Consider the following 72,089-nt stretch of genomic DNA (forward strand, 5'->3'; position numbering starts at 1 on the left):
TCTAATGTATGGACAAAATAGGGAAGATACTTGAAGGTGATCCTAAGAGACAAGCCAATCTAAATATGTCAAGAGATAGCAAAGAATGGCCAAAAAACATGTGCAAGGAGACTTACTAGATGCAGTTGATAGATCTTGCAAAAGAAGTATGGTTAATCTCTCAATAGATGTTGAAAAAGATCAAGTACAATTGCCAAGTGATGCTTGGATCTATTTATATACTGTCAATAGTAGTTTACACAAACATTTGATGTGATTAACCATTTTGACAAAGATATCATCTCCTAGGAAGCAACCATAGTTTTCAATGTCAAGTATCTTTCAAGTAATATTCTTGAATGCAATCAATAGTCATGTATTGCCCATCTCCCATGATCTACTTTCTCGTATAAATGATGGCCGACTCATTTAATTATAACATACTTTTTGCTATATCTACATTTGGATCATGAATGCAATGCAAGCACAACAACTAGAATCTCTGCAAATGAAGTGCCATGACTTGATTATTAGAAGTAGAACTTCTTCCATGTATCCATATTAAAGAGTGAATGCAACATTATTGATTGGGAACTAAATTTTCACACATGATGGCTTTACAACCCGATGATTGTTTTTGTCTTGTTCCACCACATGGAAACACTTTTTCCACTTCTTGCATTGCCTCTTTCTAATTGAGAAAGTGTCACATCTCTTGTTTGATAAAGCGCCTCTATTTGTCTTCCCTACCTTGTCATTGCTACCTACATCTACTCTAATTGGGAAATGTTTTTTAGCAAGAATCTTTTGGTGAGCATGCCCAAAAATGGTGAGCACATTCTCTCTCTTCTCTCTTCTCTGTTTGAATGTCTCTAATCGCTCATGTACTCTCTCTTCTTCTCAACTCCCCTCTATCTTCCCCCTTTCACCCCCCCCCCCCTCTCTCTCTCTCTCTCTCTCTCTCTCTCTCTCTTCCTCCTCCCCTCCCTCCCTCTCTCCCTCTCCCCCTCCCCCTCTACCTCTCCCTCTCCCTCTCCCTCTCCCTCCCTCGAGGAATAGTTTAAATAGGACTCTTCCTCCCTCCCTCTTCCTCACTCGAGGAATAGTTTCAATAGGATGGGAAAATTCAAATAATGTATTTCTTTATGTGACTAGTGTGGTACACCTGCGATACAATACATGCTTCAAAGTACGTTAACTCTTGGTCGACTAACTATTGGGCAACTTGTGCACCCAAGAGGTTTGGTTGGTGAATGAGCATATCTTTGGTCTTATGTAGCCCTAGGTATGCTTTTTTTTTCCAAATCCGTTTTCTAGAAATCAAGGTAGCTACATGTCAGCTTAGTGCTAATCTACACATCATAGGTGTAGGTGCCTCCATGATTGTTAGCAATTTGAAGCACATAGTCCTCATGAGCAATATAGTTGCACCCATTTCCTCCACATTTGTAATTCTATTGGCTGCCTCTGTTGAAATTCCCTATCTCCATTTAGTAGATCTGGTGGCATTCATCTAGGCACTACTATGATCCTATTCTCCAAGAACCTTTAAGGCTAGCATAGTGAATGCTATGTATTTGGTACACTTGAGGCAAGGAATGCATCCCATGATGATTTAACATTCTGTAGCTTGAAGCCATCTCTTTGCAAATGATGTATATCTAAAGAAGTGATATTGGTTCCCATATCAACCTTCCAATACTCTAGAAGCACTGGTTGGTACAAGACATTTCAATTGATATGCCAAGTATGCTCCTAACATTGGCATAGAACCACATCCATTGGGATTTTGCTACTCTTTGGCTAGAGTGATGCCGTTTTGAGGCACTTCATTTTGAAATGGAGTGCTATTCTTTGCATTGTCTACATCAAACGATTGATAGCCTCCTTTGTGTAATTAAGAGCAACCTCTATATTCTCCAAGACCTCTACCATTCCATTGTGTTGTGCTACTTGGGTTTGCCCATCTTCTTTGTGCACAACCTTTCCTTTTCTCTCATTTACAAATCTAACTTTGTGTAGTCTTCCTCTAGGCATTTTCTCCCATCCTGCATCACATACGTAGGCTTGTGGGAAATGTCATAATGGTGCAAGCCTTGATTTTCTTCTATTGGATAGTCTTCTTATCTCCATGAAGTACCCTTGCCTTTGGATGGACATTTCTACCACTACTTGGCATACAATTTGTGTAGCTTGAGGTGTTTGGGGGTTTCTCTATTGGTTCTCCTCTCTGCTACCAATTATCGAAGGCTTAATCCATCCTTGACATGCATGATGACCATGTATGCTTACTACTTTGCACTTTGCACTAAGGCATATGCCATGCCTTACACATAAGTATCATGCAAGACTATCTTTGACTTACATCCCTCTCCAGATAACCAACTATGATGCATACTCTCTATCAGATTTGTTCTTTGAGTTTGTGATAAGTACAATTGACTCTTGAGAACCTATTAAAACAAATCAATATATGTGAGATTTATGCAAAATGTGACCTTAAATTTCAAACTATGTCATTGTTTAGAAGGACAACAATCATGTAATAGACATTAGATTTCTGCAATGAGCAATGTACACTTCTCACCAACTAAGCCATATTTCCATAAATGGAATAACCCCTTCACTAACTACCCCATTGCACCACCATGTCCTTATGGCCTTGCTTCATTAAGCTGCCTCTCCTTTATTATGCTTAACTACCATCTCTCACACATCAATATATGCTCTATGCATTGTTGTTTCTTTAAAAACTTTTGCATGTGCTTCATCAAACTTTGTTTTCAGTGGAAAAGGTGGGTGCATTCCCATCCCACCATGACATTTTTTGGGCCCCATTTAACACATTCCTTAATATGTTCCAATTTTATTTGGCCTCATCCACTATGAATCCATGGAACTATGTCATCATTGCATTGAGCATCTCCCAAAGCAAAACTTGGCTTGCCATGTCTCATCTCACACGATGCAATTCCTAGAAATTGGAACGTGCTTAAAAACTATGTTATCTTGCTATATTGTGATGGCTAACTATATTGTGATGTCTCATCTCACACGATGCAATTCCTAGAAATTGGAATGTGCTTAAAAACTATGTTACCTTGCTATATTGTGATGTTATCTAACTATATTGTGATGGCTATATTGTGATTAGCTACTCCTAGTGTAGGGTTTTCACGCAGTTTCCAAATTCTTGAAGAAACATAGGATATGAGATTTTGCATTGGTAGGAAAAAAGTGACAAAGTAGCCCTCATGGTGTGGCTAGTCATTCTTGTATCAATTCCTATTGCAAAAATGTGGGATAAGATAAGACACAAATTCATGGAATGTTCTCCCTATAGACCTATGCATTGCCAGCAAGACCTCTCAAACTAGATGAACGGGAAATTCTTGCTGCCCCAAGTTCCTACCGGTTCTAAAAGTCAACCAAGTTCTGCAGAAGGAGAGTCGGAACCTCCCCAAGGTTCCCATCAATAAGTTAGGACAATACTTTGAAGTTGATGATTCTAATGCAGCTATCCCCATAACCTACCCGATTCAAAAGGGTGACACCATCTTGGATGGGGAAGCGCATGTGAGTGTCTGCACCAAGGAATGTTAGGAGAGGTGGGGGAAACCTTCCCTCAAACAAGCCCACCTTGTAATGAAGCTAGCCAATGGCAGAACTGCTAAACCCCTAGGAGTCCTCATGGGTATTAACATTAACGGATTCGGCTTCACGTACCCCATTAAATTTGTAGTCATGGACTTTACCTAGTAGCTTGGATATGTAGCCATCCTAGGCAAGCCCTTTTTGTGAATGTCCATACTTGTACATGATTGGTGCATTGACAGCATCTATTTACGACATGAGGAGCAAATCATGCAAGTGGACTTGCATACATACAAGGCCCACCCACTATCAGGACAACTCTTTGCCACCACAGAATTCGACACAACTGACAGGACTGCATCCTTGAAACTATTCAAAACTTGTGAGAGAGAAGATGATGAGCAGGAGGCAGATGAATTTTGGTATGCCCCTCTTCGCATGAGCTTAGAGTTCTCTCAAAATTAGATTCACATTTTGGCAAACATCAATGTTCTAGAAAGAATAGGATTTTAAACAACCACCCTTGAGTGTGAAGAGTTGAGTACGATGGTACCCCTCAAAATGTTTAACATGCTCGATCCTCGTGAGGTGAGCAGAGGGATAGTAAGGGTCAAATCAAACATCCACTGGCTAATATATGTGGGTGCCACTATTGCTCACCATGAGTGCTTCTCCAATTGGGGTGTTGGTTGAGTATAGTTACCTCTCTAGTTAGCTCCATAAGTGTCATGAAGGAGCCCCCCTCAAATCCAAAGCTCCCAAGTTCCAAAAGCCCAAAGGCTCTAGGGCCAAGAGGGACACCACCCCAAGAGGAGTGGATGAGGAGGATGAAGAAAAGGAGGACCTACAATAGGTACCTTCCCATTACAAGGCCTACATGATCGAGGATTGCAAGATCTTATGCCTGTAGGCCAAGAGAACCTAGGAAAGAAGGGTGCTTCCAAGGATATGATGGCCCAGCTAAACTTAAGGAAGTAAACTTGGTGCTAGAATGGGTGGACCCACAACCAATATTCATAGCAGATAACCTCACCCCTAATGAGGAGCGTGCTTTAATTGCCCTCGTTCAAGAATACATGGAGTGCATGGCCTGAAAGTACACAGACATGAAGGGTGTGCCTGTTGAAGTCATGTAGCACACGATACCCATGCTAGATGAAGTCAGGCTAGTATGCTAGCGCCCTTATCCTATGTATCCCAAATATGCACTCATAGTGAGGGAGGAGATCCAAAAACTCATAGATGCGGGATTCATTTATGAGATAGAGCATACAGACTGGATGTCACCCATTGTGATAGTACTGAATAAGAATTGAAAGATTCGAGTATGCATGGATGTGAAAAAGATCAATGTAGCTACAAGGGACGACCACGATCCCTTTCCTTTCAGGGAACATTTCTAAAAATCGACCAACTACTGCAAGAGGAGAGCCAGAACCTCCCCAAGGTTCCCATCACAAAGTTAGGACAATACTTCGGAGGTGATGATTCTAATGCAGCTATCCCCATAACCTACTAGAACCAAAAGGGTGACACCATCTTCGATGGGGAAGCTGGTGTGAGTGTCTGCACCAAGGAATGTTAGGAGAGGTGGGGGAAACCTTCCCTTAAGCAAGCCCACCTTGTAGTGAAGCTAGCTAATGGCAGAACTGCTAAACCCCTAGGAGTCCTCATGGGTATTAACATTAAGGTTTTCGGCTTCATGTACCCCATTAGATTTGTAGTCATGGACTTTACCTAGTAGCCTGGATATGAAGCCATCCTAGGTAGGCCCTTCCTGCAAATATCCAGACTTGTACATGATTGGTGCACAGACAGCATCTATTTACGACATGAGGAGCAAATCGTGCAAGTGGACTTGTGTACATAAAAGGCCCACCCATTGTCAGGACAACTATTTGCCACCGCAGAATTCGACACAACAGACAGGACTGCATCCTTGAAACTGTTCCAACTTGTGAGAGAGAAGGTGATGAGAAGGAGGTAGATGAATTTTGCTATGCCCCTCTCCCCACGATCTAGAGTTCTCTCAAAATTAGATGCACATTCTGGCAAACATCAATGTTCCAGAAACAATAGGATTTTAAACAACCACCCTTGAGTATGATGGTGCCCCTCAAAATGTTTAACATGCTCGATCCTCGCAAGGTGAGCAGAGGGATAGTAGGGGTCAAATCAAACAACCATTGGCTAATATATGTGGGTGCCACTATTGCTCACCATGAGTTCTCCTCCAATTGGGATGTTGGTTGAGTATAGTTACCTCTCTAGTCATAAGTGCCATGAAGGAACCCCCCTCAAGTCCAAAGCTCCCAAGTTCCAAAAGCCCAAAGGCTCCAGGGCCAAGAGGGACACCACCCCAAGAGGAGTGGATAAGGAGGATGAAGAAAAGGAGGACCTACAATAGGTACCTTCCCATTACAAGGCCTACATGATCGAGGATTGCAAGATCTTATACCCGTAGGCCAAGAGAACCTAGGAAAGAAGGGTGCTTCCAAGGATATGATGGCCCAGCTAAACTTAAGTAAACCTGGTGCCAGAAGGGGTGGACCCACAACCAATATTCATAGCAGATGACCTCACCCCTAATGGGCATGCTTTAATTGCCCTCCTTCAAGAATATAAGGACTGCATGTCCTGGAAGTACATAGACATGAAGGGTGTGCCCATTGAAGTCATGTAGCACATGATACCCATGCTAGATGAGGTCAGGCTAGTATGCCAGCTCCCTTATCCTATGTATCCCAAATATGCGCTCATAGTGAGGGAGGAGATCCAAAAACTCATAAATGCAGGATTCATCTATGAGATAGAGCATACAGACTGGGTGTCACCCATTGTGATAGTATAGAAGAAGGATTGGAAGATTCAAGTATGCGTGGATGTGAAAAAGATCAATGTAGCTACAAGGGATGACCACTATCCCTTGCCTTTCATAATACATGTTCTAGAAAGAGTAGCTAGGAAGGAAGCTTACACCTTCCTAGATGGATTCTCGAGATACAATCAGGTATCCATCGCCCAAGGGGATCAACATAAAACTGCCTTTGCAACCAAGTGGGGTGTGCATGTGGCCAAAGTAATGATATTTAAACTTAACAATGTGCCTGCCACATTTCAGCAGTTGATGATTTCTGTCTTCAAGGAGTACTAAGGGAATTTCTAGAAGTCTTCTTGAATGACGTGTGCATGAACTCAACATGGGATGACCACGTGAGATACCTAAAACTAGTCCTAGAGAGGCATAGGCTGTACCAAATATCCTTGAATCCCCTCAGGTGTCAATTATGGATCAAACATGCCATGGATTACAACAAGATCAAGCTCATTCTAGAGTTACCTCCCCACACAAATGCTAAGAAAGTGCAGCAGTTTATGGGCCATATGGGCTACTATCAAAGATTCATCCTATTTTATGTAGACATAGCCTCACCATTGTACAAGCTATTAACAGTCTTTGAGTGGACTGAGGAATGTCAAAAATCCTTTGACATCCTTAAGCTAGCTCTAGCCACAACACCAGTACTGTGGGCCCTTAACTGGAATGTAATATTTCACGTCCACATAGATGCCTCAAACTTTGCTATCAGATGTGTCTTAGCCCAACCAGAGGAGTACAACTTGGACTACTCAGTGTACTTTGGTAGTTGGAAATTAAATGATGCGGAGGTTAATTACATCACAAGAGAGAGGGAAGGTCTAGCCATGGTCTATGCAGTTAAGAAGTTCAGGCATTACTTGTTAGCCAACAAGTTCATCATTTTTTTAAATCATTGAGCATTACTGTATTTGGTTATCAAGCCCTGCATGATGGTCACATCACAAGGTGGATGCTAATCCTTTTGGAGTTTGACTTCAGAGTTGTAGTGCATAAAGAAAAGACCCACATCCTAGATGACCACCTCTCAAGGATTCCCAATGGAGAAGCTCCAACGGGAGTCAAGGATGACCTCCTAGATGCTCCCCTATTCCTTATTGACATAGTTCTGAAATGGGCAGCCAAAATAGGCCGCTACCTGGCAAACGAGTTACCTCTGGACAAAGCCCTCAAGAGGGATAGAGCCCATAAACTCATTAAGGACACAACACCATATCAGCTAATTGCAGGCCAATTAAACCGCATGGGCAAGGATGGCATCATGCAGAGATGCATGTGCAAACATGAATATATCGATGTGCTTGAAGAAGCCTATTCTAGGATAGCAAGTAGTCACTTCGCCACACTAACATTATGGCACATAAAGTGTTGCAGGCAGGCCTCTGGTGGCCAACTCTCTTTGGAGATGTAGCAAAGTTTATCAAGCGATGCGATCCCTACCCAAGAGTGCAAATCCCACATAAAGTGGACATGATACCCCTAATGAGAATATTAACTAATCAGCCCAAACTAATCAGCCCTTTGAGAAATGGGGCATAGATTTTATTGGCCCAATAAGCCCATTAGCTCTAAAGGAACAGGGGCTAGATACATTATTCTCACCACAGATTATTTCACCAAATAGGTGGAGGGGCGAGCCATAAGAAAAGACGATTGCATGATCCATAGCTAAGTTTTTACACAAACAAGTCATCACACGGTTTGGGTGCCCCTTAGAATTAGTCAGCAATCGAGGAACTCATTTCCTCAATGAAACTATAGCAATCCTAACTAGCAAATTCATGATCATGCATAAGAAGTCAATGCCATACTACCCCAAGGCAAATAGCTTGGTTGAGAGCTCAAACAAAACATGCTGCAAGATTATAAGTTGCACTGTTGAAGCTAGTCATACCGACTAGGAGCACAAGCTCATCAGAACATTGTGGGCCTATCGAATGTCTTACAAAGTGGCCATGAACTGCACCCCCTTCAGCCTAGCCTTTAAGGTGGAAGTAGTTATGCCAATGGAATATGTATTGCCTAGCCTTTGCATCATTGTCAAGGAAAGGCCTGCCAAAAATGCCTTGGTAGAGCGTTGAATCAATCTTGAACAACTAGATGAAACGAGACTGTGTGTAGCCTATTGCCTCCAAGTGGAGAAAGCAAGGCATAAAAAATGGTTTGACCATAACCTCAAAAACAAGGTCCTTAAGTAAGTATATCTTGTACTCCTCTATAGTGTCCGCAACACCAAATGTAAACTTAAATATAGGGGCATGGGTCCCTACCACATAGTGGAGATTACCCTGCAAAGTGCATGTCAAATAGCTACCCTGGATGGAGTGGAGATGGATGGCTACCTTAATGGTAGCAAATTGAAAAGATACTATGGCCCCAACACCCTGCATACCCTCCATACCATCCATAGGGAAAAGGAGCTCAAGACTGAGGTAGCTTGGATGAAACACTAGGCCATCGAAGAAGCCAAGGCATGTAATGCCAAAATCATACAATGTAAGCAAATGGTCTTGTTTAAGACAACACTCGAACATCCGAGAGCGACTGACTAATGAACTAATGGTAGATCCAGCTAGGTTGAATGTCCAATTGCAGGGCTTGAGCTTATGCATCCATGTGCTTCTGGATTTGAGAGCAAGCCATAACTTCATCTCCTGTGAAGTATGGGAAGTGCTACAGGTACCCCTAACCCTTATTGTGGCTTGAGTTTGTGCAATCAATAGTCAAATCTTAAGTACATTGGGGTATGTGGACTTGAAAATAATGGTTATTCGTTAAGAAGTAGAGATTTGTTTTTATGTTCTCCCCATAGAGGTAATCAACAAACAAATGATATTGGGAAGGACCTGGTGCTATGCCATGAACTGCCAAATTGGCTGGAGGGATAGAACAACAACTCTCACGAGGGAGAGCTACAGTAATCCCACTTTGTGAAGTTCATTCCACCTCCCCCACAGTACCACCACCCACAAAAGGTAAGGAAATTTTAAATGAAGGTAGTTCTAGGGGCCCAATAGCCTTTGGCACTCATGGCTCTGACCCTCAGAAGGAATTCTAAGTAGCACGAAGTTCTAATCTCAGTGATAGTAAGGCCATGCCACAATACTCTTCCACCCCTACCTCCCATGCCCAATGCTAGGTGCACCACCCAGAAATGGCGTGCACACCATTCTCAGTGCACAATGCCACTTCAACAAAAGTCAACGGCTCTAGAAGGCCAAAGCAGGGGAAGGGTCTCCGATCCCTTCTTGGCATGCACTAATATAGACCTCGATGCCACCAATCGCCTCAACTACAAGGGCCAATTTCTACACTCCATGCACAATGGCCTCACAAGCATTGGGTTGCGATGACAAAGCTCTTGGAAGCCCAAGGATTGACTAAAATAATAATGTCCAAAGCAACATATATCAGAAATATAGTTTTTGTAACATCCCTCTTGCTTGGATTGCAACTCACCTTAGTTGTGTGTTTGATTATAGGAACTAATAAGGTCTAGAAAAGTTTGAAAGAACCGCTCAGGCATCCATTGAGCATCATCTCTCAGATGATTCTTAAATTTGATCAAGTATTTAATATCTTTTTGGGTCGAGGTTTGTTGATGATCAATAATGCATTCAGGTTCTAGAATTTCTTCTTCATCAAACAATTAATGGAGCCTCTTCATAGATAGGATGAATAGCTAAAGGTCCTTTGAAGGGTTTTAAGAGGCTGATATGGAAAGCATTATGTATTTTCCAATTATCAGGTAATTCAAGCCTATAAGCTAGATCATTAATTTTTTGAATCACCTTGAATGGTCCATAAAAACGTGGGGACATCTTAATTACTAGCCATTTCTCAACACTCTTCAATCTTCTTTTCTCAATCCGAAGAAGTACATAATCACCTTCCTTAAAAAGCATGTGTTTTTGTTTCTTATTAGCTTGTTTTGTGTACTGCTCTTGAGCAATTGCAATGGCTTCTCGAACCTCTTTGAGAATATTTTGATAGTCATGGGTAAATGCATCTGCTGCCTCCACTCTATGGGTTAATCATGTGATAGGAATAGGTAAAACCTTCCCATAGATAATATCAAAGGGTGCTCTTCTAGTTACAGAATGAGGAGTATTATTATAAGCAAACTGTAAGAGATGAAGATATTTGTCCCAAGTATTTGGTTAACTTCCCACATAAGCTCTTATCATATCTAGAATAGTACTACTTTTAACTTCAGTTTGTCCATTCAATTATGGATGAAAAGTTGATGAGAAATCTAACTTAGTGCCTAGATTATGAAACAATGCAGTCCACAAAATTTCTGCAAAACTTCGAATCTCGATCAGACACTATAATATTTGGCAAGCCATGATGAACAAAGATATGCTTGATGAATAAATGTGCAGTTTGCTGAGCTATTAAAGTCTTCTTACATGGGATGAAATAAGCTTGCTCACTAAAGCAATCTACTATCGTCCAAATCATATCATTTTGATTCGCTGTAGTAGGAAAACCTATTATGAAATCCATAGATATTTGTTCCCAAGGTTGTGTAGGAATAGGTAGAGGCATTTGCAGTCCTAGGTCTTTCCTTTGTAACTCCTGTTCTTCTAGCAAATGATGCATTTGGCTACAAACTTAGCCACATCTTTTCTTATAATAGGCCAATGAAATTCTCTTGCTATCACTTGTAAAGTGGCAGTCACTCCCCTATGTCCCATATATGGTGGTTGGTGCATTTCCTCCATTACAATTTGTTTAAAGGGGTGATGCATAATTCCTTTTGATAAAAGAGGTATCCATTATTGCATGAATATTCCAACATAGGATTCCAATTATTATTCTCTAATTTGTTCCATATATCAAAAAAGTCTGGATCCCCTTGATAAGAATTCTTCATACCTTCGAAAGGCTGGGTCTCTATAGCAGTGATGTGATTAATACTTGTCTTTCTACTAAGAGCATCAACAACTACATTTTCTTTTCCCAGTTGATACTGAATCATGGGCTGAAAACTCTGTATAAATGATGCCCATTTGATGTGCCTATCGAATATTAATGGCCGAGTCAACAAATGCTTGATACTTTGCTGATCGATTTTGATAAGGAACTCAGATTTCATCAATTCGTAAGGCATGCACAACAACGGTTAATTCTTTATTATATGTACTATAATTGCATTCCACTAGTTTCAATTTTCGGCTCTCATATGCTATTGGATGTCTATCTTGCATAAGTACAGCTCCAATTCCATATCCACTAGCATCGGTTACAACTACAAAGAATGGTCTAGAGAAATCGGGTAGTTGCAACACATGAGCTTGTGTGAGAGCTTCTTTTAAAGCTGTAAAGAATTTATCTTGATGCTCAGTCCATAAGAAATGCTTAGCTTTTCTAAGAAGGTCTGTCAATGGACGTGCAATGTATGCGAAATTCTTGACAAACTTTCTGTAAAAGCTACACAATGCCAAGAATGATCTTAATTCATGTATATCTTGGGGTTTAGGCCATGTGACTATGCATTCAATCTTCTTTGATCTACTCGAATCCCATCGGCAAATACAATGTGACCCAAATACTCTATCTGATCTTGAAAGAAAAAGCTCTTTTCAGGATTTATGTACAATTGATTTTCTTTCAAGAGTGAAAAGACTAGCTTCAGATGTTCCTTATGCTCCTCAATGTTGCTAAACACCGAAATATCATCAAAAAATACTACCAGACAATCTTGGTGTTTAAGAAAGACTCGGTTCATCATTCTACTAAAAGTAGCTGGAGCATTAGTTAGTGCAAAAGGCATAACTAGGAACTTGTAATGTCCATTTGAGTTCTAAAGGCAGTCTTGTATATATCCTCTTCTACCATACGAACTTGATGATAGCCAAATTTGAGATCTATCTTACTAAAGACCTTGGCCCCTTTCAATGCATCCAAAAGATCATCAATCCTAGGGATTGGATATTTGTTCTTCACTGTGATTTTGTTTATTGCACGATAGTCTATGCACATTCGATAGGTTCCATTTTTATTTTTGACTAATAAGACAGGTGCTCCATAAGGAGAACTGCTGGGTCTTATCAATCATCCCTCTATCAGTTTCTCCACTTGCTTTTGAATTTCCTTTTGTTCTAGCTGATTGACTCTATAAGGAGCTTTGCAAGGTGGAGTATTGCCCGGTAAGATTTCTATCCTATGATCTTCAGGTCGAGAACATGGTAGTCTTGGCAGTAAATCCTTTAAGAAACAATCAAAAAATTGAGAAAGAAACTTTTAGTGTGTAGGCTTAGAGTTTGGCTAAGTAGCCATTACCATATTCACCAAAATTAGATTTGATCGGAAGTAGAAAGGACTAAAGTGGGAGATATGTGATCGATGATGTCGCTCGTAGTCATCTTTGTGCTCGACTGGTCTCCAATTAATTGCTCGGTGATTCATGGCTCCAATTGCCTTCTTGATTCAAGCATTCAGATTTGGCTATGGTCCTCGCCTTATTGAGCTCCGATCACCTTGTTGAGCCTCGTAGCTTGCTACATTTTCCTCTTCTTCTTTTTTCTTTTTCTTTTTTTTTTTAAATAATAAATTCTTTGGAGGGCCTTTGAACCTTTGGGGTCCTTTGCTTTGTTAAAAAAATAATAATCAAAAGGAACTTTCGCTTGAAACGCTAAAACGTTAGCATCACACGATGGCAAAGACAAAGGAGGTGGCCACTATGATGAGACTGCAGGGCTGTAGTGGTTGCTATCTTCGATGGCAGAGTTCTTCTAGGTCCGTGATTCGAAGATGCATGACTCCACGTGAGCAGTAGCTGCAGAAACTACAGAGATAATTGGCAGTGGCAGATTTTATTTCCAGACCTTTACAGAGGCCTCTTTCCCAAGGGCGACATTATGGAGACTACAGGATTGATGCACGTTGCTATCCATGATGATAGAGGCCCGTGGGCTAGAGGCTGCTCTGTTGTCATGACTGCAGATATACACAGTGCACTCGATGCACTAAGCCTTTTGATGGCTGGCTGCACAGTGCACTCGATGCACTAAGCCTTTTGATGCAAGGCTAAGGCAATGACGCAAGCTAGCATGAAATCTAGAGACTCGAAGGGTGAGCCGGGAGCAAAAACTTTTGTAAATGGGCAAGTGCAGACAAGGTAACTCTCGAGTCTAGAGGCGGCTTTGATCGCAGCTAATCGAGGAGCTATGCAAGCTGAGAGAAAGAAGAGCCGCAGACTCTGGAGGGCTTTAGGCTTCCCTTAGCTATTACAGACTGTAGGTCGCTGTCATGTGTGCACGTGGAGTTCATGGTCCAAGGCTTGGAGATTTAAAAAAAAAATTTCTTTGAAACGGTTACTGGTCCTGCAAACAAGGTTTTGCTTTGGCATACCATGAGGAATTAATAAAGACATGGACCGTGGGCAGGAGAGCTTAAGGGCTTTAGCCTTTGGAGCTTCCTTGGAGATTTTATTTTTTTTTTGAAACAAGGCATGGTAGATGAGGCTTTGTTGGCCTCCAAAACACAAGCATGGGTACGTCCCTTGATGCTCACTATCTCTCCCCCCTGAACTTTGTTTTGATAGTCATGTACATTGATAGCAAACTCTTATTGTGGGCCATGCGACTTACATTTTATAGCATGTGCATGTGGAATGGCTCTTTGAGAGGGTTGCTAGGCCCACATGAATGTTGGACTAGTGTTTGGTCCTTGATTCTCAATTTCAAATGCTTGATTCTCAATTTCAAATGCATGTCAAGGCCCTAGAGCATCATCACTCAAATCAATTGTGTCTCGTGGAGCACTCGATGCATATACAACTTGCCTAGTCACATCTCATCTTGGTTGTTCTGCATGAACAATTCTAGTTGCAAGCATGTTTGATTGTGTATTGTTTGATGCGACTTGTACTCTATTTCTACTCGCCATCTCATCTGCCCCTTGTAAGCAAACATACATAAACTTATAAACTTACATAAACAAACTCAACAACTTATAAACTTATTAGCAGACATACAAAGTTATAAACTTATAAACTCTACAAGGTTATAATTTCATAAAGTTATAAACTTATAAACTTCAAAACTCAACAACTTATAAAATTTTAAACTCAACAACTTATGAGTATATAAAAAGTTACAAACATTTAAAGTTATAAACGTATGAAGTTATTAACTTAAATAGTTATAAATTAACAAACTTATAAAGTTATATACTTACAAACGTGTAAAGCTATAAACTTACAAACGTAAAAACTTCAAAACTTATAACTCATAACTAAAATCTTAAAACTTATAACATAAAACATTAAAACTTACAACTTATAACTTAAAACATTAAAACTCATAACTTAAAACATAAAACTCATAGCTTAAAACTCGTTACTTATAACTTAGAACAAAAAAACTCATAACTTAAAACATAAAAACTCTTAAATTCATAACTTATAACTCATATCTCATAAACTCATAACTTATAACTTATAATTTATAACTCATATCTCATAAACTCATAAAGTCATAACTTATAACTCATATCTCATAAACTCGTAACTCATAACTCATAAATGCATAACTTGTAACTCATAAAACTCATAGAGAGGGACAAAGCAAAGGCCCTTCGACGACCTAACTCACAAATAGGGGAGGAGTTTGAGATATAAACCAATGTGTAAAAGTAAAATAATCCTTAGATATATATGATTAAATATATGTAACCAAATAATAATTAAAAATGTAACCAAATAATAAATATATATGATTAAATAAATGTAACCAAATAATAGTCAAAAGCCTTTCTAAATATAACACTAGATAAATCAAGAAAATGAGTTATCAAGGGTCGCCAACAACAAAGGGGCACCAAGAAAAGGAGCTGGGGCAAATCAAAAGAAGGAAGCTCCCAAAAGGCTGGCCGAAATCAAAAGACCCAGTCGACCATGCAAGTCTACTAAAATCACAAGCCTTGAAGAGGGTTGGCAAAGGAAAGCAAAGGCTTCACTCCTGATGCCTCGAGTTGGGAAAAGAAGCAACAGTGTAATGATGAAGGAGAAACTCTGCATAGTGAGGGTGTAGACCAAGAGGGAGGTGGTAGAAGCTTTGAAGCAAAAGAAGGGGAGAGCTTAAGCAAGAAGAGGGCCACAGTACATGATAGGTTTTAAATGAAGCTTGAAAGGAGAGAGGAGTAGAGAAAGTGACAAGTACTGCAGGCTACAAATAAACCAAAGCTTTGGAGCAGTGGCAATCACCATGATGTGAAAAAGGTGCCATTTTACATGTCCACTAGGAGAGGAAAAAAGGTGCCACTTTACATGATGTGAAAAAGGTGCCACTTTACATGTCAACTAGGAGAGGAGATACCAAAAAGCATAGAAGCTAAGCAGTGAGGCAAACTGACATTAGAGGCAAGGAGAACCACTACCAGCTCACTCTGACCTAGGAGTTGGAAGAAAATAAGAACAAGGAAGGGGATGCATTGGAAGCGACCCAGTTACAAGTTTACAAGGAGAGAATCACTGGGTAAGTAAGGTGGGGAGAAGAAACAAATAATAAGAGAACAATAGAAGAATTTGGAAGTAGAGACCTAAGAGGCTACCATGTTGCAAGCTTGCCACGAAGCTAAGGGCATTGTGGAGTGAAGCAAGCAATGTTACAAGCTTGCCATAGATCTCAAGGCAATTTGGAGCAAAGTGAGCAATAAGGACAGCATGAACATACACAATAACAATATGTCCTTAAGTAGTAGAACAAGATCGTGCATGGTGGTGTAATGTCTCTGGTGGTGAAAAATCACCTTGCTAGAGGGTTGGTTAGGTTATAGGGGAAAGAATCTAAGTGTATCAACCCTATTAGCACTATTGACTAGCACACTGTTAACACAGTTAACATCATTAATGAGCACACTATTAACTAGCGTACTTTTAACATAGTCATACAATGTTAACTAGCACATTGTTAACATGTTGCTAACTTGCATACAACTAGTCACTAGCATATTTTTTATATATTGATCACTATAGCATGTCATTAAGGAAACTATGCTAAGTAGGTAACTAATAAACAAGGCATCAAAAGTAGTAGTTTATGTTAGTGGTTTCATATCGAATCCTAAAGGGCATGCAATTATAGATTGCTTCATAACTTTTTCGAGTGATTGTGTACATTTGCCTTCTTTTTGGTGTCTGCTCCACGAGTATCTTGATGCATCGTACACAATTTGAAATTATGTGGACAAGGGGCTGGTTCTTATCTAGTTTGAAGGAGTAGGTATCATGTCACTTGAAATACATCAATCACATTCTTCCATTCATCAATGTACCCCTTTTCTACCTCTCCTTTACTGCAACATACTTGATAAGGTAAATATATGCATCCTCATCAATGGTTGTTGCATCTAGATTTACTATAAAAGTGGTGAAACATACAATACACTTCTTGAATGCATCATATTGGCCTTCAAAAGTGATATTTTCATTCATTCACCTCATTTGCAATGACTTCTACATCATCAAGTAGTAGTGGCATCATATTGTGATAAGCAGAGGGTTGCATGTGGGCCTTGTCAATACAATGTTTCCATGTGAATGCATGCATGCATCAAATAAGCATGCCAATGATCTCATTGCTAGGGCAATTGAATCCCTCAAGTTGTGACCATGAAATGCATACAAAGAGTGAGAATTTGAAATACGCTCATAATTTTACTTCACCTCCTTGTTCACATCTTCCAATTTAATCTTCACTAACACACATGCGCATTCCCTTTATTTCTCTACATCTGCTCTCAGAGAAGAAGTCTCATAGAAAACTAACCACATCCATTGTGCACTTCAAGATGTTACCATTAGGCTTGTGTCAATTCTTTTTACAAGTCCTCTAGGACTGTCATGCTCACCCTTGCCATGCCCTGATTCAAAGAAGAACTAGCTCATCTCCACCCTTGTCACTCTAGCATTTCTTGCACTAAAATAGAATGACCTGGCAGCCTTAAATTGTAAGGCCACACCATCTGACCAAGCTTATTTGTTGCAGCATATATCTAAATACCTTTACTATTAGAAGTTTGCATGGCTCGGTGTCTTGAAGCTCAAGGCAAGCGCTCTTGAACCTATCACTAACTCATCCCTCTCGAGATCTTTTTGCTAGACGTGACTATGGGATGGGGAGTGGGACCCCCGCACCCAGCTCATGCAGATCCCCATGCAAGAAAGTTGTCTTGATGTCCATCTGCACAAGCTCCATATCCTCTACAGCCACATCTTGAAGCATCCAAGCTCGATGGAACCACGGTGGAATGCTGCAGTACCGCCCATCTCCACTTTCTCATATCTATATCAATGCTTGTACCAACCTAGGGCACAAATGCTGCATTTGCAATTGCATCTCACTTCATGAAGCCGAAATGTATGGGACCACATGTGGTTCAACGTGTCCTTTAGAAAGGACATTTGGAAATGGTACTCACAATAGCATGTGTATTTGTCCTCCACGACTAGAGAAAAATGGCTTTAACATCTCAAACAATCTCTGACCAATGTTGCAATCTAGATGTCTTTTGTTGAACCTATCTGAAAAAATCAACTTGCAAAGTTTTAGCCTGTGCTAGTTATCAAGCCATGCTTACTATGTGACCATGATACTTATTAATTCGTGCCTATTATTAGGCCATGCTAGTTAGCATAAACTAGGTCCAAACCATGCTTGTTATAAGACCATGCTAGTTAGCATAATCTAAGTCCAACCATGTTGGCTATAAGACCATGCTAGCTAGCATAATCTAGGTCCAACCATCCTTGTTATCAGACCATGCTAGTTAGCATAAGATGGGTCAAATTGTACTTGTTATTAGACCATGCTTATTGTTGTGTGACCATGCTATTTATCAAACCCTGCCTGTTATTAAACCATGCTAGTAAGCACATATAGTTAATGGACCAAACCATGCTACTGAGCAACATCTACTTGGAAGCATCAAATGTTGGGTATCACACCCTGGTAGTTAGCATTATGTAGATCAAACCATGCTACTTAGCGACCTCTACTTAGAAGCTTTAGTTGCTAGTTATCAGAGAGTGCCTATCAGTTGATGATGTAACTTAGCATTATCTAACTATTGAGCCATGTTGGTTCTCAGATGTGATGCTAGATATCAGAATGTGTTGCGCTATTTATCATAGAAAGTTATAATTACGACCTAAAGGACTAAGTAGTATGAGTTACTTCTAGTAATTACCATAGAGTTCACAGCAGTACGAAAACATAAGCTAATAGTGATTTTAGTAGACAAAAGTGGGAATTACAAAAAAGTGAAGGAACGTTTATTGTGATAGAAGCATATGTGTGTGGTAGAACTGCGCTAACTCACAATGCATACTAGCTATCAGCATCACATGCAAGTTAAGTCAGTTTAGTGAGATTTATGTACCTAAGGCTCAACGAGCAAGCACATGGGGTGTTTTATGTAACTTTTGGGCCTTGTTTTCTTTTGGCAAACATCCTTAATGTGAGGGATTACCCACATCTCTCATCTTTCCAAAATGTGAATGCCAATTCTTTCATTTCGTTTGTGGATAGCCCGCATCATTTGTGCTTTTAGCAAGCAACCAATGAGATAGTTTATCAGCATCCAGTTCCACCCTTGATTTTGCCTTGTACAAGCAACAACGAAGGGGCTTCACGGATCCTTGATATTTTTGCAATAGGCATGTTTTCCTTTGAATTCAACATCATGGGCAGTGCTGAATTATTGAAGAACTATGCCTCTTTACAGCTTGGCTGCTTGACAAGAGCTAATGTATTTCAAACATAAGTTATGATAGGAATTCGAATAACAACCTCCTCTAGTGTAGATTATTCTTGGATTGCTTGCGGCATGACAGGGTGTTGATTAACTCAATTTCATATTTCACATCTCACTTCTGCAACAATGCCATCAGTCATGTCCTTGAAAAGTCTACAACCCCAAAGGAGATCTTTTACTTTTCTTCATCATTGAGAGACTGCACTCCACCATCACACTTCATATGTTTCTTCTTGTCCTCTTGTTTCCTCTTCCTTTCTCTCTCATATTGCCTAATGACAATAAGAGCATATGGGTCCTATGAGTTGGGATTCATCATTCATAATCAATGCCTTCTACAATCTTCTAGCGTTGATTGCAAACGTACATACGCTATGATAATTAGTCAAGGAAATAGCCAAGATATCAAAAATAACTTCATACAAATAGTGGGTAGATGTCTTTACCTCCATTGGATGCATTGCCTATGTTGCAATGACACATACCTAATCTAATGCCAATGCATGGTTCTCCAAAAATTTATGGAGAGGGAGAGAGTGGAAGAATAGGAAGAGGATTCAAAGGAAGAAAAGGCGGGCTGGTCTCAAATAATGCCACAATGCTAAGAGAGGTCAGGACAAGTGGGTGAAGGAGGAGAACAACAATGACGAGGAGGAAGAGGAGAAAGAAGAGAAGTTGCTCTGCAAGGTTGTGGAAGCTGGGTAGAATCAAAATGGATGATTGTTGATCAACAATGTTCATGGCTCCTCAAAAGCTTCATTTCATGCATTTGTAAGTAGGTCATAGAGACCTCTGTGTGTGCTCGTGCGCATGAGAGAGAGAGAGAGAGAGAGAGAGAGAGAGAGAGAGAGAGCTAATCTCATGTGTCCACATTGTTTGTAATGAAAGCCAATATTCAAAATTTGAAAGGGATGGACCAAAGACATTTGAATTTCAAAAGAAAAGTGTTGGACGTTTTAAAATACATCTAACAAGCATTGCTAGTTAACAACATCCATCAGGACCACATTTTTAGCGCACATAAATGTGCTTACACCCTTCTATATTAGGATTTCTAGACCCTTACCCCTTAAGTTGGTGATGGAGGATCATGTCTTCTTTTTAAGCCTTTGTAAACTTCAACGCATTGTTGAACCCTACAACCTCTTTTAACCCTAAAACCCCATGGAAGAGTTCTCTCTAACCCCCTTTTGTACTAAGACGCCTTGCAACTTGGCCTTTGGATTAGATTATATTTGATTTGATTGTGTGACATCATGGCACTAACATCATCAGTGAGGTTTGTGTAGTGTGTGGAAGATAAGAGCCTATAGAAGAGGTCTTGTACTTTGCTATGAGTAGGAATCCACTGACTACTTTGCCATTCACATAGAAGCTAATTTTGTTAGCACTGCCTTCCAAACAGCGCTCTAGGTATACTTTTATTAAAAAGTGTCCCACATACTTTGTTGCCACGTGGCCCTCTTTTTCTCTGTCACACACTCACTCACAAACACTTTCTTTTTTTAAGAACTCTCTCTCTCTCTCTCTCTCTCACACACACACACACAACCTCCCCTTGAAGCCACCCCACATGGAGTTATGCAAGGTGTTATAAATTAATCATTTATTCATCTTGACAATTGTTTTCCTTTGACAGAACCAATTTGAAGGCAACGCTCACGAGTACTTGTACTCACTTGTTATTCAAAGTGTTTTATCAATCGCACGACAGAAATTATGTTTGTTGGCACAATCCTTCTCTTCCATATCTGGAAACTAGTCAACACTAATGCAATAGCACAAGAAGGGGGGGGGGACATGTCTGGAAGCTAAAAATAAGATCTGGTTCTTCTGCTCACCAGTGCTTCTACTGTTCAAAGTTCTATTGCCCCAAATATCTGATGGTCGCCTTCTACATCATCTGAGAAGCCTTCTCTCCTTCTCCTGCTTATTCTTGATCCAGCTGCATCAGATCTGCTTTTGTTCTTGGAAACCCACAATACTTATGGGACTGCCCACAGCTAGATCTGCCGCATTTTCTTTTAGCAAGCTGTTCACTACTGTTTTTTTGCAAGTTACGACCAATTGTTGAATCGCCCATAAAATTGCTGTCATTCTACGACTCTCTTTTAAAGGAAGCCCTCCATCGTTGTCAATTTCTCCAGGTTTTGGCTGCGCTACCACCTGCTGCCTGTTCACATTGCCTTGAGCTGAACCTTCCGACACCTTCTATGAGGATCTGCTTGCGTTCGATTGGCACTGTTTTGAAAAGACCACGGTCTGTGAACATGATGAACGTTTCCGTGATTGGGATGCATCCACAGGAAAGGCAGTAGCTGCGAATGGCCATCATCCACATTTTTTCATCGATGGTCAGATTTTAGCGCTACATGAGGAGCATTCCTACTCCAACCATAACAGTTGTTCCGTCTTTGTTTTCTGTCCATCTGCAAATTTTGATAGCTGCAGCTTTCCATCAACAGTAAAAGTCTCCTTGATGTCTTTTTCCGTCTGGTGTCATCTCCTTGAGGCTTTATGTATTTATGCTAACAAATAGCAAGTCTTCCGCTGCATGCATGTGTGAATGTGGACCAGGTTTCCATGCTTGCTACATGCCAACAAAAATCCCTTTCAAATATGAGGAGCATCAGCCAAACACAAAAGTATCTTCTGGCACATCATCAGCCCATGTTAACATGCAAGTTCATGACACGTCCATATATCACATAGTCTCTAAACTCTCGTCTTGACGTGAACAAGACTCACAACCGAGTGCTCAAATAGTATTTATAATAGAAAAAGCAGCAAGTGTCCTTATCAAACAGCCAACTGAGTCCCACATAGATCCCACATAGACATTAAAAACCCTAGCTTCCACTGTACTCCCAAATGCCTGAATAGACGTGGGAGAATGAAGGGGACTAACAAATCATACAATGACTAGGAGTTGGCAGAAAGATTTACTGACTGCCAAAACATTCCTGCAAATCATCATAGACAACAAATGCTAGATTCCTGTGCTGCATACGCTTCCAAGAAGCCATTCAGGCATTTCTTACAGCAGAACCTGCAATTTGGCATAACTATGGATGCATGCAACAGTATAGTGAATCCGTTTTGGAATGGCTTCCATGCATTGGAAGAAACACCAAGCATAAATGCTGCAGCATTTGCTGTGTTCTACGCTTCACTTGCACCAGTCGAATGGTTTCCATTCTCGAAACAGGAGGGTAACACTAGTGTTTGAAAAGCATCTTAGCGTCATCAATTATTTTGCATCCCAAACTGAGGATCACAGTCCATTCTAGTCATCTCTGCCCAGAGCTCTATAACGTCATCCAATTAATAACCAGCCATTGAGTATACAATGCGTGGCCTTGTTTCACTGAATGCCCCTTCTTCCTAATTACAGTCAGCATCAGGAAGTATTTTGGATCGCATATACTGGATCACGGCTAATGTGAGTGATCTCTTCCCACAAGTCTTGGACTCCATTTGGTTGTCCTTCCTTATGGAACCAGTCACAGAGTATGCGATAAGTCGTCTTGTTTGGATAGCAACCATGTTTCATCATTATCTTTGCAGTAGAAAGAGCCATATCAGCTTTGCCAGCTGTGAAAAGACCACGAATAATTGTATTACAGACAATCGTGTCTGTTTCATATCCATTCTTTGTCATCTCTTCCAACAATGCCAAAGCGTCATCTATTTCACCCTCCTTGCACAAAAAGTCCAGCATTATAGTATAAGTAACCATGTCAGGATTACAACCCTTTTCTATCATCTCCCTGGCAAAAGAGAGGGCCATTCCGGCTCTGCCTGCTTTAAAAAGACCATACATTAAGGAATTATATGTGATAGTATCAGGATAACACCCCCTGCTTTCCATGTCTTGCGCCAACTTCAAAGCTTGGTCCACCTTGTTATCCTTGCAAAACCAATCAATTACTGCATTGTAAGTTGCTACATTGGGATGACATCCTTTCTCAATTAGACCTGTGAAAATGGAGAGCGCCATGGCAACTCTGCCTGCCTTGAAGAGACCGTGGATCAAAGCAGTATATGTATACATGTCAGGATCACAACCACGATTAACCATCTCCTGCAATAATTCCAGAGCTTCGTTTATCTTTCCCATCTTACACAGCCGATCGAGTAGCATGGTGTAAGTTATCGCATTAGGATTGCAACCGTCTTTGAGACTTTCTTCATAGATACTCAGCGCCCTGTCAACCTGGCCTTCCTTCAGAAAGGTGTTTATCAAAGTGTTGTATATCCGAATCTCAGGTGACAATTTCCACTTTATCATCTCATCCAAGAAGCTTGCTGCCTTTTCTGATTGACCACTGTAACAAAGGCGGGTGATGAGCGTGTTAAACGTGACGGCATCAGGCTTGCACCCAAGCTGGAGCATATTCGAATATGTAAAGAGGGCTTTCTCAGTTTTGCGCGCCATTAACAAAGCATTTAGAAGAGCATTGTATACGTAAACATTGGGTTTACAACGGAAGCCACGCATCGACTGAAATGTAATCTCGGCTTCTTTTACCATGCCAACCCGACCATAGGTAGCAATCAGAATGGCGAAAGGTATGGCCTTCACTTTGATTCCTGAGCTCCTCATACCTTCTATAAGAACCCAAATGGCCTGGAGCTCCTCTGCTTGACCGAGAACCTCAATAAGGGCGTAGTAGGTGTACTGATCGTGCATAAAATAGGGTTGCCGTTCAGCCCATTGGAAAATTTTCCAAGCCAATTTGGCATTGGTTTGCATCTTCAGGATCCTAGCAAGCATACGCGTTTTCAATTTCGGAGCAAGTGCTTCAAGCGCGGCTTCTAACCGGGGGCACCATTCGGCCTCCTCCCTGAGTATTCTGCAGACATCTCTGACTTCCTTGGACTCGGAAATGCGAGGAGCAGGGGAGACGGTAACCTTTCGGATCCTGGTGCCATAGATGCCGGAACTGGGGAGAAACCGAGAAGGCTCGCTAGCCACTAGAGAGGAGCTTAATCGTTCTTGGGTGGTTGATTCACAAGAGATATCTGCGACGGGACAAAGTGTAGGAAGGTGAAGCAGGAAGGCCATGGAAAAGGCGAAGGTGAAGGCTGAGGAAGGGGAATCAATGAGAACGAAAGAGCAGAAAGAGAGAGGGGGAGAGCTTTGCTTGATCTGTGCAGCGACTCTCGCGACAGCGCTCCATTGCCATTTTTTGATCTGAGATGCTGCAGTTGCTTTGCTTTGTTGAGTTCACCTCTCACAATTCTCTCCTCATCCCTTCCACTTTTGCAGTCCCCAACTCTTTTGCATTTTGGATCAAGCATATCTCTACTTGGGGAACTCATGCTTTTCATTGGTTCTAGATAAGCTCACCATGCCCCCCCCCCCCCCCTCCTGTTGCGGTTTCCGCACCCCTTGTCGACATGGATAGGCCTCAGCAGGGATCCCGAAGCCCGTTTTGCCACCCCACGTGTCACCACCCCGCACCATGTTGCATGCAAACCGGCTTTGCCTCATCTCAATCCTCAAGACACAAGTCATCACGATTTCATGACATGAATGCGGTTGCAGATTCGGAAACTGACCAACAAACAACTTCTTAGGGTGTTTACGAATACCCCCACAGTGGGTGTGCCCATGGATCATGGACATGCAAGATTGCCCACCCGCATCCATCCCACAGCCTAGGCAATGATGCCACAAGTCTATAAGCACCCTAAGAACTATAAAAGCCTGAGGTCTATGGAAATGAAATCTCCATCATTTAAATGAAATCTCCATCATTCAATTAACACAATTTCAAATCCAAAAGCTATTAGGATAGATGAATTAATAAACTGGCCTACCTTAAGGAAATGTAGACTGACAATAAAGGTTTTGCCTCAAGACTGGCTCAATATGTGTTGATTCAAATAATCACTGGGGTTGCTGATAAGTTCCAGCTTAAGTTGCCACCAGCATGGAGCATGCAAAGATTATTGCAAAGAAGTTTGATATAATCACGAAAGATCAAGCTCAACAAAATGGATAGGCCTCAGTGAGCACCGGAGTCCGTTTTGCTACCCCACGTGTCAACCAGGGGAGGTACCCATACCTCCACCGCCCCAGGCTATATGCGAAAGGGCTATGCCTCATCTCAATCCTCAAGACACAGATCACGATTTCATAAAATGCGGCTGTATAGCTGCGAAAACTATCACGCACAAACAAAGAAACAATTCTTAGGGTCGTCCATAAACACCCTAAGACGTTGTTTCTTCGTGGGCATGCCCATGGATCATGGACATGCAAGATTGCCCGCCCACGTCCATCCCATAGCCCAAATGCATTCCATGCACCCCAATGGTGCCCCAAGTCTATAAACGCCCTAGGAACCGTGAAAGCCTGAGGTCTGTGGAGATGAAATCTCTATCATTTGATTAGCACAATTTGAAATCCAATGACAAACTGGCCCACCTTAATTAATTAACACAATTTCAAATCCAAAAGGCTATTAGGATAGATTAATTGACAAACTGGCCCACCTTAAGGGAATGTAGATTGACAATAAAGGTTTTGCCTCTAGAATAGCTCAATATGTGCTGAGTCAAACAATCAATGGGGCTGCTTATAAGTTTCGTATTAAGTTGCCACCACAATGGAGCAGGCAAAGATTATTACGAAGAAGTTCGATAGCATCACTAAAGCCCAAGCATTCAAGCCTCTCCCCCCTTCCCCCTATGTATTGGAAGCTAGGGCAACGTGTTGCCATGGCATGTTCTCTAATGTTTCTACCCCCCTATTGTTGACACTTTAGGCCTCTCCCCCCTTCCCCCTATGTATTTGAAGCCAGGGTAGCGTGTTGCCATGGCATGTACTCTTATGTTTCTATTCCCCTATTGTTGACACTTCAGTCTAGGATCTTGCAAAGATAATTAATGGGCTTCGACTGGAGATGTTAGATTTGAAGGCAATGGCAACACGAGCTTCTCATGATAATTCAAGGATAATGTGTCATGGTTGCAACCAAAAAGAGCTTTATCACTCACCATGCCCTAATCCTCCACTTGTGCAAGTTTTGGAGAAATCTGACACTGAGACAAAAGAGTTAGATGTGGAAGAGATGATGCCTATTAAAGACCCCTCACTTGGGAATGACACTAGAAGAAGAAATGACAAGAGGTATGGTTCTCCTCCCCCCATGCAACAAAATGCACCTAACTAGGGAGAGTCCTTTAATGATTTCCATGGTCCATCAGCACCATTCAAGGGTAAGGTTGCATATACACTTATTCCATCAAGTGCCCTTTCTCCTCCTTTGAGAAACATAGATGATGAGGCATTTTGAAGAAAGTTGCGATAAGCTAGAATTCTCCTAGAAGAAGAAATGACAAGAGGTATGGTTCTCCTCCCCCTATGCAACAAAATGCATCTAACTAGGTAGAATTCTTCCTTTAATGATTTCCATCGTCCATCAGCACCATTTAGGGGTAAGGTTACATATACGCTTATTCCATCAAGTGCCCTTTCTCCTCCTTTGGGAAACATAGATAATGAGGCATTTTAGCTTTGTTTGCTAAAGAAAGTTGCGATAAGCTTGAATTCGTGGTAGTTGGTGTTTGAGTGGTAATTTAGGTTAAACGGATTGTGATAGCTCCCAATCCCTCTCACGATCTAGGTTAAGAAACTTGTAGTGACACCTTGCAATCTCTCTCACAAATTGATGCATTACACTAGTGATGATGATCTTCATGGTATGATCGATGATTTTCTTGATGAGCATGTGAAAGATACATGCGTATTGGAAGACGTTAGTCCAAATATGTCAATGCAGATGTAAGTGCAAAAGTATGTGAAGAATTTTCCCATAGTACCATACGTCTACTCACTGAGGGTTATGAGATTTCATTACTTGTAAAAGATGGATGTAAAAATGTATGGGATAAGCATACTGAACATAGATACACATAGGTATAGTAGTATCCGAGAAGGTTTTTTGCTGAGTCTAAGGAGTTGAATGACACACAGGTCACTAAAGAGACTATGCACACAACTTGTTCACCTTTTGCCACATTGCACTAAATGAGCATGATGATGTGGAGCAGTGGTTCCAAGATGATGGGGATAATGTTAAACAATGCCTTGGTGATCCCCCTCCACCATAGTGGGGGGATGATGTGTGTGTTGGAGGTCTTTCCCTCTAAACTTGGGGGGGCAACCATCTTTTGAGTATTTTGATGTTGCATTTGGGATTTGTGTCCCTTTTGAGTCATGGATGTATATTATCACATCAATAATGGGTATTTGATCTAAGGTGTGTGGATATGGCATAGACACCACACATTGTGTTTGATAGAGGAAAGCCTTTCCAAACTGGGACTTTAGATGGCCATTGTGTGGCACAAGAAGATGAGCACTCTTGTAGGGGGTGTGAGTGAAGGCTCTAGTGATCCACGAGGGGCTTGACAATGTGTAAACTCTTGTAGGGCTTGAGAAGGTGTACACTCTTTTAGGGGCATGAGTAAAGACCCTCGTGGTTTGCAGTGGGCTAGGAAAGTAGGTGTTGATTTGAAACCATGCAATGACTGTCCTTGACAATTGAGTTATTTGATTGAGTTTAGCGAAAGGGGCAATGATGAGCATGCAATATATGACAAATATTGGTATCGTCAAACATGTGGACTGTAGTTGGTTGGTAAAAGGTCTCTATGAAGTTCCAATTCTAGAACAATCATAATGGGTTGGTAAAAATTTCTATGAGAGTCAAGTCATTCTATGCATGGAAAAAGGTTTCTTGATTATTTTGATGAGCAGTTATGAGCGTTGTGCATATACCTGGTCGTCAAAATAATCAAGAAACCTTTTTCCATGCATAGAATGACTTCACTAAATAACCTTTTGGGCTATGCATATATTTGCTCACTTGAGATACTGCATATTGAATATCCAACAGACTTGCTATAAATTGTGGCATCCATTGATTCACTTGCATCATACATATTAAGCTTCAGCTCTAGCTCCATGGGAGTGGCTGTAGGTTTACAATCTTGCATGTTGAACCTATCCAAGTGCTTTTGCACATACTTGGATTGAGACATAACAATGCCACACTTGTCTTGTATGAACTGGTGGATCCCCAAATAGAAATTTAACATGCCCAAATCTATCATGTCAAATTCAACTTTCAATTCAGCCTTAAAATCTGCAATTATTTCCTCATTTGACCCTATGAGTAGCATGTCATCTACATAAGGAATGATGACCAATATATCCCCCCATCCTTCTTAATGTAGAGTGTGCTTTCAGTGGGACTATTGTGTAGTCCCTTGCTTGCCACAGGAAGCATGTGGGGCTTGTTTCAGCCCATATAAAGTTTTATTCAGCTTGCAAACTTGAAGTGCATTGCCCAAAAGTTCAAAGCCAAGAGGTTGTTTGACATAATCCTCTTCCTGCAAGTCCCCATTAAGGAAAGTTGTTTTTATGTCCAACTCATGAACATTCCAAACAAAAGTTGCAGCCATGGCAACAACTAATCTGATAGTTGTCATTCGGGATGTAGGAGCAAAAGTCTCCTCATAATCTATGCCCTTTTTTTTAGCATACTTTTTGGCAACCATCCGTGCCTTGTACCGATCAATGGACCCATCTGGCTTCCTTTTCACTTTGAAAACCCATTTGGTACCAATGGCATGTTTTCCTAGTGGTAAATCCACAACATCCCAAGTCTCATTTTTCTCAATGGACTGCAATTCATTGTGCATGGCATTCATCCAGTGCACATTATCCTTGGATTCATCAAAAGTATCAGGTTCTTCTTCATCAAGAAGAGTACCTGCATAACATGATTCAACAGAAAGAGCCCCCCCTGTGTGCCTTGCTGCACTACGAGTCCTGCCAAGCAAAGGTGTCTCGAGTCTACTCTCCCAGAGTGTTTGTAGCAACTAGTTCAGAACTGTTTTGGCTGCATGTATCTCTTGAATCTCTTGCCTGACAACATCATCCACTGCCTATGGAGGAACAAAATCAGCAGGTGGTTGAATCGGGGCATGTGGAATAGGAGGAGGCTGTTGTAAATGCTGATTTTCAGCATGAGTATTAGCTAGGGAACCAAAAGCAATAGAAAGGAACCCCTCAAAAACATCATCTGAAGAATCTAAAATAGTGAATTCAGCATGTATATGAGCTGAATTCTACATCTCTACTCACAATAAATTTGCATGTGGCAGGATTATAGAGACAATAGCCTTTGCTTTATGCACTATACCCAACAAATATACAATTTAGTGCCTTATCTGACAACTTATGTCAGAACTCCACAGGCACGTGAGCATATTCAACACATCCAAAGACATGAAAATGATCCACTGAAGGCTTTCTACCATGCCAAGCTTCGTAGGGAGTGATTTTCTTCAAAGCCTTTGTGGGAGTCCGATTCAAAATATAATTGGCACACATGAGCCCTTCAAGCTAGAATCTGTGAGGCAACTTCTTGCTAGTGAGCATGCATCTATCCATCTCCATGAGAGTTCTTTTTTCTCTTAGCTTTACCATGTTGTTAACGGGTAAGCCTCACTGCTGTAAGCTGATGTGTGATGCCTTTCTCCTTCAAAAATGCTGCAAATTCATGAGACATATACTCCCTTCCTCTGTCAATGCGAAGTGTCTACACCTTGAGTCCTGTCTCATGTCACCCACTCCACACACTGAATAAGAAGAATTGTTTGCACAAGTCACCCTCTTACCAACGGTTGCATGCAGAGATGCAAAAAGACTCTTCCTAAAAGTGATGTAGTTGGATGCACCACTATCAAAATACCATGTGTTCAATGTCTCATGGACAGTGAAAGTGCATGCATCCTTCAAATGGTCATAGCTGCAAGGGAGGAAAGCATAAGAGTCATCCTCAAGAGTGGCTGAAGTATCTAGACCAGCCACCTGAAACACTGCAAAAATTGCCAATGTCTGCAATGTCACTCAAAATGAGTCAAAAACTGCCTGCAACAGTCCCAAACTGTTTGTACACTGTCAGATTGCATCCGAATGCCGGAAGGCCCAATGTCTTCAAGGAAATTGCATCCAAAAGAGGGAAAATTAACTGAAAGCCCCATTATGCAAGAAATGTCATTAAAAATGAGTCCAAAACTGCCTGCAACAGTCCCAAACTGTTTGTACACTACCAAATTGCATCCGAATGCCAAAAGCCCCAATTTCTTCATGGAAATTTCATCCAAAATAGGGAAAAGTAACTGAAAGCCCCATTATGCAAGAAATTGCAGTGCAAAACCAAAAGCCCCAAATGGGTGAAATTGAGCTGAAATTGGGGCAAATCCACGAAAAGCCCCAAATTTGCCCACAAAGTGGCCTGCAAAGCACAAATATCTGATTTGCAAACAATGGCTCCCTACAAAATATACCTGCAAAGAAAATCACCTACTCAGAGAGTCTTCTACACCACAAATCCTGCAAACAAAAAGTAGTCTCATACTAGTTGCATGGACAGCTGTAGGGAGATGTGTACGGACATTGTACGGTTGTACAGTCACACGGCATAGGTAGGGTGCAGGTACGTTGTACGTTGTATGGATGCATGACGAGAGCTACACTGACTACAAGTGTACAGTCATGGTAGAGTGGTATGATCGCCATACTTTGTACGATGTACGGGTGCTGCTTGTAGGTACAAAAGCTCATATGCTGTACGGACTGCTTACGTGAGCTTTGTACGAGCACCGTACGATGGAATGGTATGGACATGTACATACGTAGCTTTTGTACTGACACCTGTAGCAGGAGGAATAGTATGGATTAGCGAGCTTGTACGGCCAATGAGCTTGTCAATGGTTGTACAAAAGGATAGGCGTACGACAGTTCCAGACAATCGTATGGACTATTCGAACGAATGGTGAGCATACGATATGGATGAATGACGATCTGTACGGTGAGCTGTACAGCGAGTTACTTGTGGGAAGTCTGGTCTAGGGCAATGGGCAGAAGTAGAGGCAAGTCCAAGAGCTGCTGCTCTAATACCAAATGTAAGAAAGGAGCAAGCAGGATGTAAGGGAGCAAGAGCTGGTGGAGAGCCAAAACGTGAATGCTGCAGTAGTGTGGAGGTGGTTTTGTCTAAGTGGCAAAACCACACTAACTGTGATTAGGGGGAAAAACCTCTAGAGAGGGAAAAGTGCCCCTAACTCACTTATGGATTACATTGGTCACTGCCTAGAGTTATGGCAATAATTCTAACACATTCATGTTGTCCCAAAAGTCAATCATGAGTTTTCAGGATTGTAAACCATGCTACTAAATTTTGTTAATTTTGCAAGGTGGATGTTACTACAACCAACATGATGGCTTATTTCAATATAGCCACCCCAGTGGTTTCTATTTAAAACAACTAGTTTGGTCCTCTAGATAGATCCTTATTAAATAGAATTATATGTTTTATAATAAAATGTGAACTAGTTCTATGGCTGATTTCTAGCTAATTGTCTTGGAGGTTGGTTGGAGTTGTTAGCTCTATGAATCATTTGAATTATCAATGTGATCTAGCCCAATGGATGATTTCCAATTAGGTGGCTTACAGGTTTGCTATGATTGTAAACCATGTTGCTGAATTTCATTATGCAATGCTCAAGAATATCGTCTTGGCTTAACTCTATAAATTCTCATAAAGAGAATACAACTATTATGTTTCAAGCTCTAAACTATGTATGCACAGATTAGTCATTACTCCTATATTACTATAGCCAATAGGGAGGCTCATTTCTACAAGCTAGGTATGATTAGTATAGCTAGCACAAACTTCCTCAATGAGTCCAAGACACCTAATGATGTGCTTGTGATGAGTGTTGGCATCCATTTTAAAGACCCTTTTCCTCTAGAACTACTTGCATTTGAAACTTAACCACTGAGAATACTTTAACACTTGTGGACCCTTACTTAGTAGTCTCTATCTATGGTTTTGACCATTGCAATATTCTTGCACATTTCATGATCTCCCATAATGCACATCCTATAAAGATAGGAAAGATATCATGCCTTGGGAAAAATATTGTTATTTGAATAGCCCTATATATTGTGCAAATTGTGAGTTCCATAAAGAGTATCATAGTCACATATGTTTCTCCTTTGTACTGTATCTATTTTCACATCATAGAGCACTCTTGACCTAAAAGTCCATGGCTCTAAACCTTGAATATATTACACACTCATGTAGCATTCTCTTTCCATTTGGGTAGTCATTATGGCCCTCCTTGCTTTTATCCCCTCTCTATGCTCCTTTTCCCCTTCTATGTCGTCGTATCACTTTCCCCTCCAAGAGTGCACTTTGGTTTGGATTTTCCATAGTCATGAAGGGTGGCTTGTTTGATCATCATCTATCCATTTTGGCTCTCTTCACAATAAAATAGTTGTAAGACTCTTTGTTCTCAATTTACTTTCCTTAAAATAATATATCATATGGTATTTTGTAGTTTCTCATGGCTTGCAAAGAAACTAGAGAGAAACTATCATATAGGAAAGTTAAAAGACTTGATCAAGGTTCAAGAAGTAGGTTATGAAGGGGAGGGAAACCAATGGTAAATATCCAAACATAAGACACAATCGCAATGTTTACAGAGGGAGATACATCACCAAGAAAAATGCCTCCTCACAGAGGAGCAAGCATTGGTGGATGCAATAGATGCACACACTCGAGCAATGCCACCCGAGTAGAGAAGATGATCTATGGAGTCAAAATTGTTGGGAGCATTAAAAGAAGCAACATGTCTCTATGGGAGATGATGATTTGTTCAAAGGGAGACTTTGAGTGGTAGTGCATTGAATGCATTCTTGAAACATGTCCATAGTGTGGTGTGAAGGAGAATAAATTTTTATACCTAAATGAAAAAACCAAGACAACTTGTCATCTTAAAATAGAGTAGATTTAAAAAGGTTGATATTGAAGTATCAAACAAACAAAAATCGTGGTTGTCATGTAAGAATACTTGAAATAAGAGCTTATTGATCAATTGCTTTAATCCATCCCAAATTAGAAGACTACTTGAACATAAGAGCTTATTGATCATTTGCTTTAATCCTTTCAAAATATATGCTTCACAATTTCATAGCTCATTTTGTCAAGAAAAGTAATTATAGGATAAGGACACAATTATTTCGTGGATAGATCTTGTTAACAATTACTTGTTTTGAGAACAAGATGAAATATAGGGTCCATAAGCAAATAACATAGTAGATAACAATGTTAGTGCATATCACCTATGCCTGCCTCCTAATTCTATGATTGTTGCCTCCTAATTCCAAGGAGTTTGAAAAAGCATAGCACATGTACTGTTTCTACATTTTGGATGATAACAAACACAGCACCTTGTTTGTTTTAGTGCGGTTTTATCGCACTAGGATTGGTCAACTAAAGATTATCACCAAGTAAAATAAATAATAAAACAACATTGGGTGGCTAGATTATGATTCTTCTTGATTTAAATGAACGAATAGATTCCACTTTGCCTCAAGGTACAAATCCTTAACTAGTCTAAAACTGATGTGAGATTTCTTTGGGTCTAGCAATGGCAAGGTGGAACATGGTGGATATGGTGCCATAATTAAGTGTGCTCTTTATCAACATCAATTAACATGCCATGTAACTATGGGAGTGATTCTTTTGAGAATGGAGTGTTCCCTCAAATGTGTGCATGCAACTGCAATGCATATTGTGCACTTTCTGAACCATAGCAAAGTGCAAGAAATGCATTAAATTCTTTACTCGTGTGCAAATTTTTTTGATGTTTTTGGATAAATTTTGATATCCTATATAGTCAAGCATTTGCAATGGTTTAATGATCTCATTCAAGAAGGAAATAGTGTAATGTTTTGGTCTCATTTTCAAGTTTGGAATGCATAGATTAGTTTAGACACCAAGCTTGTTAAAGTAGTGATGCATTAGTTATGGATGTAGCAAGTTACCTATATGCAATATATTATTTAAACCTCACAGAAAATGGCTATACCCAATCATTCTTCAGCCTCAAATTCTCTACATAAGTTACTTCTTATATGTAGCATAGTATTATTTACTTGCTTAATAAGATTTGTAGACCAAGGCAATACCTAGGCATTATAGTTGTTGAAGTGGGCCATCTAGCTTAGCATCCAGTTTGTGTCATGTGGTTCAAGACTCGTATCACTCATCTAGCCTGTCAAGCCAATTGTTCCTAATGCTCTAGACCTGGTTTCTTATGAGTCTTTCTGAGGTAACATAGAATCGATCCACTACTACAATTGGGGCTCCTAATGTGCCCTGAATGGGAACTCTAGGGGTGCTTCTAGACATGTTTGATAAGGTTATATAGAAGATTACATAGTCATTCTAAAGATGACATGGCCATATTGGAGATGGCAAAGCTATACTGGAGGTAGATATATGGTGATCAACAATGATAAGCGATAATATTGAACTAATCATGTCCCTTGCATAGGATTTTTTGTCAAAGATAATCGGTTGGTGCATATATCAAGAACTCACATGTATGGTGATTGAACATGTGCACATAATAATAATAGAAATAGTGTGAAAATAAATGGATTAAATGAATTGACGGTGAAGGGAGTGGAATGAAGCGGCTTGGGGATTAGCTCCGAGCTTGTTGGGGACCTTGAATGTACATGGGGGCTAGTTGGGTGGAGAATCCCAATGTGAGGAGGAAGAGCAGGTGTTGCATGAATGATTATGGCTCATGTGAGGCACAAAGCTCAATGAGTGGAGGGCTCATTTAGAAGGGAGAGGTTGCTTGTGAGGTGGTGGCCTTGGGTACGGTGGCTCGGGCCTATGAGCGAGGTCATGCATCTGTAGGGAGTGGGGGTTGAGTGCTTGCACGATCTAAGGAGCCCAATAATTCTGAAAAGGGTTGGAGGGGAGGTCATATGCGAACACAATTATGAAAAAGTTGGCAGGCAGTTTCTCTTGGATGAGGAGGCTTGGACCATACTACAAGTGGATTTGGTAAGGCGGGAAGCAAAGTCAGCTAAGTAGAGCCTTAGGGACTTGGGGTATAAGCATCCTATTTCTTGTCGGGTGGCATTCGAAGCTATCAAGCTAGAGGTTGAAAGGTTGGCCGATTGTGGCTCGTATCCAATTTTTATTAGAAGAATTTTGATGATTGGAGAGTTGCATGAATTTTTGGCGCATGAATGTGATGTCCTAGAGGCCAGGTATGCAGCTCATTTTCGAGGAGATCCACAATGAGATTTTGGGGAAGTATTTTTTAGTTTGTAGGGCTATTATTTCAATTATTATGTGGAGTCCAATGTATAGTATGAATGAATCTTTATACAAGGATTGTCCCATCTGGGTGGATTTTCTTAGGATGCTAGCTTGGCTGGGAAAATCTGTTTATATTGTTGCAAAGGCTATTGGGAGAGTTTTATTATTGTGTCGTATGCGAGGAAAGAATTTGGGCAAAAAGGAGCATGGATATTTTGGGATCGAAGTTAGGAGCTTCCTGATTTCATTGAGGTACAATTGTTTTAAGAGGTATATGTCATGTAGAAGGTTATTTTTGGGCCTCTTCTTGATGCCTACTATTTGTGTAGAAAAGCAGGGCATTATGCTACGTCTTTTCTGGCTAAGTTGGATCAAGGTGATGAAAAGGATAAAGCTATAGCAAAACAACCTGATAATCAAGGTGTGCATGTTTAGGATTCTAGTGGTTTACATGATGTTATGGTTAATCATTTGATGGAGGTGGCCAAACGACATGCAAGTGATGACATGCAAGGTGACGAAAGATAGGTCAGGTCTAGGAAGTTGCTAGGGAGCTTAGTAAAAGTGACATGCAGATTGTTCGAGGTTTGGATCGAGATCCATCTCCTCATTTAAAGTATTGGTGGTGGACAATTTGCTCATGAGTCAAATTAGGGGAGAGGAAAGATTTGAAGGAGGAGGATGATTGGAATTGTTGTCTGGAGGTGGGGTAAGCAACATTTACATGAGCATGAGGATGGTTAGTTGCAAGTGTTGGAGAAGCTTCAAAGGAGCCAGTGTTGGGGAAGAAAGCTAAAGTTAAGGATTTCGTGGCTGCTATTTAGGGGACAAGCAATGATGCAAAGGAAGAATTGCTCAATGCTAACCACAAGAAGTGTTTGTTAGAGGAGAAGTCATAAAATGTGCAAGTCCTAGAAATGGGGTCTCAAGAAAAGTTGCTATTGAAAGGACTTTTTGAAATGAATAAAAAATATGGCAAGGTGGCTGGAGGATAGAAGGAGAATAGGTTTAATTTCCTACATGATGCTTACAAGGTCCTCTCTCAACAGGCAGTAAAGGGAAGGGTGGGAAGCTAGACGCATCATTGATCTCATGGAATATTTAGGGTTTTTATGATAAGAAGAAGCAAAGACGGTCTCTTGGTGGTTCATAGATGGAATCTTTCAGTGTTGCTCTTGCAAGAAATTAAGTGTGGTGCGGATGAAGGGATTTGGTTGGCTATGACATAGTTGGGATATGAAGGATTTGTCAATTCACCTATGAGGTGTAGGAATGGTGTTGCAATTTTGGTTAAGCAAAGTCTATAGGGGAAGGAGGTGTTTAGGGACGGTGATGGTCATTTCTTGTAGTGTATTGCGTGTAAAGTGAATATTGTGTGTCTTTATGCTCTGAATGATCCATAATTGAGAGGAGTGCTGGACAAGAATGAATGTGAACATGTCTAGGAGTAATTGAGCTTTGGGAGGAGATTGAAGCATGAGTGAAATAGGTGAGGATAGATCTCATGCTCGAAGGGGGTTGGGTGTTGTGGACTCTAAGTTATGGGATGAATTATGCTTCGATATAAGGGTTTAATTGATTGTTTGGAGATTGATCCGAAGGGTTGGGTGGGTTTACTTGGAATAATAACTTAGAGGGGAGAATTACAGAGCTAGTAGGCTAGATACGTTTTATGTTTCAGAGGAAAGGTGGCAGTTGAGAGCGCCATTGGGTGCAAAAGTGTTGTTGGATTCTGCATTGTCGGACAATTGTTCGCGTTTTAGTCCTTTTAGTACTAAGAGAGGTTGGAAGGTCCTTGAACATGTGCCTTATAAGTTCAATGAGGGCTTGCAAAAGAGGTTGGGCTTTTGTGAGGAGGTGGGTAGAGTGTGTCGGGAACACACTAGAGGTGTGGTGGATCCTTGTGCTTGGTGGGACAAAGGTATTCGTGCGATTTTGCTAACTACTAAGGATTGGGAGTCAAAGTGGTATAAGGAAAGGAAATTGCATACTGGCGAACTAGTGGAGTGTAGGGCCAATTTAAGGATGGCCTTGGAGCTTAATATATTAAACCTGGTGGTAGTCACATTGCTGAATGAGGTGGAGGAGGCATTGAGGGAGGATGAGTTGGAGAAGGCTGAAAGGGCAAGGGTATAGAGCCAGCTTAGGTAGTTTAAGTTGAGGTATTGTCCATCAAATTTCTTCTTCTAGAGTGTGAAGAAGAAACATCAAAGGGAAGTGGTGGATCTAGTATAGAGGTGTTTAGGAAAGAATTATTTTACATTGTGGGTTCTGAAGGTGTGCAAGATTAGGCTTGGAGAGATGCTCTTAGGGAGGTGATTGGGAATATGGTTCCCCATGTTGATGCAAGTCAAAGACTAGGGGGTATTGAAGGCCTTTCTATGAAAAGGAATTTTGGCTCCTTGGAGTTTTGGCAAGGCTCCTAGATCAAATGGGCTCACTATTGAGTTCTATGTGGAATTTTGGGAATTGCTAAATGCTGATCTGGTTGACATGGCTAAGTGTGCAGTTGAGAGAGCATGGTTGTCTGAAGATGTAATTGTGTGGCTAATGAAACTATTTCCACAAAGGATGGGTGGGGATGTTAGTTTGCATGAGGGGGTATGGTGGAGTTTGGTTGTTACCTTTCAAGATAAACCTTTGGCTTGGATGGATTTGCAAGTAGCTCATACTCTGCATAAGAAAGGCATTAGGTACGGGCTGCATTTGTGGGATGTGAGGAGCTCTAATTGGAGGTCAATTTTGGCTCTAAGGCATCAATTTGAGCTATCGGATAAAGATGGAGCTGGTGTTTAGAGTCATCCATACCCCCTAGATGGGTGTCCATCCAATGGCATCATGTGTTTGGATTGGAGACTTAACCCGTGGGCTTTGGGAGGTACCTATTGGAAGAAGATTACTACTAGAGTGGTATACAAAATTTTGATGGAAGGTCATGAGATTGTGTGTGCTAAATGAAAATTGGAAGATGAGAAGGGTGGTGAGTATTGAGGTGTATTGATTTGTGGAAGGATTGTTTGGGTGGCAAGGCAAGCTTCTTTCTTTGGAAGGTCGTACATAACTGGTTACAGGTAAAAGCAAGAATGGCTAATGATCCAAGAGTAATCCCGTGTGTCTGCTTGTGATCCCATGTGTCTACTTGTGAGCGGTGTGATGAGAGTGGTATTCATTTGCTATGGGCTTGCAATGTGGCAAGGAGGGTGTCGCATGCAGTGGCAGCAAAAGCAATCCAAAAAGTTGCCATCGAAAAAGTCAATCTAGTGTGTAGGTTCTCGTTGAGAACTAATTGGAAATTGGTGATGTTTGGTGATACACATGTGCACTGATGATGTTATTAATTTGGTCCATCTAGAATGAATTGGTGTTTAGGAATGGAGTTGGGTTTGGGTATTGAGAGTCTGCTGTAAAAGGTCTTGCCAAGAAAATGCTAATGGACTATTGGAGATTAGTTGCGAAGAGAGACTCTTTGGTGGGAGATTGCTTGTGTGAGTTGGGTAGGTTTAATTCTATGGAGGTTGGATGTTGCTTGGGGGTTGTAAGTTGTTTTACCTATATGGTGTAGGCCATGAACAGTAAGCCCATTTTAGTTGGCCTTTCTTTTCCCCCTTTTTGTACATGGCATGTTTATAATTTTGTTTTTAAAAAAATCAAGGAAATGATGCTAAAGCACTTACCCTCAATTGAGAACAAACTAGCTAGAGGTACTCAACCTCATCATAAATTTGAATAGGATGATAATTCTCACATTACACTATTTTTGGTAACATATTATTCCCTTAAGAAGAGTTGGGAAAAAATTATCAAAAAATCATGTTTTGGTTTACACTTTCTAGGTTGTATGTTGATATTAATTATCCTTTTAGCTCATCTTAAAGCATTTAAGGTTAAACCAAGAATCTCCTCTCCTACCATACTATCATCTTTAAGTAGTAATTTCTTCAAATGACTAGCACGAAACATTGGATGCAATCTATTTACACCCAAGGAGCCTACTATATCAATGGTGGGGTAGCCTTGGGTGCTTTTTTGAGTTGTACTTCAAGGGCTAGGTGCTTGCCCCTATGCTTGACTTGATACTCTCCACAAGACTACCATTTTTAGGGTATAGGGGTTGATGGGATGGGTTGCTAAAGAGAGGCTAGAAAGTAATGGCCAATGGACTTCTTGATCAACCAACTTATATTGCAAGATGCACAAGTATGCTAGTCCATTCATCCCCTACTACACCTCCTTAGCTATGTGAAAATTTTGGTGTTAAAGGGGGGGACTAATCTATTGAACCCCTTGATTCTGCAATTATTTTTAAGTCCAATATCCTCAGACAAATACTTGAAGAAAGGGCAAACCAATTCATAGAGACTGCAACTAACAATGTAGACTTGGGAAGAAGAACTTGGATGGAAGTAGGAATCAAATTGCTAGGTCACTGGCTCAAGGTGCTTAGTATCAATGTATGGGAGCTCAAAGACTTCAACAATGAAGTTTTTCTTGATCTACACCTTTCTTCCCTCAACATTTGACGATGTATCATCATCATCAAAGGTGCTTAGAAGCACCCCTTTTTCTACTATGTTGAGATGTGTGTCTTATGGTAGCTATGCAAACTTCTCAAGGCCATTGATGTGTAACAAATCTTATTGGTCATCATGCAATTGATGGGGTATAGAGGAAGGATCCATGACATAGCTTGGTGGTAGCACTTCTTACAAGGCATGTGAGGGGGTCAGAATCAAATCAAGCCACTGTATATAGCTAAAGTTGCAGCTTAGTGTGTGCAAGGGGGGAGTGTAGAGATATGGCGAAAGTGGCCAAGGACAATTTGAGAAAGAGGTTGTTGCATGCACAAAAAGATTTTGTGATTGTGAACTATGGGTTTTGTATTTTACATGCACAAATGTGGACCAAATCATTGAGTAAACTACAGAATGATGGCGCAATGTGGCACCCTCGAACTACAACTCTTGTATATGCATTTTTTATACACCATTACATGGCCATAAAGGCAAGCTATGGAGGGCAAGTGCATATAAGGATTTACTTTGCTTCTATTGAATTGCTCAAGACTTGAATGCCATTCGAAAATACCTCCACTAACCTGAATGGTCCATTCCACTGTAGCCTTAGGCTAGGCTTCAGTGGGCCAAGTTTGGCATTGTAAAGGAGGATGAGCATGTCTTTTCTAAGTGCTTGCCAATCGTGCCAGGCTTTCTTTCTCTACTGGACAACTACTATGCCCATGCCTCTTAAAGTCAAAGCTCATCTATATCAACCAATTATTTAAGGCAATGATGGATGGCCCAACTTTTACTTAATAGTAGCTAGTCAAAGATATGGCACCAAGAATTCTAACGGCACAATGTCTTCCAAGCCATAAGCCATCAAAGGGATTGAGATGTTTAGAGACCTTAAAAGCCATTGTGTATGCCCAAAGGGATGCATGTAGTTTGACACCCCAATTTTTCTTGTTTACACTGATCGTCTTCATAAGAATAGGTTTCAATGCCTTGTTTGTATACTCAACATGGCCATTGCATGATGAGTAGGTGGTTGCCACTCGATGAATAATCATTAAGCTCTTTACGAAGATGTTGAACACTTCAATGAAGGGTGTGCCTTAGGCATCCATATCTATAGATGATTGTTTTGTAGATGAACTTAGCTATGCTTTAAGCTAAGTTATTGGCCTTTGTCCATTTGGTAGCATAGTTAGTTGCTACAATGATATACATATTTTGTGAGTGCTATGCACTGACTGCTATTAAGCATGGTGTAAGTTGCACCACACCATATATGGCATAGTGTCAAATTCTAATGCTAAGCCTTAGGGGATCTTGTGTATATTCATGTTTATGATCAAAACAAAATAGTGTGCAATGCATAGTTTATAGCTACCTATCTTGTGCACTCCACTCTTTCCCATGATCCTCCTATAGGAATAATACAAGGGTATGGTTATGTAGCCTAGACTTAGCTTAATTATTATTATTTATGTTATTTTTCATATTGGTTTTCATATACAACCAAGGTGTTGTACTTTGTTTTTGGACCTATTTAGTGGAGCTTTCTATTCATATTACATTCCTATCTCTTGTGTCCACTCCATGCCACCATAATTTCAACATTTGTTATCAAAGCCATTATTCTCACCTATGTTGTGCATATCACCTTGAGCATTCTATTTTGTTCACTTTATGTACAATTTGTCCTCATTTTGAGCAAGAAATCATGGGAAGTTTCTACTCTAGAAAGAGGCAAAAGTTACTAAGCTAATTTGATGCTACTATTGTCATGGACAATGGCCATGTTGCTCTAACACTGTATAATGCTCATTGTGATAGGGATGAGAAAATTTGGAGTTTCTTTCCTGCTATTTCAATAAAAACCCTACCAGCTCATCAAATGAGATAGGAGATACACTCAAGGGAATACTTAAAGAAGTGACAAATACTCCATAAGAGGGATCCAAAATTTTTAGCATGAGACCCATTTTTGGTCCTCAATAGCATCATCAATCCTTGCAAACTGATGTCTCAAACCTAGAATTTTTGTGACATGCTCTGTGATGGTCTACCTTAAGCTCCTTCAATTGATTAGTCAAGGCAATGTTAGGTGCCTTATTCTTGACATGATACATATTAGCCAATCTATCCCATGCATCCTTGGCATGCTTGCATGATTTCGTATTTTTCATGATGTGTCTTTTGATTGACAATGCAATCAAAGCCAATGCTTGGGCATTCCTATACTCAAATCTCCTTTGATCCTTTGTGAGAAGGGGAGATGAATCTGTAGATGAGACTTGACTACTTGCCATGCTAGAAACAACTAGAGCAACAGGCCTCACTTCATCACTTAAATATATCCCATAGTTCCTTTGCCAACCAAAATATTCTTAAACATAAAGGATCACCAGGAAAAGTGGGAGCCATTCAACTTATCTCCCCCGATCAATGTCCAAAACTATTGGAAAGAGAGATGTATGATCAAATATGGGCTACAAATCTGAGAGCAAGTGTATCCACACCCAAAAAAAATCCCTTGCTAGGATGTATGTTGCATACAAATAACCAATCGGAGAGTGTCAACACCCCACCATATGTTGACTTTACCAACGACATGAGATTACTCAAAATAAAAAAGATTGAGCTTGTAGAAGCAAGATATGAACTGAATAACCATAAAATCAAAATAATTTCAACACGAAATCAACAATTTTAGGTGTACCTATCAATAACCAACTATAGTGCTCCCAAAATACTTTGAAATATGATTGAATAAGGCCAATTTTTATGAGAACACTATTGAATAGCAACAAATGTTATCAAAAAGCAAGAAGAGATTAAAAAAGAATAGGTATAGGACCAAAATAGGCCCATTTCTAGAGCAACTAGGAATATGGCAAGGCAACAAGTATAAACAAAACTTTCAAGGCAGCTGAATGCAAAAAGAAATATGTCTAGAATTGAATTGCACTTATCACCCAAGGCAAGGGAAAATTGTAGAGAAACAACGATGCCAAGGGAAACAAAAGGTGATGCAAATGCTCAAAAAGATGCATAGGTCAAAAAGGGCAGATGCAATAATGGCAAGTAGCATAGTCACTTTATTGCAAAATCATAAGAGAATTGTGAATGAGAAAAAGAGACAATTCAACAATGGGAACTATGGCAAGCAGCCCTGTCATTGTATTGTAGAATGTCATAAGAGACAAGGCACTTCTAGTAGTAATTTTGTTGCACCTCCCTTTGAGAATGTTGCGTCTCATCTATATTCACACTTTGTGTAGGATGACAAGGGTTTTGTATTGTTTCCATTGAAGAAATCTCTCCTAGGGAACATGCACATGCAAAGTGTATGGATGCTACACATGATGGATCTTTTGCTTCAATGATACTTGGTAATTAGACAGTGGTGCTTCTAAGCACATGACTCCTCACAAGGAGTGGTTTCATAGAATCAAACATGTTTATGATAGATAGGTCACATGTGCTAATGATGCTTTCCAAGACATTATGGGGGTGGGAAATTTTTCCATCATTTTAGCCATTGTCAAGGTTAAGTATATCCACGATGCATGGTGTGTTCTAGATTTAACAAAAATTTTGATTTCAGTTGCTCATGATCAGCATATGTCAGTGGAATTTCAAGATGATCAATGCAAAATACAAGATCCCAAGATGGGGATCTATAAAGCTTGATAGAAAACCTCTTATACACCATGCTATGACTATATCACGTTCATCTCAAAGTGTTCTTTGGCCTTATTTTTGGTCATGTTAATTATGGAAGTTTGGCTTATTGTTAAGGAAATTATATTTCTAATATATCTTGCTTTGGACATTATTTTATTTTAGTCAAGTGTGACTATGGCAAAGTATTCCATAGGAGTGCACTGGATGTGGTAAGGGTCCTAGTGGATGCTTTGTGTGGTTAGTTGGGGACGCCTAACTAGCTTGTGTTTTTGCCATGCTAGATGGTCGGTATTGTGGGTGATTCCATGTTAATACTAATGCCACTAGTGTTATTGGTGTTGTACTTGATTCTTGTACTTTGAGCATAGTTATGTTGGGATCGGTTGATTCATTGATTCGTTCAATCAATTAGATTCGTTGATTTGTTCAATCAATTATCAATAACTAATGTAATTGGCGGCTTGAGTATAGGTGATGGAACTCATAGCAAGGATTGGAGTTAGTGCGAGGGTACCGACCGAGGTGTCGCACATCGCATCTTTTATGGGGCCATAGGCCAATTTTGTATTTCTTTAATATTGCAGGTTTGAGCAATATATTTTAGAGAGGGTATAAATCAAATTTGGGCCCAAAGTGGCTATGTAAAGCAAATCCCTTATTTTGGAAGAGAGGGATACTTTTGGCTCCTTGTGCTTTTATGAAATATTATAAATACTCTAGATAAGGAAGCGTGAGCCACTCATTTAGGGGGGGAGATTGTACCCAGTCTTCTTGTCACTTTCATGTTATGATTGTGTTTCTTCTCCAATTGAATTAAGTGGTGAATTTGTGTGGAAAGATCCCCCTTTTGGTTTCAGTGGTATCGCAGCTTTGGTCACGCTCTTGAGGAGGAAGAAAAGAAAGTTACCTTCCTTCATTATGTGAAAAAGAAAGAAGTTATGAACGTGTTGAAGGAGAATTGAGTCTCATGTGTATTGGCTCCATAAATCAAGGGGGACATGCAATCCAAAGTTTTGTACCTCTAGGCTTTGTCCACCACGACCTGTGTGCAGCTTACCCGAGGGGCTACCCCATACGTCATCTTTGTCACACTCTTCAAGGGCCTGTTTCTACGAGGGGGAAATGTGCACTCTTGTGTGCATGATGTGCCCCTTCGTCAATTCACGCAAAGGTCTCCAGGTGGCAGTGTGAGCATTCAGGTGTGCATTTGGGCTTTACCAAAAATTGAGGATTCATCCCAGCACTCAGGTGCGTTAGCTTGGTTCACAGCTTGAAAATGACCCTCAAGATGTGTAGGAGCTTCATGCCTGCCTCTAATCCCTCTATCTGCTCTCACTGTGCACCTCTACGCCTTTCCCATAGCAGAGCGTGTGGCCCAAATTCTACAGCCATCTACTCAGCAGTGATGCCCATATGGGCATCGCATTCCTAGACTGTGGAAATAGCTCCCAAGACACTGCAGTTTGCTCTCTTCTCTACATCTCGACCTGCGCGCCCGCTTGAAAATAGTCCAGACTCCATGGATTATGTGCTCTACCTCGAGCACCCCAAAAAAAAAAATCTCTACTCGTGCATAGCCTCTGCTCTTCGTTTTTACAGAAGCCCCAGGAGTCATCCAGTCCTACGTGCGTAGTAGACTGCCTTCTGAGCTACCTCTATTAATTGATCTCTAGCGCGATGACAATTGGCCAACTCTGGACCTCAATCTGTGCATCAACTCTCATAGCCTCTGCTCACCCTACAACCATTTGTGACTCTACACCTTTGTATATGAGTCAAGACCTCTTCCCACCAGACTGTCTTGGCCTGCATGCACTTCTCCTCTATCCGCGCACTCAACACAGCCTGCAGCAGGTCCCCGTAACTTTGAGCAGTTGTCATGTACGTAGAGGACTCTAGGGACAAGAGCGTTTGATCACAAAGATGATTTCAAGTGACATCATCGGTCACATATCTCCCACTCTAACCTTTTCTACATCCGATCAAAGAGAGAGATAAGTGATTTCTTTTGCTTTATATTTCATACACTTAGTACCATCCACAATCCATTTCTTACCATATACTCAAATTACACTTTTTTGTCCATTTAATTTCTCATACACTTAGTATCCTTATTGCCCTCTACTCCACTTTATTTGTATTTATTGCATTATCATGGGGGATCAGCCACAACCACCCATGCTCTAACAGCAATTAGATGCACTTCAGAATCTGGTTTTGTTTCACAGAAGACAGATTCTTCTTCGAAGCCAAACAGTGGAAATTTTCAGAAGAAAGAAATAAGGTGCTTAAAGTGCAACAAGTGGGGCATATAGCACCTGAATGTTCAGAAGACCCCAATGGCAAAAGTGCATATGATCGAGAATGAAGGCAAGCAAGAGGGAGACCCGATGCCCAGCTACTCTGAAGGTGGAGGTAAGTATAATTGTCATGCTCTTCTATGAAAATGAAAGGTCTCATTAATGGTAAAGAGGTTGTTATTCTACATGACGATGGTAGTACACATGATTTCATCTTGGAAAGAGCTTTAGCAATGCTAAACATAGAGTAATTCCCATCTCATTATAAAGTTAAAGCTGCTTTCACCAAGACAAAGTATAACTGCACTAGAGAAGTCAAGGATCTTGAAAGTTCAATCAAACCTTACAACGATAGATGAGGCTTCCTAGTGGCACCCCGACAAGGAGTTGATATCATCTTAGGAAAGCCATGGAGACATCAATATAATCCTAAGATAGATTATGACACATCAAATGTGGATTAATAAAGACAAACAAGGAATATGTTTGAGGAGTTCTATGAAAGCTGAAATCAGTCCTTTACTCAATCATACACAAGCCAAGAGAGCAATTAGGAAACGTGAGAAAACATATTTGATTTTGGTGAATACGGTAATGGCTACTCAGCCAAACACTAAGCCGACACACCAAAAGTTTCTTTCTTAAATTTTTGATTGTTTCTTAGAGGATTTACCACTCGGATTACCATGTTCTCGACCTAAAGATCATAGGATAGAAATGCTACTGGGCAATACTCCACCTTGCAAGGCTCTTTATAGAGTCAACCAGCTCGAACAAAAGGAAATTCAAAAGCAAGTGGAGGAACTAATAGAGAGAGGATTGATAAGACCTAGTAGTTCTCCTTATGGAGCACATGTCTTATTCATCAAAAAGAAGAATGGAACCTATCGAATGTGCATAGACTACCGTGCACTAAATAAAATCATAGTGAAGAACAAATACCCAATCCCTAGGATTGATAATCTTTTAGACAAATTGAAAGGGGCCAAGGTCTTCAATAAGATTGATCTTAAATTCGGCTATCATCAAATGCATATGGTACACGAAGATATATACAAGACTGCCTTTAGAACTCAAATAGGACATTATGAATTCCTAGTTATGGAGGAGCATAAGAAACATCTAAAGTTAGCCTTTTCACTCTTGAGAGAAAATTCAATTGTACATAAATCCTAAAAATAGTTTCTTCCAAGATCAAATTGAGTATTTGGGTCACATAGTATCCACTGATGGGATTTGAGTAGATCCAAAGAAGATTGAATCTATAGTCACATGGCCTAAACCCCAAGACATACACAAATTAAGATCATTCTTGGGATTGTGTAGCTTTAATAGGAAGTTTATCAAGAATTTTGCATTCATTGCACCTCCATTAATAGACCTTCTTATAAAATCTAAGCATTTCTTATGGACCAAGCGTCAAGATAAATCCTTTGCAGCCTTGAAAGAAGCTCTCATGCAAGCTCCTATGTTGCAACTAACCGATTTCTCTAGACCATTCTTTATAGTTGTAACCGATGCTAGTGGATATGGAATTGGAGCTGTGCTTATGCAAGATGTGGACATCCTATAGCATATGAGAGCCAAAAATTAAAACTAATGGATGCAATTATAATACATATGATAAAGAATTAACCGCACTGTTGTGCATGCCTTACAAATGTGGAAACATTATTTGATGGGAGCAGAGTTTCTTATAAAAACCTCTCGATAAAGTATCTAGCATTTGTTAACTCAGCCATTAATATCCGATAGGCACATCAAGTGGGCATCATTTATACAAAGTTTTCAGCCCATGATTCAGTATCAGCCTGGAAAAGAGAACGTAGTTGATGATGCTTTTAGCAAAAAACAAAGTATTAATCACATCACTTCTGTTGTAGAGACCCAACCTTTCGAAGGCTTATCAAACTTTTTTGATGTATGGAAAAAATTAGAGAATAATAATTGGAATCCTATGTTGGACTATTCATGCAATGATGGATACGCCTTTTATCAAAAGAAATTATGCATCACTTGACCCTTTAGAAAAATTGTAATGGAAGAAATGCACCAACTACCATATATGGGACATAGGGGAGTGACTGCCACTTCACAAGTGATAGCAAGATAATTTCATTGGCCTACTATAAGAACAGATGTGGCTAAGTTTGTAGCCGAATGCACACTTGTCAAAAGATTAAGAGTTACAAAGGAGAGACTCCTGGATTGCTAATGCCTTTGCCTATTCCTACGCAAACCTAGGAACAAATATCCATGGATTTTATAACACGTTTTCCTACTACAGCGAATCCAAATGATATGATATGGACGATAGTGGATCGCTTTAGTAAGCAAACCTATTTCATCCCATGCAAGAAGACTTTAACACCTCAGCAAGCTGCACATATATTCATCAAGCATATCTTTGTCCATCGTGGTTTGCCAAAGATCATAGTGTCTGATTGAGATTTAAAGTTTTGTAATAACTTTTAGACTACATTATTTCATAATCCAGGCACTAAGTTAGATTTCCACAAAAATCTGTGTACGTCATCGAGAAGGCTTCGGGATGAGAGACATATACAATGTTAAAAGGGGCTATAAAATGACATTGTTATTTCTTTGTACCCCCATAGGTTGCTATATCCTTATGGATGCATTTGTGCAATCATAGTACTGAGACACTTCCAAAATATTTTTGCCATAACTCAAGTGTTGTACTTTCATTGTGAAACTATTCAATGGAGCTTTCAGTGTTGATGACACTCTCATGTCTTGTTCCCACTTCATGCCTCACCATAATTCAAACACCTCCAAAACAACATGAGAGAGTGCAAACCCTTAGCTTCATTAAGGTGCAAGCCCTTAGCTTCATCAAGGTGTAAGCCATGCCCTCGTCAAGGCACAAGCCCTCCATCTTGAGGCATTTTCATCTCTCATTAAGCTCTTTATGTACACAACTCTTCTCCCTCTTTTTTTGGTTCATTAGCTTTCCATTCTCCTTTTTGGAGCTCAAGGTATTCCTCTTTGGGTGATCGTGTGTTTCTTGCAGTCTTTCTTCCCTTATGTTTAGTATTCTACAAGGAAAGAAGTGTAAGGTTTCTCAAGAGGCTTATAGATTTCTTGTTAACGTTCAGGATTCTACAAGGATGCTTCCTTTGGTTCACAACTTTCCTCATCTCTCTCTCTCTCTCTCTCTCTCTCTCTCTAGCACACATAATTTTAGCATATAGGAAAAGCATGCACTATATAATGAAAACATAGAATGGAATTTCCTTGTATAGATCTTTAGCCTAAATTTTCACTATATAGAAAATAAATTTCACTATGTAGTAAAAACGATAATTTTTTATTTTAATACAATTTCACTATATATTAACACAACTATTACATAAAACAACACTATAAAAAATAAGAGTTGTATTCCTTTTTTACATCCCAAAGTGATGGACTGAAAAAAGATAAGGTCTTCTATTCAACTCCTAAATGAATGTCATTTAAACACAATCCTTGCTATCCAATCTTTATAGCTACTTTCTCTTTCTCTATTAACCAAGTACTACATCCTCTCTCATAAGTTTCATATTATTCTCAAAAAAAAATCTAACATCGATGGTTATATCTCTTCTCAAAGTATTGAAATTGACATTGAGAAGTTTATAGGCATCAAGCACACCATGAGTACTAAAGTACTCCATCAAAATGTCTTATTGATCTTCTGGGTCAAATTCAAGATCAAGTTAGAAGTTACTTAAATTGATATAGCTGATTATTTTTAATAGGATCATAATAACAAATTTAAAAAATGTACTTGCACTTTGCTTGAGGATACTTTGTCAACTCACATTAAATTTGGATCCCAATAAGAATTTATTCAACAAACAATTTAATATTTGATATATAATTGGTAAGCACAAGTAAGCTTTCTAACATAACAAAGAAAGATGTGTGTTTCTATACTCTATGCCTTCATTTTTATTTGCTCTAGTATAGTCAATATGTGATGACTTTCATATGCCGTTGCATCTTCATAGTCAACTATGACATTGAGATGATAAAGAATAGTTTACTAATATTACAAAATACGAGTATCTAACATATAATCTACATAAGATAAAATGTTTATAACTTCAAAGAAAATACAAAGCATAGCTTACATGCTCTTTTAATTTTTCTTGATGCAACCAAGTCCACATCTGTTGAATTTTGGGAGGACTTCTATTATAATTAAAAGAAAACACTTTCTATAATCAAAGGAAATAATATCATACTTACATCCATAGGCTCCACATGGGTTGTTTATGCAAGAGGTCAATAAACTTTGTATAAGAGTAAACATCACTCTCCTAGAAACTTGAATCCTAACTCTTAGTGCTTTCCAACAAAAAAAAGAGAAAATTTTAGAAAGTATTAAGTAATTATACATTCCTCTTCTACAAAAATTTGCTTGTTGACTACATCATAGTTGCAATGGTCATGTTGATCTTGCATGTAAATCGAATTCCAAGTTATATATGCTCAAATTTAAGTATAAAATAAGGTAAAAGATATGATGAGTACAACCATTACTTCAATAAATAACAAACCTACGTAAGTTATGAACCTAAACTCTCATAGATTTTTTAGTGATCAGCTCTAGGATATGAATACCCACATCCTCTTCCTATTTACAAATATCAAATACATAAATTTAAATGTAATAGCTATAATTATTTTCAAATTATAAAGACTAAAACTTCATAACTATGTAAAAGTAACAATACGGTATAAAAATACAATAAAGGCACCTCTACAATCAAACATTCCAACTATTGTTCAAGGAGTGATTCTTATAAGGAAGTTTTGTCATTTTCCCATAGAAGATTTAGAATTTCAATTAGGATACATATCTTTGAAAGAAATCACACATAGAAAACACATATCTTTGAAAGGAGTCATACATACCTCCTTGTTGTCACTCAAGTCTACAATAGGTGAATCCTTGAATGAATTTTGTACAGTATGATAGTTGATATCCATCACTTATTGTTGATGAATAAAGTAAGTACTAAAAAATACCTTACTATATAACTTGCTTTAGTCACGGTATTTCTAAAATAGTCACTCTAGAAATTTGATGATGTCATGGTGCATCTTCCAAATAACTCCTATCTCTTGTTGGAGTCTCTAATGTAAATCCTAATGAAGCAACTCCTCCAACACAGTTTTTGCATTATCATTTTCACTACAAGCTTGCATCATTTTAAGAAAACTTTTCTAGAATCACGTTCTCAAAAAGTGGAAGCAACTGGTTATGTTCTCACGATTCAGAGTAAATAAAGTTTCTTTGAATCATGTTCTCAAAAAGAGCAAACAACTAATTATGGTTATTAGAAGAATCCAGTTTTTATGATTTCAAAATCCTTTCATCCATTCATAATAAAGAAAATAAAAGTTAATAAGTGATTGTTAACACCCATAAGAATTCTTGTCTTAGCTTGAATACTTTGCGATTCATAAAAAATAACAATTTCAAGTTGATTTTTAACCCTTACATTGCTAATTTTGGCATCATTTTGATACTTTTTAGTACGACAGTGGTTGACCAATGCATACTTTTCCTACACGTATGGGCCCTCACATGCAAGATTGAGTCATTTGACCTTCTCAACTACACACTCGATGTCCAATGCACATGAAACTTTGTTGGCACATTCAAGTGATAGTGCCAATGCGATGTTGTGCAATGGTCATGAAACTTTGCAAGCATGTGTATCTCAATTATTTAGACACCCTTACAAACTTTCATGGCCATCCAACAACATTGCATGGGTGGTTGGGGTCCAAATGCTCCATTTATGGACCAAAGAGAAGATATGCATGATTAGGCCTCAAAACCTCTCATTTGCCCATGCAATGTTGTCCAATGTCCATGAAACTTTGCAAGGTTGTCTGTTCCAATTACTTACACACGTGCTTATAAAGAACTATGGACATCTAAAGAAATTACATGGGTGATTTGCATCCAACCATTCGATCTCAGGACCAAAGAGTTAGTGTGGCCACCTGCATGAAAATTTTGGTCATCATGCCTAGAATGAGAGTGTATGTAGATTTGATGACTATGAAACTTTACATGTTTTTGTATAAGGGATTTATATAAACACGTTGTAGATGCTCATGGTGGCTATTGAATGTAAAGTGATTCTTATATTAAGCATAGAAGCCCAATTTTTCATGCATATGCCATAGGACCCTCTAAGTCCTAGAATGGGGTGCTTGGTCCCAATTAGGCAATGAGATGTTGCCAATGGACATTAAACTTTGCAAGGGTGTATATACCCAATTACCTATACATCCTTACAAACCTTCGTGGCCATCCAACTACATCATATGTCCCATTTCCTACAAGAGAGTGAACAAAATATTAGGATAGAATTTCTAGTGTCAAAAAGGTCAAATTGTGCATGTACCAAAAGTTTTGTTTTGTTCAAAGGAATTTATACTCCTCTGGCGACATAATTCAAGTTTTGTTTTGCTCCAAGGAATTTGTGCCAATGGAGCAGGGTAACGATGGTCATCCATAGGTCAAATATTTGAACATTAGTAATTTCTAGTTTTGTGGGAGATGACTAGTATATCAACAATCATGTGATGTGACTAGCTCGATGTTGGAGGTTATTTGGTGCTCTGTGCTAGAGTCTTAACCGTGTATCATCGAGAGTGTCTACCCTATGAAAGGTGTCCCTTGGGGCTTATGCTTGTGCTATCATTGTGAAGCTTAAGCTAAATTTGCCAATTGGTAATACTCTGATATGAGTCCTCTCAAAACAAAGTGTTTTGTAAGCATGATCCAACCATGTGGGTATGAGAGTAGCACTCAAGGACTATGTAAACCAAGTCATGGTGGAAGATATATGTGCCAAAGATCAAGCCTATGGTAAAATCATGTCACCAATGTATTGAGTATAGCCAAGAGTCTATACAATGATGATGCATGTGTGTGGGAAACAATGCTAAAAATAGTCAACAAATGTGACCTAGATGGGTGGCATGTGCGTGAAAATATGAAACCATCTAGAATCTAGGGAAGATCAGTCTGCCAGGTGTCACAAGTTTTTGATGTGATGAGGGGTGATTTTACATTGCTTATATACCAATGATAAAATGGAATGGTTTGACATTGGTGGGAACTAATCAGGTGATTTTAGGCAATGGCTCAATTGGATTGGTGGAGTTCAATCTCCTCCAAGTCTATAGCTAGACTACACATCGATCGTAAAATGTAGCAAAAGATTTTTGTCTTTGTTCATTTTATGTGATGGGCACCTACAATGGATCAAGAGGTGGTTCTTTTGGAGGTGAGCTCTACCTATTGTGTTGTGTTGGCACTACTTAGAGTTGCAGGGTTGTTGGAGTTTTTGTTTGTAGCTTGTAGTGGTTGCTCACATCATAGAAGTTGTTATTGCTTCTTACTTGTGTGGTTCATCAATTGCAATGAGTTGTTGGTGTTACAAGTCATTTTTTCAATCTAGGTATGTCTAGTGTGTTTATTATAGCATTGAATGCATTGTGTCACTTGTTGTCATTATTGCCTTTTGTTGACATGTCTTTCTTGGTGACTATGTGGTATCACTTAGTCATTGCTTGCTATTTGTGTTGCCTGGTTGTTGAGGTTGTCAAAGCTTTCTTTCTATGCATTGTATTTGTGTTTGAAGTCTGGTCATTGTCTCATCTTAAGTCTAGTGTTGTAGTTGAGTTTCCATTGTGCATGCTTTTGTATATACACAAGGAACTTTTGACCACTCTCTAGGTAGTGAATTGGTAGAGAAATAGGAAATTCAAGCATATTTCCTAGATAGAAGCGAGGAATTTCTTGTCTTATCTAAGGGATTTTATTTCCTATATAGCTCACATAGTGCTATCTAGAAAATGAGAGATTTTAAATGAAAATGAACTAGATTTTGTGTTTCCTATATAGGGAATTTTATTTCCTATATAGCCCATCATAGTGCTACCTAGCAAATGTGAGTTACATTCTATGTTTCCTATATAGGAAATGAGGTCTTTATCTAGGAAATTAGCAAGAATGTATCTTTTCCTATGTAGTTAGATGATTGTCTACAAAGGAAATGAGTTGTTTATCTAGGAAATAAGGAAGAACATTTTATTCTCCATGTAGAAAAGCTCTTTGAATTTAAATAAAATGAGCAATAAAAGAAATTAAACCAATATATTTAATATGCATAACAAGCTTATATATTTTATATCATAGGATAATTATTTTAAATCCATCTATAAAATGCTATTTTATTATTCTATAAATCCAAGAAATGCTAAAATAGGTTTAAATGAAAATTGATCCAGTTTTAAGGATGATACTCATATCGCCAAATGTGTGATGAATAAAAATACAACATGCAATGTCTAATTTCTTTTCAAATGAAAATGTTAATTAAAGCACAATGCCCAATGTTGAATTGGTATTCAAATTATAGTCTCAATTATATCATGTTGTCTAAGATAATGTACAAGAAAAAGAAACAATAATGGGTAAATAATTTCACAAGCTAAAAAATGCATGCTCTGTAATGGCAAATTGAGTTTTTAAATGTAAGATTACACGAATGCATCGAATGCTTGCTTGCCTTTGTAGCTTAACGGGTGAGCTATTGATTCAAGGTATTTATGATGAGATCTTGTCCTCTAATAAAACTAGCTCCATGGTTTCCATTGAGTGTTTCCTATGTTCAAGAAATATATTGTCTGGATTTATTATTATTTATACTTGCATGGTGCTATGCTAGAATTATAACTAGCCACTAGCTTTAAAATTCACACATGAAAATACTTGAAAAACTCACAAACTCACAAAAAAATTTACTTGCAAAATGTCAAAACCCAAATTCTTGCATCATTAAGCCTACAAACTAAAAGCTACCAAGATATGGATCTCTAATGACTTGACATGAGATCAAGTCGAGCAAAGTCAAAAAGATGTGAGAAGCCAACAACAAAGCAAAATGGGTAGTACATCTAGGGAAGGATGGACACTTATCAAAGATTTCAAAACCAAACAAAGTCATAATTGATGTAAAATTACCACATTTCATGTGAAATTGTTAAGGTGATGATGAGCAATCCACTATTTTGATTAAATTGCAATTGGATGAGCAATTGGCTACTCTCCTACTCACTCTATGCTCTCCTACTCGCTCTCCTTAATTAAATTCTATTAATTAGTCCCTCGCCCTTAACTCACACTCAATTAACCTAAGCTCATTGCTCATTTAATTAACTCGCTTTCTACTGTAGCTACCTTGCCCGCTATGCCCTTGTTGCCCGCCCTCTCCTCCTCCCTCGCTCGGCTTCTCCCCTTTGCATCCCCTCGCTGCCTCCCCTTCCCTCTCTCCCTCCGATTCACCCTCCTCTACGCATCCCTCTCTTTATAGCCGCACATGGGCGGTCTGTGGAAGGGTCCCAAGTAAGCACTCTCTCGAAAGTTCGCCAACCAACTCACCTGTCTTAGCTTAATATCCCCCCCGGACCTCTCTCGAAAGTTCGCCAACCGACTCGCCTGTCTTAGCTTAATATCCTCCCCGGACGGGTACTGCCCATATATGCTTAGCTTAATTTTTCCTTCCTTGGCCCAGACTAATATTAATGTAGGAATAAACCTCATTGTGGGTATAATTTTCAAGGTACTAAAAGATAAAATTTCCAAACCCTGTATGTTCCATCATTTTCTCCATTGGAGGTTCATAGAAGGGAGCTCGAGAGCTTGAAGAGATCACTTGTGCCTTGCCATGATAGACAGTCTTGCAGCCTCACCACTATGCTTTGGAACGTATCTTCACACAATGAGCCGGCTTTTTGTGCGCCTTGGTTTTGCACCACCCTTTTTGCCCATCCTTCGCAAGCGACCTTTAGTTTCCCACAGCTACAGCGTCTGGCCCTCCGTTGCCTACAGCAGCACCGCCAAGATTGCCCATAAAGCGCAACTCAGGCCTCTAGAAAAACCAGACGTCGTCACAGAAGAGCTTGCATCGGACTTGCAAAAATCCACGGCTAATAAAGCGGAGCGGGATGCGCTCAAAGATATGTTCATTCCTCCTAACGCCGTTCTTGCAGACGTGAAATCACTCAAAAGACTTCCTGGAACCAACATTTGTATTGGGCCTGCTGCGATCGATTTTCGAGTTAAGCAGGCAGAATTCGTCAAGGGCAGCGTAAAGGTGGCAGATTGCCCGAATGACGGTCTTCCAGTATTCGCACTGGTTGGCCGTTCGAATGTTGGAAAATCTTCTCTAATCAACGCTTTAGTTCAAAAAAAAGAATTTGCTGAGACTTCCAAGAAACCAGGTAATGCCATTTACTTTCTCTGAATGGCTTACAATACATAGCCCACAGTCAGTCCACGCTTATGCGTGATCAAGGTTTTGATTATTTCATTGGTCTCTGCATTGAGCAACAGGGAGTGTAGAGCGTCTCAAACCGTTTCAACATAGAGCATTGCAGTTTATAGCGTGCTCAATATAAAGAAGTAAGAAGCGTTAGTAGTCAAAATTTGTAAAATAGCTGAGCTCTACATGCTGCTGCAATTTGGAAACGTAACGTGGAGAAATGCTAAATTAAGAATGCTGTTGACCTTGCAAAATGCTTTTAACGATAAAGGCAGTCTGAAGTAGAGGTATGGGAAATTCAAACGCGTTTTAGATTTTGAGTGCCCAAACAATTTGGGTTAGAAGTATGTAAATCAAACGGTTTTTAGATTCTAGATGTTAGGATTACCAAACGTATGGCATTGTGGATTTGTGAGGAGACTTTATTTGGCTTTGATGACGGATCATAGCAGGGAGTCCTTCCTATGCAAGATGGAGTTAATGGTTCTCAACCTTGTCAAGAGGTCAACTATAGCAGTGTGTGTTTTGATGTTTGATGTTATAGATCTAAGAGCATGATTTTGGGCATGCTATTAGATGAGGGAGGGAGAGAGAGAGAGAGAGAGAGAGAGAGACTAGGATCGTCACCCTCCATGATAATAGTGACTTTGGTGTGGACTCCAGCAACTCAAGAGAAGATGTTATTGGGAATAGACCTCGTTGTTGCCTGCCATCAAAGCAAAGCGAAGCATTCAAATTGCCCACTATTGGTGGAAGTTCATCGCGCTCTTGTAACTCTAAACCATTGCTGCAGTCGATGTCTACAAGGCCACAACCTCCATTGATCTGCCTTATCCTCATCTTCAACCAGACTAATGATTAGTGGCTATGTTTCTATGTTGAAAAACATAGTCATGTAGCTCTAGCTCACAAACCAAGCTCAAATACCATGCTAAAACAATGTTTTGCCTAATATGCAACCCTTTCACCGCAAGTCACCTTTGATCACATTTTGAAAAGCAATTGTTGGAGTCCACCAACTCAAGGGGAGACGTCGTTCGGAGTGGACCAATTTTTTTGAGAACGTGAAAGCTTCTTGTTTTGAGAAAGTGAAAGATTATCGCTTTCAATGTAGACACTACATACTGCTAGAATTGGTAGGGTGGGTTATATTCGTCTATTGACAGTTTCATTTTGGAGTACTAAAAGATAGGAACAATTGTTATTTGGGATAGTGAGCATATACAGCTAGCAAATGCACATTGTAATATCAGATAGAGGATCAGTTGTTTTAAAAGTACCCTTAAGGACTCCAGAAGAAAATTTGTGGTGTATTTTTAAGTTAAATAAACCATTCTTGTACATGACTGGGATTCTACTCAGATAATATTTGCCCTGGTCAGAATTCTGAGTTATGGACATGAAGTGTCTTGCTACTTATTTCTTGATATTGTGTATTGATGTATTTATATTTTCGTAATTATTGCACCTCTTGCAGGGAAGACACAAGTTATCAATCATTATCTTATCAATAAGAGCTGGTACTTTGTTGACCTACCGGGCTATGGGTAAGTGTGGTTTGCCTTGACAAAGGAGTTTTCCTTTGGTCTTTTCTGATTCTCGAATGTCACTGTACATCGTCATAAATTTCAGTTTATGACGAATATGGTGTTACAATTCAAGGCTTTTTAAAAATTGAGTATTATGTTCATAAAGTCCTTGATTTCTAATGTGTGCCCTTGTACTTCTGAGCTGGGCTTACTATTTCAATGAAAGAATAAGAAAGGAAGGCTTACTATCACCTTACCGGACATGCAAATTCTTTGAATTTTTGTCCTAGTGATCAGCTGTTCAACTATATTGAAATATCTATGCGGGTGCAAAAGCCCCAGCAGCTAAAAATTCTTTGTAGAATTTAGGGCTTTAGAACAACAAAAATCTGAATTTGTACGATTTTATATATTCGAGTCTTACAAAGGTATATTTTTCTATCACCTCACTGGACATGCAAATTCTTTGAATTTTTGTCCAAGTGGCAGCTGTTCAACTATATCAAAATATCTTATGCGAGTGCAGAAGCCCCGACAGCTAAAAATTCTTTTTAGAATCGAGGATGTTAGAACAACAAAAATTTGAATTTGTACGATTGGATATATTCTAGTCTTACAAAGGTAGGGGGGGTGTGCAAAATTGGTCGCATTTCCCTGTCAGCTATCTTTTCAAAGCTCTTTTTCCTAGAAACGCTTGTTTGGGAAATACTAGAAGAATTGACTCTCAGGTTCACAGGTCATTTTTAGCTTGGATGAAGAGGTGGATTATTCTCTGATTAGCCTTCTCCTTATGTATAGCCTTTGTCAGGGTCCAGTCTGCTTCATCTCTATTGACAGAAAGTCAATACCAAGAGGCTTGTATAAATAGATGCTCATGTCTACGTGGTGTGTGCAAGAGCATATGCTTATACTATGTATATGGTATGGTCTACACCCACTGATGATGTCGATGGGGATGCCATGCATAATGGAGTTTATGGTTTTCAAGCTTGTGGACAACTATTGTGAGATTTAAACTGCATTATTTGTTTTGGCTTTTAGAGGTTGATTTGGGCGTGTTATTGGATTCATTTAGATATATGTTTCTGCTGACATGCAAATTTCACTTTGTGAAGCTTAAGTGCAGTTTGCAGCCTGCTGATATTGTGATAGTTTCATATATCGGTTGCACTGTCATGTTGGAATAGTAGTGTCACTGCTCCACATGTGAGCCCCATATGAGAAGAATAAAGGGACAGGACATCTATATAGGAAGGGGGACAGTAAGAGGCTGCCATGTGGACACTGTTTTTGTGCCAGATGGGCAGATCAACATGGATATAGCCCAACATCAGGGATGCCATGTGGACAGCAGATAGGCTGCCATATGGGCAGCATGTAGTGCAAGATATAGCAACATATAGGGCTGCCAAACAGGCAGTAAATAGACTGCCAGCAAAGTATGCATCATGTGTGGCTGGAAGAACTGCAGGATTGGCTGATGTATGGAGAGGTACAAGGCCATGTAGGCAGAGGAATAAAGGCCAGCACTAAGGACAATGAAGGGCCCATGGCTGGGGCAGGAAATGCCGAGCAGAGGGGAATAGAAGAGGGCTGGCCAAGTCCATTTATAGGCCTGACCTGTTATCCTTCCGCTGTGTGAGGTAGCTACAACAAGCAGACCTTTTCTAACATGGTATCTTGGTGGTACTCTCTTGATCCTCTCAACAATCTAAAGAAGGTGACCCTTCATCATGAGGTGACTCTGTTCCTGCAAAATGATGAGAGTTTTCGTTGATTCTTGCAGTGGTTTCTCTTTCTACCTCAGTTATCTTTAACAATGGCCTCTCGCATACCTATCCCCAACTTCAATGAGACGGGGAAGCTAGATGGGACTAACTATTGCACATGGAAGATCAAGATCCGAGCCACAGCGTGGCCCGTTTGATCTGGGAGGTGACGGATGGATTCGAGAAGAAGCCTCAGGATGTGGTAAATTCGGCAAGGGTCTAATACCTGCAAATCCAGCAGCAGTTGGAGATTGGGTACAAAGCCATTGAGAAGCGTTGTCTATAATAACTGGGATGACTCTGGAGTCAGTCATACCAAATATCCAGTTGGTAGATACTGTGGTGGAGGCTTGGCATTGTAACTTAGTGTGATGCTCAGTTTGTTAGTCTTGTCTTCTTTGTGGGTGAAATGGAACACGGATTCTTACCAAATGGCCCTTTTGTTAACAGAAATCCTGTTTTCCTTTCTTTCTCTAAATTGCTTAACTCAAAAGGTAGAGTAACCTTTAGTTCCACTTATTTGTACTTTGTAGACAAGTTTTTCTTGCTAGCTTTTTTGGCCAATTACGATGTTACAGATCGTAACTACTATGACTGAGTACAAGTAGTCAATTATATTTTAAAACTGTTAGTAGACATTTAAGGGTAATGAAATAGATCTTGTGTCAAAAATGGGCTTCTCAAGAGAGGAATCTCTCATGAGAAACGACCTTCATGTGTGTGTGTCGGCTTGTGTGTGTGTGTGTGTGCGAGAGAGAGAGAGAGAGAGAGAGAGAGAGAGAGAGAGAATCATTTCTGAGACCGAATATGGTCAGATAGATTACACTGTACTTAAATTTTCTGATCTTGTATTTGCTGGTCTCCACTTTGGCGACCGCCTCTTGTAATATAAAAATACATGGATTTCACCAAAAAGTGTAGAGAGAGAGAGAGAGAGAGAGAGTATATCACTTCTGAGACCAAATATGGTCCTTGAGACTGCAACAAGTGTGCATATTGTCAAAAAATAAAAATGGAAAGGAAAGAAACTAAACATCCTAGACTCAGTATAGCTGATAGCTGGTCCTATTCTTGTAGCACTACTGTGAAGTAAAGCGCTCAAGGCAATGGTCTGCTGTGGTTTGTGATACGAGTGAGGCAAGCGAGGGTTGCCTGACGCCACACCTTGTTAGAAATCAACCAAACAGAGGGTATGCAAGTGGAAGAATGATGGAATAGCCCAGGAGCTCACACAGTGGTGGTGTGGGTGGAATCACAAACTTAATGGACACAATACAACAGAGGGCCAAAGTACTACCAAACCGTGGTCCTTTGTCCTCACCAAAAGATGCTGTCTTACTTCCTCCGAGACACTCATAGATCCCCCTTAGTCTCCGTGTCTGATCCCCCGCACCTTGCTGCCCTGAGTGTCAGCCTAGGTGTGCAGCCCTTCTTCAAGCTCTGTCTGCAGTAGACAGCCCTTCTTGGTCCCCTGGATGAAGGCCCAAGTGTGCTGTTCCTCTGCTCCAACCTTGTTCCCTGAAGGCTGCCCTGGTGGATACCAAAATGAGGCCTCCCTTTTCTAGGGCTGAGATGCCCCCCAAGAAAAACCGACCCAGAGGGGTTTGTACCGACCCCTCTGGCCGACTTGTCCTCTGCCCCCAACCAACCTGTGGGGCTCATAAAGCCAGGCCTTCTGGCCCTTACTTCCATGCAGGGGCCCAGCCCCTTGGTCTGACCATAACCTGGCCTGGTTGGCTGGCTCCAATTAGCCCTTTGAGCCCTGTCCATGGCCGACCCAACTCCTGGCTGCCCTGCCATGATCTCGCACCTGTTTCCAGGCTTGTTGCAGGCCATGTGGCATGAACCTGCCTACAAACCTGTCCAACCAAGGCACCTTTGACCCGGGATTACCCTGTTTGCTTGCTGCTCCAGATCGGCCTCCTGCTAGGCCAGATCCAGGCCCTGAAGACAAGGCCATCTGTTCCGTAAAGTTGCACCATCTGTTGCAGCCTTTGCCTTGGGATAACCCCGCCATATGTGCTGTGAGGTGCTGCCCATGTGGCAGCCCCCTCTCTCTCTTTTCTCTGGGCAGATGCCCATGTGGCAGGTCTTGCCATAGGTCTCCCTTCCCCATGCTCTACTCATTTGGGGGCTTACAGAGGGGGAGGTGACCTTTCCAACACCCCCTCTCACCGACACATCTCAGCCCAATGCCTATTCGTCGATGAAGATGCTCCAGCAGCTCCCATAATGAAATGCTTTGGAACAATCCGGTGTCGATTCTGATTCCTGGCTTTTCAACCAATGGCTCTTGCTCCTTTAGGTCCGGTCCTGCACAAGCAAACCATCATGGTACACTGGTCCATCCGAGGTAGCACCACCACCTTGAGTCTTGTTCCTGCATTCAAGCTCGAACAATCTAGATGCCCCCTCAATATGAGTGAACAACACCATGGTCTCAAGGTTTGTTTCAACCCATCCGCCCTCTGGCAAGCTTCGCAACAAACAATCCATCTCAAGAACTGAAATCCCATGAATATCTCCAGATACCTAGACCATGAACTATCACTGAGTTCTCAAGCAAGTAATCTTCTGGCTTCAGTACACCCTGTCCATAATCACCTTTAAACAGTTTGCTTCCAAGATTTTAAGAAGCACCCACACTTCCCCTTCTGCCTTCCAGGAAGGCACATGTCTTCCAATCTCGCATTTCTTGAGACACATGAAGAGCAGATTCTCCCCACAGAAAGTATTAAGGCTCAAACTAATGTTACAAAGTACATACCAGACTGTTGTCTTGTTTGTGTGCTTGCTCTCAAAGCAAACCATGCACCTCATGGACGCACATACCATGGATTGGGCAGGGATTTGATCAAGGCCAGGGATTGGGCATCTCTATTCTCCCATGCTTTGAGTTCATCTGCATCTAGCGGTGCAAGTATCCTCCCCTTGTTGTCAAGCACATCCTTCGGCTTTGGCTCCTTTCCCATTGTCAGCTTCCACAAATTTCAAGCGACTAAATGACTCTGGATCTTCACCTTTCAGATAGGATAATTGGTCCCATCCAGTTTCCTCGACTCGCCAAGTTAGGGATAGTGAAAGAAGGAACTCAGCTGGAGGAGGAGGAAGGAAGAGTAGTGGCTGAAGAGGCTTCTGCTTTTGAAATCGACATCTCTGCTCCTATACCACACAGCAAATCCGAAAACTAACACCTACACTGTCTGTAGACAAGAACTATTTACACACCTGACTGAATCTGAGTGCCCTCCTTCTTGCAAGGGCACAATCCTCCAGTTGTGGAAGTCGATTCCCTAAAGCCTTGAATCAAGATCGTCCTTCAGCAAGGTCCTTGCCTTCAAGCTCCCACACTTGTGAGCCTCCTATCTGGGCTTTGATACCATGTTAGAAATCAACGAAACAGAGGGTACGCACAGTGTAGGACTCATAGAATATTCCAGGAGCTCACACAGTGGTGGTGTGGGTGGAATCACAAACTTCCTTACTTAATGTGCTTCACATATATGTGCAGATCAGCAAATAGACAATGCTCAAGAGAGATATAGGACCAACAAAATATTTCCGTCCAGTGGACACAATACAACAGGGGGCCAAAGTCCCACCAAACCGTGGTCCTTTGTCCTCACCAAAAGATTCCGTCTTACTACCCTTGAGACACTCCTGGATCCCTGAGTCTGCGTGCTCCTTGATGAGCATATGTAGACCTTAGTCTCCATGTCTGATCCTCCGCACCTTGCTGCCCTGAGTGTCAGCCTAAGTGTGCAGCCCTTCTCTGCAGTACACAGCCCTTCTTGGTCCTCCTAGATGTAGACCCCAATTGTGCTGCTCCTCTGCTCCAAACTTGCTCCCTGAAGGCTGCCCTGGTGGATACCAAAATGAGGCCTTGGGGGGCTGAGATGCCCCCCCAAAAAACTGATCCAGAGGGGGTTTGTACTGACCCCTTTGGCTGACTTGCTCTCTGTGACCCCACCAACCAGTGGGGCTCATAAAACCGGGCTTTCTGTCCCTTACTTCCCCAGCCCCTTGGTCTGCCCATAACCTGGCCTGGTTGGCTGGCTCCAGCCAGCCCTTCCAGCCCTGTCCATGTTGCAGCCTTTGCCTTGGGATAACCCCGCCATATTTGCTGTGAGGTGCTGCCCATGTGGCAGCCCCCTCTCTCTCTTTTCTCTAGGCAGATGCCCATGTGGCAGGTCTTGCCCTAGGTCTCCCTCCCCATTCTCTCCTCATTTGGGGCTTACAGATGGGGAGGTGACCTTTCCAACACACCTAATGCCTGGCCTTGACCATCCTGCTCTGATGTTCGAACCTATACATCTTTGTTTCGGCCCCCCTGACACCTTGATGCCACGCCGATCACCTTGGTGGCAACGGGTGCCTTGATTTAGAGATCAAGCTTGACACTGTGATCCCAATGCCTTGATTGGGGCCGACACCCCTCCCTCCCCTTCCCTCGACCACAACCCATGTTGATGCGTCAACTCCAATGGCATAACCCTGATCCCGATGCATGGTATAAGAAAAATCAATTTGTGGAAGGACATACTTAGTTTAGTTCCAACTTAAGGAATATTGCTTGCTGAAGTTGGTATGAATTCAGACCTCTATCAGTGATAGTATCTTCTCGCAAACCATAAACTTGTAATGGCTGATTAACAAAGAGCGGAGCAAGTTATAGCACTTAATATTGATTGTAAGAGAATAAATCTAGCCGTCTTTGTCAACCACAACCTAGATAGCATCATGACTCGATGTGCATGTTGACTTGAAATTAATCTAACCTTATACAAGATCCTAAGAATTGATTTGTATAGTCCTTTGTTAGGTAGACTAGGTTACTTGATTGGATATTGAGTAAATTTGACTTTTTGGGAACCATTGGAAATTGTGGTGAGCATAACTTTTAGCAAGTTATGAATGGTAATCGACTCTTGTGATGAGCAAATACTAGTACATGGCAAAGTACATGGGGAATTTTATAGGAGAACAAGACTGGCTACCATGTCAATTTGATATTTTGAACAAAGAAATAGACATGGCTAATTCCGCTAAGAGAAATTATACCTAGTAGAGATTTATACAATCTATGTCATGACTTTTCAATAGCTGGACCTGAAAGGAAAAGGAAATTATTTCTACAATGCTAGTCAAGAAAATATTGATATATAATGAGACTTAGTAAATCCCTCGCCTAGGTATCAGTGTGGATTTGGATGAGAATGCTGTGTTGCATTTTGGGTATTTCTCTTGAGGGTAGGTAGAAGAATCACTATCGAGATCCTTGAGGACAAGTGGTGACTACAGCATAGAAAATGAAGGCAATAGGATGGGTTCTAGTATTTTGTGATCCAAGAAAATGGAACCCTTAAGAGGCTTCTACATAAAGTAGAAATAAAAAGTTGGTAAACTAGATTTGACTTTGAGATCTCATGATGAGAGAAAGTCAAAGCAAAATGGCTACTGCAGAAAAACGGTGAAATAGTAACATTTCACGAAAAATTGAATTGTTATCATTCTTAGATTAGGCCATGCAAGATAAGAATGATAAGATGAGAGTTAAATTGAGTATGCTGACAGCACTACTTGGCCTTTTGGAGACGTCTGACGGACTGCCTCCTGGATGTAGACTCCTTGATTATGGGGAGCGACTTCAACAATCTGGAGTTCGGTGAGGACAAGCAAGGAGGCGCTTCTTACGTAGAGATGGTAGTAGAGAGGAGCACTTGGGAGCAATTCAGTTTTGCGGTTAGTGGCAGGGATTCGTGGAGGGAGGCGGAGTTCACTAGGATCCCTGGCAGCCTTCTCTTTTCCTTTGGATAGAGGAGATACAATGGGCTGATGGAGCGTCTAGACCGGTTCTATGCTGGGGACCGGTTGATGCATGCTCTACAGGGATTTTGGCAGGCACTACGTTATCGGACCACTCCCCGGTATGCTGGGGACCGGTTGATGCATGCTCTACAGGGATTTTGGCGGGCACTACGTTATTGGACCACTCCCGGTGATGATGCACTTAGATCAGCCCCATTGAGGTCTCCCCAAAGGGGGTTTTGCATCCTAGATGAGTTTTTGCAGGATGAGGAGGTGCAACAAGCAGTTGCAGAGATCTGGCTGCAGCCAGAAGGAGGGCCTAGCAAGGAATGAGCATGGTCAGATGCACTCGGACCCTCAGGAGATCCTTGAGATGATGACAGATTTCTATTGACAGCTTTTTCAGTCAAAGGTGGAGACTCCCTTGTTCCTCTTATCTAGGGAGGCAGTTTGGGACCATGCCCCTTTGGTGGTCCCATTGAGAGTGAGCAAATAGCCATGCCTTTGGAGCTGCTTGAGCTAGTGCATAGACGCTCAAGATGCCAATCCTAGACTCCCCCATGCGAAGACCCATCCAAACTGCTTGACCCATGATAAGCTCCCCCTGACCATACACATCAGGAGCTACTGCCTGGGATGCCGAAATGTGAACACCTCCATTGTGGCCTATTGCGGAAGACCACATCCCTAGAAGCAAATAATGACGGAAATCCACTGCTCGTCCTACCACCGCCCTCTGTAGCTCCAGTCAGATTAGCAAGTATTGCGGTTGGTCCTTGCACGATCATGGAGACCGTGCACATTCCAACTAACCATGGTCCAACTTATGAGGAGGAGGACATAATGTGTGGGATCTTGCACCACAATCTCGGGCTTCTGTGACTTCGAGGGCCGGGGGAGGGGGCTTGGAAGGGGAGTAGTCCGTATCTGTGCGTCTATGCACTAAAGACATGTCCCATTCAATAGCATGGATGTGTGATCTCCCCAAACGTCTACCCCAATTTCCAAACCCGTTAGCACATTGCTAAAGCAGCCAATAGGATGGATGTGTGATCTCTGCCTCTGTGGGCAAAAGGATCATGGCGATTACCAAACCCTCTCCCGAGCGTGATGCGAAAGAGCCAAGCTGATTAATGGTAGAGTCCGTGGTTGAGCCACAGGTCAATCCCCTACGGACCCATCCACTGCTCCATCGTGTGATACATCTGCTCATTCATCATACAGTCAAACAAGGATGGGTATGGCAGCCAACTATGCCGATAGAGCCCCCTTTGAGGGGTTATAAAATCAGCACAGTCATCTCCAAAGATAGAGGATACTCGTCTGGGACCTCCAAATAGTTCTAGGGTCTCAATCTCTAGAACTCCCCGGGCAATGGTTGTTCAGGGCGCGGTCTACAACTTGGTGGCTAAAAGAAGCGGCCACTTGTTGCGGACAAGGTCGAAGAGGATGTCCCCTTAATAGATCGTACTGTTGGGAGTGGGGAGTCTCAGCTTATGGGGGCAGGGTGGAAAGAGAGGCCCCTAATTTCCTCCGGCCCGTGGGCTTGGGGGCCATCTCCGGCTTGGCTGAGGAGTTAGGGGTGGAGGAGGCAGGGGAGGAGACTGCTATGGTAGAAGGGGGAGCGGGAGGAGACGGGACAGGGAAGAGTGAAGGGCGGGTGGTTGCAGAAGCTGGAATGGGAGTCGGAGGCAAGGGGATGACGAATGCGAGGGAGGGGTGGGAGGCGGGGGAGGGCAGCTAGCCGAAGAAGAGGTTGACGCTGAAGCAGCTACAACTACATGGCCCCTTTGTTGCACCAATGGCTGTGGTACCGGGGCCTCTACCTCAGGAGGTGGACAGGACTTGGTGGATGGACGGCTGCCACCAGAAGCTCAGACGGTCCCGCATCTTGATGTTGCACTCGTGGATGTGTGCCTGAGCCATAGTACCCTGTGGGTCCTTCGGAACGTCGAAGATCTCATTCTATGGCATCTGTGGATGTGCAGAGGGGGCACTCCCTTTGTGCTCACCTTGTCCTTGGGAAGCAGCCCCACTCTCTGCCGGCAACTTCTCCTTCGCCTTTGCCTTTCTTCTACGGTTCCGCCCGCATTATTTTCTTCACTTTTTCTTTTTCTTTCCAGCTTTGGTCCAATTCCCTTCGGATGGCTCCACCCAAGGGGTCTGGGACTGGTGCTACTGGTGCTGGTGATGCTGATGTTGTTGGCTATGAGCCTGTTGAGGTCTCGCTACCTGTTACACACTCTGTTGTCCTTGGTGTGTTTGCGGGGGTGGGGGGGAGGGGGCTTGTCTTTGACATCTGGGGCAATCTCATGCCACGTGCCCCATCAGTTGGCGTCAAAGGCATTGGCCTGGTAGCCTTGAGATCTCTACCCTCTGGCGCAGCTTCCCCATGTTCAACGACTCGAGGTAGATCTCCTCCGGGAGGGACTCTGAGTACTCCACTGCTAGCTGAAGTTTGGGGACCTCGTCATCCGCTACCACCGATGCTGTTGTGTCCGGTGGGGACTCCAGCACCATGCCAAAAGCTCAATCAATGGACGCCTACGATCCTGCCTACCACTGCTTTATCCTGTAGTGATGTGCCATACAGGATGATAATGCATTCCCAAACCATATTTTCCAGCAGCCAAAGGGAAAGATTAAAGATTGCCATCATCATGAATACCACAGAGGAAATTCCTTTCGAATTAAGAAAGTACGAGCGTTTGAGCTCCTGTAAAGCCAACGGCTGAGGAAAAACTCGGGACTAGTGGATATTCTCCGCTCGCACAGAATTACCCTAAAAGGAATCCCGGCCATGCCAAGCCAAATGTGAGGGAATATGTTTCCAATCCAAAAACATTTGAGTAACAATAGGGCAACCTTTGACCTTGTCTCCAAAATTACCCAACAGAAAATCCCACTGAGAGGGTTGCCAATAGCCAAATGCAGTAGTAGTGTCATCCTGCTTCAACATGTATCCACTTGCTTGGTACTATTTCTTTTTGTTTTTCAATAGTATGCTTATTAAGAAATGAAATGTTTTCCTACTGTTCAGTTACAGACAATGGGGACTAGGTCTAGCATTTGAGGGTGGACCCCCTTGCTTGGGGTTATGGGCATTAGTGACCCACAAGAGTGATGGCCTCTCTTTGAGAGGGACATCTGGAAACCACACCCCACCTGAGTACCCAAACATGGGACCAATCAAATGCATAGATTGCATATTGACCTAGGAACCATTCAAGAGAATGTTCCTTGAGCTTTGGGTGTGGGCCTGGCAGCATTCTAAGAGTAATGGAGATACAAGATAATATGACAAACAAATGAGCTCAGTATGGCTCAATTATGACCTTAGAGTACGTCAATAGATAGTCCAAGCTGTTAGGAACCTGTGGGTGCGATCAGAATTGAATTCTGACAACTTGGAAATTTTAGGGTTTTTGGGAGTGACACGTGGCAGCTGACACGTGGCAGACTGCCACATGGAATCTGAGCTGGCAGGTCAGTCCACCTGTCCCACACATGTGGCAGTATGCATGGCAAGTGGCAGGGCATGCAGGCCAAGTGTTTGGCCCCAAATCTGGTATATGGAGCAGGTTGTGGGCTGTCCTCTTTGGGACTGCAGCCCACCAAAAATCGACAAGTGTCCACCTTCCACTCTAAGCCTGGGGGGGGGGCTGAGCTTATAAAAGAAGGCCTCTCCCCTTCATTCCACACATGAAAAATTCGTCACCTTTCTTCTCCCTCCTTTTGGTTGATGCAACAGAACCTCTCCAGCTCCTTGGGTGCAGCCAGCTTCTCCCCAGGCCATTCTCTCACCTCAGCAGCACTTTCTCTTTCTACAACAGCACATTCTCTCTCTACAGTTCCAGCCCTTCCTCTCCAGAAATCTGCCCCCTCTCAGCTCTTCTGGAACAGCAGCAGCATCCTCTCTCCTTCTCCTAGCCTGGAGCAGCCACAGCCCTTTTCTCTCTCCTGCTGCAGTCTTTCTCTCTCTAGTGCAAAATTTCTCTCTCTACTGTTCCAGCCCATTCCCCTTGCAGAAATCTGCCTTTCTGTGCACCTCTGGAACAGCAGCAGCTCCTCTCTTACATCCCCTCCCTTGGGATCAGCATTGGCACTCTCTCTCTACAGCTATCACTCCATAAAGGTTTTCTCTCTCTAGCCTACAGGCTGTTTTTTCTAAGCTGTTTTCATTCCCTTCCCATTTCCACACTCTCCTCACCCAAGGTAGCTTCAGAGGCATCAAGGACTTCATCTACAAAAGGGTCAAGTCAAGAAGGGAGCATGTATTGTCAGGTTTATCTCATTTATAGCACTATTTCATGTTGTTTCTACTATCTTTCTAGAAACTAGTGCTTGCCTCTAATGTTGGATGTAAGTGGTGATTGTTGCAGGCTTCTTCCTTGTGGATTGGGCAAGCCAAGAGTTGAAACTTGAGCTTAGAGTCCTCTTTTTTTTGTTGTCTACCTTGTACATATGCTCTTGAGTCTTGTATCTAGGTCCTAGGCTTTCACTGAGTTCATCAGTTTGGAAGGTGCATTGCACCTTGGTCTTGTCTCTCCATTTTCAAGAATAAAGTGAGCCTGGATAAGGGGGGGGCCTTGTCTTAGCCCCTCAATCATATTGCAATTTTCCAATGATGTCACTTTGTGTTTAAGGTGTATAAGTCTTAATTCCAGCTTAATTGCAAACTCTTAAGTTCAAGTATATGTGTTTGGCAACTCGCAATCATTTCATTCAAACGCCTCTGCAAAATCCGTTGTCTGAATTGATAGAAAGCACCAAGTAGTTTACAAGTAGTGAGTTGAAGAAGTAAATAGCGCATCATAGCAGACCAAGGATGATCTCCTTGTAGAAATTGTATCATCATTTTTCCCTTATGAGCCAGAATGTGCACATGAATGTTGAGAATATTCAGCCCCCCATGCAATTTTGGCGAACATAACTGTTGTTATTGAAGCAAGCGCATGCCATGCTTCGAACGCCAACAAATTTCCATGATGGCGGACATAAAGGATGTAATATCTCCTTTAGTAAAAAAGATCAATGGTTGCAAAGGCCAAGTCACTAACTTCCAATATTCCAGCTTTTTCCTCAATTGAACCCAATCAATCTATTGACGACTAGTAATTGACCAACCCAGAGGCTAACCAAGATGACATACCAACTAATTGGGCGGGACAATTTTCCCCGGCCATACAAGACTATGCCAATCTTTAGAATGCAAAGGCAACAAGCGAGATTTCTGAAAATTGACATGAAGGCCAGCAGCCAGGCCATATAATGAAAGAGCTTGCATAAGGGAAGAAAGGTCTCTTTCAGTATTTTGTGGCACAAAAAAGGAATCATTTGCATAGGCATGAGCAACCAAAGGACGACTATTAGGAATATGCAAGCCATGTAACATGTCAGCCGTCACCAAATGGTCAATACATTGAAGCATAGGATGCGTGGCTATAGCATATAGAATAGCACTAAGAGGACAGCCCTGGTGAACTGAGCAACGGAGTGTCCAAGCTTTCGGAGATATCCCCCACCAAGATGCATGCAGCTTTGCTGTCACTGTAGAGCCAAAAGATGATATGCTGTAATTTCTGACTAAATCCCAGAGCTTGCATGGTTTGAGCTATAAAATCCCATTGGATGGTGTCAAAAGCCTTTGCAATATCTACTTGCAACAAGAGAATATCCTGTTCAGTATATTTGGCATACTCAATCCCAATATAGGCATTTGCAATATTGTCAGTTATGTGCCTGCGAGGAATAAAACCATACTGCGCTGGATGAAAGCCCTAATGCAAGTATTCTTTGATACGATCAACCACCATTTTGGTGGCGATCTTGTTAATAACAGGCATCAAAGTGATAGGCCTCCAATCAGCCAATCATTCACAGATTGGCTTCTTGGGCATAAGTTCTACAAGCCCTTTCTTCCAAGAATCCGGCATGTATTGATTGTGCCAAGCAATATTTATCATTTGCAGCAAAGGAGATTTGAGAAGATGCCAAGAAGAATTCAACTGTGAGACCATCCCAGCTAGGAGATTTACATCTACCACATGATTTAACAACATCACTTAACTCTCTTTCAGTGAAAGGAGCTTCCAAATCCAAGGCTTGTGAGGGTGAGACAATGGGAGTGACATGCCGTAACAATTGCTAACTCGCTGAATTTCTCTCTTGAGAAGGAGGATCTGCTTTACCAAAAAGAGCTGCAAAATGCTGAACACAAGCTGTGGCAAGCTGTGCTCGAGAAGAAGTCCAAACACCATCAGAGAGAAGAACCTTGCAAATACTTTGAGAGTGCCTTTTATAATGTAAGCCTTTAAAAAAGGCTTTGGATGAACATCCTTTATCCAAAAAGGCCCTTGTGTCCCATTTAGAGATTTTTCTATTCTGGCATAAAATCTGATTTTCTTCCTTAGAAAGATTTCTAATATAACTCATCTCAGTCAAGAATTGACAGGTGTGCTTAGCATGAGCAACATTTTCTCTCAAAGTCTTCATGTAATTTTTGCCATAGTTGCGAATAACTGCTTGCATTCTAGCAATGAAAGTTTCCCAAGCATAATCAATGCCAAAGCGAGACTGCTGTGACAAAGGGTGGACAGCCTCTCTCTCTCTCTCTCTCTCTCTCACACACACACACACACACACACACACACAGACATCGTTTTTGTATGAAATGCAAGTGTGAAATTTTTCACTC

The 72,089-nt window shown here is 41.0% G+C and overlaps 2 protein-coding genes across 3 annotated transcripts in view; one reads left to right on the forward strand and one right to left on the reverse strand.

Annotated features, from left to right (window-relative positions):
• Nucleotides 1-20,949: 20,949 nt before the first annotated feature.
• On the reverse strand, nucleotides 20,950-24,490 carry LOC147886887 (uncharacterized). Its single transcript, XM_087394790.1, has one exon. It carries the CDS (start codon nucleotides 24,282-24,284, stop codon nucleotides 22,617-22,619), a length of 1,668 nt encoding a protein of 555 aa, XP_087250916.1. The 5' UTR covers nucleotides 24,285-24,490; the 3' UTR covers nucleotides 20,950-22,616.
• A 31,112-nt stretch (nucleotides 24,491-55,602) lies between these two features.
• Nucleotides 55,603-72,089, forward strand: part of LOC147886888 (GTP-binding protein At2g22870-like) — a 19,600-nt gene continuing 3,113 nt past the window's right edge. For both annotated transcript variants that reach the window (XR_015543212.1, XM_087394362.1), the window contains exons 1-2: nucleotides 55,603-56,245; nucleotides 57,764-57,833. Coding sequence is in view for 1 of the 2 variants with exons in the window: in XM_087394362.1 (XP_087250488.1) it covers nucleotides 55,690-56,245; nucleotides 57,764-57,833 (626 nt within the window). In the remaining variant the exon portion in view is untranslated. The remainder of the gene's footprint in view (nucleotides 56,246-57,763; nucleotides 57,834-72,089) is intronic.

This window comes from Dipteris shenzhenensis, chromosome 23 (genome assembly GCF_047967505.1).
Source record: "Dipteris shenzhenensis isolate YYH24624 ecotype China chromosome 23, Dip_SZ_1.0, whole genome shotgun sequence".
NCBI classification, from domain to species: Eukaryota; Viridiplantae; Streptophyta; class Polypodiopsida; order Gleicheniales; family Dipteridaceae; genus Dipteris; species Dipteris shenzhenensis.

Excerpts from the sequence above, each read along its gene's own strand:
- LOC147886887 (XM_087394790.1), bottom strand. The coding sequence starts at position 24,284 with ATGGCCTTCCTGCTTCACCTTCCTACACTTTGTCCCGTCGCAGATATC.